At 32.2% G+C, this 66,380-nt stretch overlaps 3 protein-coding genes across 3 annotated transcripts; 2 read left to right on the top strand and 1 right to left on the bottom strand.

Moving 5' to 3' along the window:
• Nucleotides 1-21,216: 21,216 nt before the first annotated feature.
• On the bottom strand, nt 21,217-22,545 carry LOC114420418 (protein MAIN-LIKE 2-like). Its single transcript, XM_028386317.1, has 5 exons — nt 22,396-22,545; nt 22,102-22,221; nt 21,754-22,014; nt 21,562-21,672; nt 21,217-21,462 (listed from the first exon to the last, which is right to left on the bottom strand). The coding sequence occupies exons 1-5, from the start codon at nt 22,543-22,545 to the stop codon at nt 21,217-21,219; spliced, it is 888 nt and encodes a 295-aa protein (XP_028242118.1).
• A 16,899-nt stretch (nt 22,546-39,444) lies between these two features.
• Nucleotides 39,445-45,287, top strand: LOC114420318 (wall-associated receptor kinase-like 15). The gene is made up of 2 exons (XM_028386247.1): nt 39,445-40,512; nt 44,105-45,287. The coding sequence occupies exons 1-2, from the start codon at nt 39,720-39,722 to the stop codon at nt 45,193-45,195; spliced, it is 1,884 nt and encodes a 627-aa protein (XP_028242048.1). The 5' UTR covers nt 39,445-39,719; the 3' UTR covers nt 45,196-45,287.
• A 13,163-nt stretch (nt 45,288-58,450) lies between these two features.
• On the top strand, nt 58,451-62,088 carry LOC114419340 (wall-associated receptor kinase-like 20). The gene is made up of 3 exons (XM_028384995.1): nt 58,451-59,248; nt 60,132-60,203; nt 60,683-62,088. Exons 1-3 carry the CDS (start codon nt 58,462-58,464, stop codon nt 61,744-61,746), a joined length of 1,923 nt encoding a protein of 640 aa, XP_028240796.1. The 5' UTR covers nt 58,451-58,461; the 3' UTR covers nt 61,747-62,088.
• The last annotated feature ends 4,292 nt before the right edge of the window (nt 62,089-66,380 follow it).

The following is a 66,380-nucleotide window of genomic DNA, read 5'->3' on the forward strand; positions in this document are numbered from 1 at the left end:
CTTCCTACACTGTGTAATTAGGCACAAGAAATAATAAGTAGTTGGTAATATTTAAATTTTGTTCATGTTTATTTTTCATTCAGTTTTGTTTCAACATTATATCTATGTTAGGATCGATGTATTTCTAATTATACTAATTCCACATTTTCCTTGTGCTTTGTTATTTTTTTTACTATAGATATCTTCTATAAGAATTAATCTTGTACATTTCAGAATATTTACAGTATGATCGATAGAGTTAACTCTTACAATAGGATTTTTTTCATACATAGAAAACTCAATTCCTAAACTTTAATTAGTTAAGAGAATAAAAAAAATATACCATTTAAATCAACTGTGCGTTGGTTTTGATTTTCACAAAGGGTACGAATTATTTTCTTTTTAATCTTTCCTGTAAATTTATCTCGTCCTTACTAATACAACCGATATAAAAATATATATTTACACAACTTTTGCTAATTAAATTGACGGAAAGAATACAGTAATAGTATTTTTTAAATAGTTAGGATTTGATTGAACTTTTTATTAATAATTAAAGAATTCAATTGAACTTTTAATTATAAATTAAGGGATCAATTGTATGATTAGTTTTATTCCAATAACTTATATGGGTCCTTTTGCTAAAGAGTAATTAGTCCAGTGACCTATGCAATACACATATTTATTTTTATATTTTAAAATTCTAAAATTTTATTTCAATTTATGTTTATTATATATTATTTAAGAGTTATAAAACAAAATTTAGAATAACAATTACAAATAACTAATATTATTTAAGTTTTGAAAAACATCATACTATACCACATTCGATAATAATAATAAAAACTTGATAAAATCAAAATATAACTTAAATAATTAACCTTAAACATTAGCAATATTCAGATAATTTCATGACAAACATACGGGTCCTTTTCTGTAAGAGTAATACTACCGGGTGGCGGAGAATATTTATTCATGTGCAACTTGTGAACTTTTTGAATTAATGCTCTTTTAAATTTTAATGTGCCCAAAGAGTTGATACAAGTCAGCGTCACTTGTTATAAGCTTTCATTATGATAAGTGCCTTTGCATATATTATATCATGTGAAGCTTACCATGTTGGTAAGTATGATCAATAGTCCTTAATCCAGACAAACCGACCTCTTGGTAACGAAAGTAACATATTAGAGTTCAATTATCTGCATCTACACCCACAACTAAATATTTTAATTTCCTTTTCAAATATGAATTAGACCCTTGTTCTTTTATAGCGCTAAGCTAGTTTACTATTGCCACGTAAATATAATGAAGATTCTGCCTGAAAATAGGTGATTTCTTTGTTCCATATTTTATATTGCAAAAACCCGGTAATATATACACAATGCCAAAAAAAAAAAATGTCATACATTTATATTAATGAAGAAGCATTATATACTTGTACAGATCGATTATTATTGTTTGGATAAAGTTTATCGAATAAAAATTAAATTGGTTATATGAGTATTGAGGTCGTATTAATAATGCGATACATTAATTAGATCAGCTATATGATGAATAAGGAAAAATATAATGACAATGGTTTGAAGTAAACCTAGAGAGTCAAATAATTCATTCCATCCATGTGATTACTGTAGGCAAGAATGTATTTAAGAGGGAGTGCATGATGAGAAAAACTTCTTGAAGGTTATGTTACAAAGAGAGTGAACGAGTATATATATATCATTATTGTTGGATATGGTTTGGTCTTGTTGCTTATGCTATCAGTTACATTCTGGGGTCTCTGTTTAAAAGAAGTGGTATGTTCAGGATAGGGGTATACAAAGTAGCTAGTTGGTTGGCATATATAGAAACTTAGCTGGGGAACAGATTTGTTAGTTTTATGGATCTGTTCCATATAGTTTTCTGTTTTTACTGTGTTCCTTCTTTAGCAGAACCTACATTTGTATGTAATTATTTTAGCTCGGGTACCATTTATACCCACAGTAATATATATGTTTCTTTTATACAGATAAAAAAAAAGAATATATTTAAGAGACAGTAATATATATGTTTCTTTTATACAGATAAAAAAAAGAATATATTTAAGAGAAAACAGATTGTGTATTAATAATATAAAATAATATATTATCATTTAATCATAAATCATTATCTATTATAATTAAATTTATTAATTTTTATAATAATTATCTTAAAATCATATAAATAATTATTATTTGTGATTAATCGACAACATAAAATTTTTTACACCATCCATATTTAACCATTAAACTCTACATTTAAATGTTTTATTTGTAACAAGATATGTGTTGGGAGTTGTGAGGATGATTTTAACTAGGTCGTGTGTTACTCAAACTCAAAGCAAACTGTTAAACTAATTAGACTCATCTTTCCCTTGGCAAGATGGAGACGAAAGTATCAAATATATTTTTCCCATAGTTATAATGCCTACCACATTATATTAGAAGAGAAATTTTATAGTACAAAATCAAATGTTAAATATAAATCAAATGGAACAAATTAAGAAATCACCTATTTTATATAATTTATTTTGTACTATAAAACTTTGTTTCTGATCTAATGTAGTAGATATTATAATTATGCGAGAAGGATATTTAATGCTTCCCGTCTTCATCTTCTCAGAGGTGAGATGAGTGTAAAAAATTAATATTTTTATATTAAAAATGTAATCTATCATAAGAGAAACGATATAATTTACATAATAGATATATATTTCATTACATTTAGGTTCATAATCATTTTTGTTCAATTATATATATATATATATATATATATATATATATATATATATATATATATATATATTTCATTACATTTAAAACTTGAGCAAATTATTTAATTAAGTCGGCAATTATTTATTATTATATTCAAATAATTGAATTAAGACGGCTGTTATGATGTGTGTGCGTCAAACAATAACTAATTATTTTTTCTACATTTTAACATAAATAAAGTGAAATTCAATGACCAGATGTGTTCGGGGAGACTAATTAAATATTCTTTGTTTATTACCAATATTATTAATTTATAAATCTTGACCAGCTAGCTATTAAATAGATGAAATCTGCTAAATACTTTTTAATTTTTCTTTTATTTCTTGATACAAGTCTTCTAGTTACAATTATTAAAATGAAGGATTCGGTCATAAGATTCTTTGAATTTACAATTAATTAAACACCACACAAAAATAGTAACTAGAAGGTACTTGAGGGAACAGGTGGTACCAGTGTAAGTTTTGGGTTTTGTAAAAAGTAATAACTAGAGGACATACTTAATTACTTAAGCTAGTTTAGTTCATTTGCAACTAGGCAATTAGTTCATTTGTAATCTTGGTCCGATAGCCTTTGGTGATGGCTATTTTATTGTTGTATTGATAACAAATATTCAAGTGTGTTTAGATTGAGGTTTGCAAGACACTAAACTCTTGTGCGCACATTCTGTAGCTAAAATGGAAAAGAAACTATATTGTTAGATTGAGAAATACACGAAGTATGTTCAATCCAACGTTTTCCCAAATATTTGAAGAAATTTAAATACTGATTAAGTGCATTAAGAAAGTAAAGAATATTCTTTGATTGAACAACTAATTAATAGGACAAATATGTTGATTTAATATTACAGCTTTAAAAAACATATGTTATAATACCCAGAATGATATTTGATTATGTGAGAAAATAAAATACTTATTAAAAAATGAGAATTCATATTTATAAGATAGGTCTAATAGATGACTGAATTTTTTAAATATATTATTTGATGTTTGATTTTCTCATTATGTATATGAAAAAAATATTGAAAAAAAAAACATACTTCGGTGTCCCTACACCTTAAAAATTAATCTCATAACTTTGGATTATCAAAAATATCTTATTTCCAGAAAAAATATATAAAAAAAATGTCTACGCTTAAAAGTTCAGTCAAAATGTTTAAGCCTAAAATAAAGCTTTAACTTTGAATCTAACTTGTATCCTAGAATAAAAATTATACATATTGTTATTTTGAAAGGAAAAAAGACTTATTAATTAATTATAATTTTTAATAATAGTGTAAATGAGTGTACATAAATTAATGTTGAGAGGAACACGATTATTTTTCTCTCATATCCTTTACAAATAATTGAAAATTCGTAAATTAAGCATAAAATGACAAAAACAAATTTCTTAATCATTGAAATTTGGTATACATGTAGTAAAGGGAATAAACAAAAGTGGAGGATATAATGAGAGGAAGAGAAGGGCGACGGGTGGAGGAGGAGGGGAATTCAATCCAAGTGTCAAACAACAAAACTGATGCTTATGTGTAATGTACGGACCAAGACAATGTGATGGAATTTGAAGAAGCTAACAATAACAATAACAAGAGTGGTGCTATTATTAGAGAGAGGTTGTTGTGTGTGTGAAGTGTTGAGTGCAACATAAGGCACAGACCAAAAGAGAGGCACTTGAATGGCCCTCTAACGTCATCACCCTCTCACTACTGTTTCAGTGTTTCTTTCTGAAACTCTGCATTCCTTTTGCTTTATTTATTTGCCTCTTAGTTAGAGGCCCATACGCACTCTATGGAACTCCCACACGCGCCCGGTCCAATGGGCCATGCTATTGCCAAGGCTGATTCTGGACCACACCTTGTCCAATTCCAAAATGATTGGTGTCTGACGACAACTCCAGAAACTTTTGCTGCATTTTAAGAGTGCAACATTCCAGTGAGTGACGTTGCATTATTATTCGACCTACTTAGAAATATATATCTATAATCTATAACAACATATAGAAAAATATTTCCTTTTTTTTTTATCTATTTTTACTTGTTCGATTTTATTCCTGAATTAATCAAGAAATTATTAGTTAATATTCTTTCCTTCCACTGCTCATGTACAATCACCACAACACAACAACCGAATGTGGAAAGTGATACAATATTTGTAATTGTTGACTCCATTATTTGTATTGTTTCATTTGATTTAACATTTTGTTTATTTTTCTTCGCTTCTTCATTTTTTTTCATTCTATTTTTATAACATCTGAAGTCATTCTCACTATTTTTTTTTCAATTCATAAAGGTTTTCATACTGAATTTTGGAATGAATATCCTATGTAAGTATTGTTGTAGTCATGCCAACATTTCCCTAATATTGCTATTCCTTTTCTTCTATAGTTCTATTGCATGTCATCAAGGTGATTAACATTATTAAACTTTATATGAAAAACCCTGAGGTGTGAATAAGGTATTCACATGAAGCTTATAGCTTGACTGTTATATTCTGTGTGTACATGGTATTTAAGTATGAAATTTGCAAACAAAATTTATACTATGACTTTTGTTCTACTGTATTAAATATTGTAGATCCATGTTCATTCTTCTCAATTGAACTAAAGTTTTAGGATTTTTTATCCACTAGTACTGCGATTCACCAAATTAAATATAATCTTTAGATTCACTGTTTATTCACGTTATTAGACTTTCTATATCTTATTGTCCACTAATCTTTTGTTTTGTTTGTATATCAGTTTTTTCAACTCAAAAGCTATCAATCAAGGCAAAAGAAGCTTCTTGGGATTCAAACACCATGAAAACCTACAATTCAATAAATATATGTTTATTCTTCCAAAAGAGCATGAATGTTGAACATTTAGACAGAATAGTATGCACATGAATGTCCTTTCCAAAATTTTATTTTTCTGACTTTCCAGTATAATTAATTTCATTTTTTCTTTTAACTCCTTACTTCTTGGTGATAGATTAATGCAAGAGGAAGCTTGAGACAGAAAGCTTGCTACAATCAGAGAATGTTACTTAGATTTTTATAAGGCTGATCAACCATTATATTTAACAAAAGTATAACATAAATTAAAAGTGGTTTACGTATTTCTATTTTGAAACCATTGCATTTAGCTAACCAAATTCTAAATTGTGATTATATCATTTATAATGCTTGATTCTTTGGGGGGAAAAATATAATGTTTGATTTCAATCTTCATCGCTTGGCACCTTAATAAAATGAATTAAAAGGTTACGAAGTTTAGAACAAAATATTTATTTATTTAACTTTCGTTTTGGAGGTTTCATTTTTTCGTATTGTGTTCATCTCTTTTAATTTATGCTATACTCTTTCTCTATTATGTTATACTCATTTACCTTATATTTAACAAGACAATATAATAACTGCAGAAATCAGATTTCATTTTATGTTATACTTTTTCTATTGTTTTTATAACTTTTATTTTATTAATTTCTCATCATCTGCTTAATTTTATATTTCATTGTTCAATTTATAAGATTGTTATTGCAAATTGCTTGATTGGATAAAGTTTTTTTTCCACCTTTTTTCAAGATCAATCACAGAAACTAGTGTTTAATAATTGTCATTTTCTTAATTTTAAAATTTCAATCTACCTTCCTACTTTCTTCTTGGCTTTTCTGAGTAAACCTCTATTATTTAAAATTTGTCATTTTTCTTTTTTCATTTTAAAATTCTAAACTACCCCCATTATTCTCTTTATTTATTTAAAACATAGAAGAGGTTTTGTTTGGTTTCTTTCTTTCTTTGAATAATGTTGTTTTTCTTCTGATGCGGCCTACCACGTAATGTGAGCTACTATATTTCAAGTATCAACCACTATCACTTTTTTAAGAACACGATATTTAAAAATATTCATTTTTTCTAATTTAAAATTCCAAGTTATCCCACTACTCTCTTCTTGACAAACTATTTTTTTTTTAATTTTAAAATTTGAAACTACCTCTACTCTCTAATTAGCATTTTTAATTAGAGTATATCAAGGTTTCTTTGATCGTTCGGTGTTGTTTTTGAAAAAGTATAACATTTTTCTTAATTTTTTTAGGTGTAGTCATTTATGTCATTGAAATGCACATGTATATTTTGTCTTTGCTGAGATATATGCTTCCTTCCTCAAAAAGGTGTTTGACTGAAATCAGCCACATTGTTGAGTGCAAGAAAAAGGTACAGGTTATGTCACACTGTGTTCTACAACACATCACATAATCAATTAGAGGAGGCAGAACAAAAGGAAAGAATGTATTGTTCAAACTTATTTTATGGTTATAGGAAAAATTTCACTTATTTCCATCCATGAGCTATAACTCCTTCTCATTCAGGTATGTGAGAGAGCACTAGACAAGAAATTTTAATTATCATCAACCTTCTCTAAACAATAGGCAAACCGTTGGAGTTGAACATGCAGTGTCGGACAATGTTGCACATTATTGTAACCTTCTCCCCTTTAATTGGAATACATTATATCTACCTTGCAAAAGTCAGATATTCATTGATAAGGTTATTATTCTTGAGAGTTTACATAAATTTATGAGAGTTTCATAAATTCGACTTATGAAATTAACTTATAAATTCATATATAAATAATAACAAAATATCTATAAATATCATACCAATTAAACATTTCAACAATATAATAAAATAAAATAATAAATCATAAATTTTACAATACTTAAATAACCAAGTCTAATAATGCATTATTGCTAAATAATAACTTAAAGATATTATAATAGTGGTAGATTATTTCCATCTAGGGTTTGATGTTATTAGAAAACAAGGGTTTGATACTATTAAAGGTGATAATTTTTTATTCGGGAACAACACACTAAATAAAAGTATGTTGAACACTAAACAAATATAAAACAACCCCAAAAATAACTTACATTTTTATCTAATTTTTTTAATTTACTAACTCGTTGACTCGGTGGTAAACTCGAGAGTCTATCAAGTTTATTTAAAGTTTATAAAGTCTACCTAGAGTTTACTAAAAAGAGAGTTTATACACGGGTCAACTCACAGAGGATAAATACTCATAAACTCGTAAGAGTTAACAAGTTAACTCAAAAGTTTGATAGTTGTACTCATAGCAACCAAACAAATTAATGATTGGATACTCTGCCATGAAAATATTTTATGTTCATGTTTTAATATACACATCTAACAAATATGTTGGTTAATTTGAAAATTCGAGATGATACTGGATAAATCTAAAGTCGTGTATAACACTTTCAGATTGAATCAAATTTCGGGGTTCAACCAAAATTGTTCAATCGGATAAAATCAGAAGATTATAATTCAAGAGTTTTGTTTTGGTCTTGTATGTTTTGTCACCCGTTATGCTTTCTGAACCAGAATGATTATTTATGATCAAAGAACATGTGGTTTTTGGCGGTTGATGGAAGTTTTTTTCTTTTTAAAAACTGTCGTTGATGGAAGTTTTAGTAACTTCCATGTAACTTCCAACCGTTGATGGAAGTTTTAATAACTTCCATGTAACTTCCAAAATTTGCCTAAATCGAACATCTCGTTATTATATTAAAACAAGCGTGCACTCGTATTTTAACATAATAAAGAGATCAATTACACTAAAATGTCCAACAAACCTCCCTCATTTTAGTGTAATTACCAATCAAATCACCAAAGTCATAACATACAATAAACTACTGCATAGATGAAATATCGTGACGATTGAATTTCATCTTAGCAAATTACACGTTTCAAATATTCGAATATCAGGGTGTCACTAAGGATTGAACCCTTTCTATTCATAATGAATACATGAAGATAATCTGCACAATAGTTTATAACATTACTCTTGCTCGACACTAGTTTACTAGCCTGTGTCCCTATCCTTCATAAGCATATCAAAGCCAAGTCCCAGCTTCTTGAAGCGGCTAAACTTCATGCTTATATAGGTAGTCCTTTTCTTTCTTGCACCTGCAAATGCAATTTTTCAAAAGAACCATTGAGGAGTTATACTTCAACCTCCTTAACTTACAGAACCGAACACATTCCTTTTGGGATACTTTCGATGATGTGTTCCAATCTCTACATGTTAAGCTTTCCACATTGAATTCAACACCTAATGTCATATTAGATGGGAATTGGGTATCTTAACATAAGAGATTTCAGATGGACTTTAATCCTAATCCCACAGCCGACCTTTTCACGAGATCTCTACTTAACCCTTTGGTTAAATGATCGGCCAAATTATGCTGAGTTCTCACAAATTCCACTGATATCACACCATGCATGAATAACTCCCGAACCATGTTGTGTCTAACACCCAAGTGTCTAGACTTCCCATTATACACTTGACTATATGCCTTAGCCAAAGTTCATATGGGGTAACCTTATTCCTTTTGTTAGGAATTCGGTTCAACAAGTAACAGGCTGTCAACATAGTCTCACCCCAAAATCCTTCACTTAAACCCGAATAGGATAACATGGAATTCACCATTTCTTTCAAGGTTCTATTCTTCCTTTCGGTTACACCATTCTGTTGTGGTGTATAGGGAGCTGTAGTTTGATGTATTATTCCAGTAGATTGAAAATAAAACGGATCATAATACTCACCTCCCCTATCCGTACGAAGAGTTTTGATTAGCCTATTTTGATGAAGTTCTACCTCTTTCTTATAAATTTTAAATTTATCAAGAGCTTCATCTTTTGTATTTAATAAATATACATAACAATACCTTGATGCATCATCAATAAAAGTAACAAGATATTTTTTTATGACCTAATGATGGAGTAGCATGCAAATCACTATGAATAAGGTCTAAGACTTTAGTCTCACTTTTAACATCCTTAAAAGGTTTCCTAGTGATCTTGGTCAACATGCAAGTTTTGCATTTTTCAATGTTCATATCAAAAGGAGGAATCATACTTGTTTTTGACATATCTTTTAATCTTTTGTAATGAACATGTCCTAATCTAGCATGCCAAATTTCTGATTTTGTCATATTAGTTATAGAACTACACGAGGTCATACAAACAGATTCATGAACAAAAGGAACATCAATGTTTAATTTAAACATTCCATTACAACGATAACCAAATCCAACAAACGAACCATGTCTTGACAAGATGTACTTGTCACTTTCAAGTACTTGCTTGAAACCACAATTATTTAAAACCATACCAGACAATAAGTTCTTACAAATACCAGGTACAAATAAGACATTATCCAAATACAAACTTTTTCCGGAAGTAAAAACTAAATTCACACAACCTAATCTTAGGATTGGTTCAGTTGCAACATTGCCTATCTTCACTATAGAGCCATCATCGATTGGTCTAAATTCCTTGAACCAACGACGATCTTTGCACACATGGCTTGTTGCTCCCGAATCAAACCACCAAGCAACGTCATCATCCTGCACATAGAATGCATCAGATATTAGTGATACATAATTTGAATTCGTATTCGAATTAAAATTATTCACTACAATCTGACCTTGTTACTTTTCAGGATCATTAGACCCACTTGGACCAGCCTTGTTCTTTCCTTTGAACACCCGGCAATCCCTCTTTAAATGACCAGGTTTCCCACACTTCCAACATGACAATTTTGTCTGTTTGTTTGGACCTTTGTTCTTATTTCCTTGAAATTTTCGTTTGTTACCTTTAGTATTGTAATTTTGCTTAACTGTTCCACTTTCCTCTACCATATTAACGGAAGAGGAACCTGCTACGTTTTTATCATTGACTTTGTCAATTTCCTGAGCCCTCAGCGACTACTCAATCATGAAATGACTACCGAGTTGAACCAGAGTCAACTCTTCCTTCTTATGTTTCAAGGTATGCTTGAAGTCTTTCCAAGAAGAAGGCAGTTTATCAATTATAGATGAAACTACAATGGATTCATCCATTTTCAAATCATGTTGAGTAAACTGACCCAAAATCCGCAGCAGTTCATTATATTGTTCCATAACAGGCCTCGAATCAATCATTTTGTAATTAAAAAAATTACTAACTAAGAATTTGTTACTTGAAGCATCTTCTGCCATATACTTGGATTCAAGAGAGTCTCATAATTCCTTAGCAGACTCAACATTTTGATAAATATCAAAGAGAGAGTCAGACATACCGTTCAGAATGTGTCCACGACAAATGTAATCACCGTTCTCCCATTTTGAACGCTTCCTTGTTTGATCCAGAGTTTCGTCTTCCATAAATATCGGCATCGGTGTACTCAGCACATACACCACCTTCAATGTTGTCAAGAGAAAGTGCATCTTCTTCTGCCATCTTCTGAAATCCTGCCCTTCAAACTTGTCCAACTTCGCAAACTTGCTTGTCATCTTCGAACTATCGTTCGTCATCTCGAAAGATTTGATTCAATCTTTTGTTGGTTAATTTAAAAATTCGAGATGATACTGGATAAATCTGAAGTCGTGTATAACACTTTCAGATTGAATCAAATTTCGGGGTTCAACCAAAATTGTTCAATCGGATAAAATCATAAGATTATAATTCAAGAGTTTTGTTTTGGTCTTGTATGTTTTGTCACCCGTTATGCTTTCTGAACCAGAATGATTATTTATGATCAAAGAACAGGTGGTTTTTGGCGGTTGATGGAAGTTTTTTTCTTTTTAAAAACTGTCGTTGATGGAAGTTTTAGTAACTTCCATGTAACTTCCAACCGTTGATGGAAGTTTTAGTAACTTTCATGTAACTTCCAACCATTGATGGAAGTTTTAATAACTTCCATGTAACTCTCAAAATTTGCCTAAACCGAACATCTCGTTATTATACTAAAACAAGCGTGCACTCTTATTTTAACATAATAAAGAGATCAATTACACTAAAATGTCCAACAAAATATACTCATATACCAAGTGTACGTACAAAATGCAAAACAAAATTTCCAAATACACCTTTACATCCCTTCACCATTGCAACAATCATGATTAATTTCTCATTTATTTATTGATTCTAATATTTTTTTCATGTGAAACCATGCACATATTATTTTGTTATTAGTGTTGTGTTTTCTAAAATTTTCAATCCCGTCAATGGTTGTTTTTTTGCATTCTTTCTTTATGGAATGCTCAATTACCACAACAACCACATCTTGGAAAGGATGGACACAAATAATAAAATAGTTCAACGGAAAATTACCTCAGTTTCACTCCATGCAGAAATTCTAATATGTCCTTCATTTTTTTTTCTTTGAAATTTATGCTAACCAATATGAAATTACAATTAAATTTAATTGCCTCAAAAACCATTGGAAAGGGTGGACAATTCAAATATTTTTTTCTCTTTGTTCGGGTTCTTTTCATCTGTTTAATCATATATTATTTATTCATTTTTAGAACGTAGAAGAGTTTTTTCTTTTCATTTTTCTTCTTCAAAATTTATGCAAACCAATATGAAATTATAAACAATTTAGTTATCTCAACAACCATGTTTTGGAAAGAGTAAACACACATTATAAAAATGGATTCAAATGAAGATTATCAAAGAAAATTGACTAAGTTTTTGCTTTATTTTGATATTTTAATATTTCCTTCATCAATTTTTTTAATAATAAAATTCCAAACCACCCCACTACACACTAACAAATAAAACCACCTCACACTATTCTCTTCTATTTATTTTTTATTAAACCACTATTTAACAAAAACTACCAATTTTTAAAATTTTAAAAGTTCAAACTACCTCACTTTTCTCTTCAGTTTTTAAATTGTGCAATATTTTTAATTTTTAAACTTAACAATTAATTTTTTTAAAAAATAATTATTATGAGATTGATATTTGCTAATTTCTTGACCAGATACAGTAATTTTTTTTTGCCTCTTTAAAGATCAACAACGTAAACTAAAAAAAAAAAAAAACCAACGTAAAATAAAATATTTTTATTGAAAAAATAAAATTTCAAACTACCCCACTATTCTCATTTTAGCTTTTTTTATTTAAATAAATTACTATTTTTTCAAAACTAAACAATTAATTATAAAACAGATTTTTAAAACAACGGTAAGGATCAACAGCGTGAACTAACTATTTTTATTTAGAAACAACAATATCATTTTAAATTTAAGGTTTCAAACTATCCCATTATTTTCTTAGTTTAAAAAAAATCAGTATCACTTAAATATTATCATTTCTTTTTGTTTTTAAAATTGCAAACTATCCCAGGTACAATTTCCTTTAATTTTATTTTTATTTTGAAAAACTTGAAATGTGTTTTTTAAAAGAAATATAAAAATCTTTTTTCAACAATAAAACAAATATAAGACAATATCTATATTTTCTCTTTATGTCCAATTTAACACAGTAGAAATGTAGACACACAAGAGTTATCGTGCCTGTGTTTCCACTAGTATTTGTAAATGTAATTTATGTATTTTCTTTTGTAATTTGGATATATTTCTACTAAAAGCTAATGAGTAATCTCTCCCTCGAGGTATGAGATTTATCTAAGGATTGACTTCTCTCGGCATATGTTTTTCATATCATATGCATCAATCAATGATCAAATATCAGATTATACACTTAAGGGACAAAATAATATACTAATCAACTTGAGTGTAGTAGAAGGATTAATCACTAGTAATGTAGCGAATGAAGGTCTGAATTGTCATTAAAAAAGATATTCACATTTAATACTTAATTGTATTTTAGATAAAATTGTCTTGAAAAGAAGATATATGTGGGAAACTAAGAAAATTATATAGGAAATTAAAATGTATTTTTGGTCTTTAAACTTTTAGGCAAACTAGGTTTTGGTTCTGTATTTTAATATCGATGAATTTTGTTCTTCAAATTTTAAAAATATACAAATTTAGTTTCTCTTTAAATTTGAACTTAACATTTGATGACAATTTTTAGTAGACAAAGTTGGATGAGGAACTAAATTCACATATTTGTAAGAGTTAGAAGACTAAGAGGGTGTTTGGGAAAACTAATCATATGTGTGTTCCTCTAAAACCATATTCTTTAAATAGGTTGTGCAATGAGTGAGTATAAATTTAATTTTGCTTTTAGTTCTTTAAATTTATAACACGTGTAATTGTGGTATCTCATTTTTTTTGATTAAGTTTTAATATTTTTCAAATTAGGTAAAAAATATTTCCCAGCTTTTTTTTCCTACTTAAAACGTTAAAATTATTATTATTATTATTATTATTATTATTATTATTATTATTATTATTATTATTATTATTATTGTTATTGTTATTGTTATTATTATTATCTAATACTTGGTATTTATGATTAAATTAAGATGTGAAATAACTTCAAAAGTTTAGAAATTAAATTTTTTTATTAGAAACTTGATGAATTTTGAAAGATTTTATATTATAAGATGTGAGATTTGGGTTCTAAGAGATTTTTTTTAGATTTTTCTAATTTGGTGAAATTTTATGTTTTAGTTATTTAATTTGAATATAAGATAATTTGTAAATATTTTTAGTAAAATAAGAATTTATGGATTTTAAATAGAAAAAAAATTATTCCGACCAGATTTACTAATTTTAAAATAAAAATGAAGGATTTATTTAATTAAAAAAACATAAAAGACTAAAATTACATACCATCTAATTTGAGGAACAATAAATGTAATTAACCCTCACCTAAGGATTTTTAACCCTCAAACAATTTTCCACTTCTTTGAGTTTTATTTATTTATTTTCTTTGAGTTTTATTGCTTTTAGAGGTAGGAAATGTATTCATTTTGTTTCATGGGAGTAATTCAGATACTCAATTTTTTTCCTAGGCCATTAAGATTATCACTGAAGAAGTCCCTTTTTTTTTCACATATCTTGATATAAGACTAAATTCTATGGAAAAGAATTATAGAACAAGTGCAAAATTGATGATAGGGAAACTGGTTGAAACAATGGGCAATGGGCAATGGGCCTGTGGTTTTTAGGGTGGACTGGGTGAAGGGTGTTATTAGGTGCACCCAACAATATTGTTGGTGCACCCAACACTTTTTTAAAATACCAATTCTGCCCCTTCCTTTTTTTTTCTTTAAATTGGCACCGCTAATGCTTTTTCTTTTGCATTTAAAGCTTTGTATTTTTCATTGCGGTGTGGTTTCTATCGTTGGTGGTGGTTTTTGCAAGTGTTGAGAGAGGTAGCGGTTCCGTGAAGGTGAAACTCTTACCGATGGTGTTTTTATTTCGGCGGAAGTACACATTTTATGGCTTTTCTAGGTAATTGGTATTCTAGTAGATATGTCAAATTCGTAAGTTGTAACATACGGAATTAGCTCATCCGTGTGATTTTTACGGATGAACTTCTTCCGTATTTAGTAATTTACACTTATGGAAGAACTTCTTCTGTAAGCTTTTTTATTTTAATTTTTTTAGATTATTTTTAAATTTGTGAATAATTTATATTTAATAATATTATTAATATGTTATATTTTTTATTATATATTTTTGAAATTGTGGATAAATGCTTTATTAAAAATTATTTATAGTGAATGTAAAAGATTAAATAATTTAGGTATAATAATTGTATTTTGTTGTAGTAGTAAAATGTTAAATTTGTTAGTTATAATTTTATATATTTTAATTGTTAATTAGGGTGCAAAATTTGTATTTATTTGAAGTATTTTTTTGTCAAATTAGATGTTTCGTAAAATTCATTATTATTGTGTTTTTATAGTCCGTATTGTGTAATTTGTTGTAGAAATTAAAAATTAGTTAGGTATTACAAACTAAATATAGTATAAGTCAAAATTGAAATTATTTAGGTCCAAAATTTTTATTTAGTTTAAGTAAATTATTTAGTTATAAATTTTGAATGTAGTTGTATTAGTTGATAATATGTATGTAGTTATTATTTTTTTATGATATTTATTAAATTATGATGTTAAGGGCTAAATAAAAAGTACTACGAGGGGCTGATTTTAATTTTGCTAATATGGTGTGCACTAAAAGATTATGTACACTTTTGTATGATGTATAATTTTTTGATTTGTTGTTAAGGTGGACGAAGATCAATGGATGTATGACAATACAATGTCTAAAGAAGTTGATATAGATTATGAAAATGAACAAGAATGTGGTGTGAATGAAACACATGTTGATTGTTCGGATGCTTTTAATATTTCTCAAGTAATCATGTTCATTAGTTTGAGTCATTTGGTTGAATGTATGTTTTGTATAAAAAATAAATTGTCGGGGTTGCGTTGTAGGTCTTTGGTACCCGAGATGATGTTTTGTAGTGGGCTCGATCAGTTGCCAATGAAAACGGATTTGTTGCAGTCACTGTGAGGTCTGACACACATATTGGTAGTAGAGGAAAAAGTTCATTTGTGTTAATTGGTTGTGAAATGAGCGGTCAGTATAAGTGTAGAAAGAAAGAATTTGTTAGAAGAGACACTAGGAGTAGGAAATGTGGTTGTCCCTTCAAGCTTCATGGGAAACCAGTGATTGGAGGGGAAGGTTGGATGGTGAAGTTGATCTATGGGATTCACAATCATGAATTGGCTAAGTCCTTAGTTGGACATCCATACGCTGGGCGATTGACTATGGAGGAGAAGAATATTATTACTGATATGACAAAGTCAATGGTGAAACCAAGAAACATCCTGCTAACGTTGAAGGAGCACAATGTCAATAGTTGCACCACAATCAAACAAATATACAATGCAAGAAGTGCATATCGTTCTTCCATTAGAGGAAGTAATACTGAAATGCAACATCTAATGAAGCTTCTTGAACGTGATCAATATATTCATTGACATAGATTGAAGGATGAATTTGTGGTACGTGATCTGTTTTGGTGTAACCCAGATGTAGTGAAGTTATGCAATGCATGTCATTTGGTGTTTTTCATAGACAATACCTACAAGACAAACAGGTACAGACTCCTACTACTTGACTTTGTTGGGGTGACACCAACGGGGGTGACACTCTCTGTTGGGTTTGCATATCTGGAGGGTGAACGTGTTAATAATGTTGTATGGGCTTTGGAACGTTTTCAAGGTCTATTTTTAAGACGCAATCGCCTTCCTGTAGTTATTGTCACTGATAGAGACTTATCATTGATGAATGCAGTGAAAACTGTATTCCCCGAGTGTACGAACTTGTTGTGCAGGTTTCACATCGAGAAGAACGTCAAGGCCAAATGCAAATCTTTAATCGGTCAAAAAAAAGCTTGGCAGTATGTCATGGATAACTGGGGTACTCTGGTTGATTGTCCTTCTGAACAGCAGTTCGCTGAGTGTCTTTAGAAGTTTCAAATGGCTTATTCGCCTTGGCCAATGTTCATTGACTATGTTAACGAAACATGGATTATCCCACACAAGGAAAAATTTATTACAGCCTAGACGAATAAGGTCATGCATCTAGGAAACACAACAACAAATAGGTATTAAAATGTTTCATTTTTCTAGTAATGTTTATTAATTCATGGAATTTAATTGTTGTATATGTTTACTGTTTTTTGTGTATTTCAAATGTAGGGTTGAATCTGCTCATTGAGCTTTAAAAAGAGTGTTACATAATAGCCTTTGAGACCTGTGTAGTGTTTGGGATGCCATGAACAACATGATCACGCTGCAGCACGCCGAAATTAAAGCATCCTTTGAAACAAGTACACATGTGGTTGGACATGTATTTAAAAAAACCTTATACAAGAGGATTCTTGGAATGGTTTCAAGGTACGCTTTAAATGAGATTGCTACTGAGTTTGAGCGTGTACATTATGCTGGCAAGAATCCTTCTTCTTGTGGTTGTGTGACGAGAACCACGCACGATCTTCCTTGTGCATGTGAGCTATCTAGGTATGTTGTTGGCAGCATCCCACTCAATGCAATCCATATGTTTTGGAGGAGACTTAGTTTTTCAGACCAAGGGTTATGTGAGGTCGAAGTCAGCATTAAGGAAGAGATGGAGACCATATCTAAAAGATTTGAGGAACTTGATGTTTGTGGTAAAGTTACTCTGAAGAGTAAACTTTGAGAAATTGCATACCCTGATCAAAACTCTATGTGTCCTCTTCTGTCAAAGGTCAACACTAAAGGTGCACCGAAGAAACTGATGAACAAAAATCAAAGATCCACAAAGCGTGATCCGTCTTATTGGGAGTATGTTGATGCCTTTCATTCTGTTCAAAACAACATCACTTTTGTGAAACGTAGTGCATCATCTTCTGACCTTCTGAAGCCAACAAGGATCATCCCGATGTTGGATCAATTTGAGCCATTTATACAAGGTTTCTTTGACAACATTGTGGATGTGAAAGCAGACGGTAACTGTAGATATCGGTCCATTGCCGCTTTATTAGGTATGGGCGAAGATTCTTGGTCATTGGTGCGCAACGAATTCATTAAAGAACTTGGCAAATGGTCGCGTGACTACATCAACCTCTTCGGTGGCACAGAGAGATTTGAAGAATTAAGGTTATCCCTACTTGTTAATGGGTTTTCCAAGGTATGTTGTTTAGGTTTTTTTTTAAGAACAAACTTTAAATAACTTAGATGTGTATGTTTGTTTGATTCAAGTTAGTGTGGACAAGTGAATGAATATAATGGAGATGAGATATGTCATTGCATCAAGGTATAATGTAATCCTTGTATCGTTGTCCCAACAACAAAGCATGATATTTTTTCCTCTTAGAAGTCAACCACCAGCAGATTCTTCTATGCATCGCATGATATGTGTCGGTCACGTGTTTGGAAATCATTTTGTTCAGGTACATTGAAGATAGTTAGTCTAATTTTTAGATTTATGCAATCATTTGTGTTCATTTGAGTTAATAATGTTTGCTCACGTACAACAGATTTGAAAGACCGTTGTCCTTTACCGCCTCTAGCATTGTTGTGGTCTAGAAATTGTCATCCTCAGGAAAAACAGTGACCAACTCCATATATTAGTAGAATGCAGCAGTACAGAAACTTCATGATGTTGAAAAAAGACTATGTCGACCTAAATGAAGACTGAACATGCATCGTGGCTATGGAGTGTGACACTTCTTTATCTAATTTTATTAATTATGTGATATAATTTGTTGTCAAACGTTTATCCTTAATTATTAAGTAATTGTTACATTAAGAAATTTGGTCGTTGGTGCAACTAAAATCAATTACGCATGTATGATACATCGTTGTCATAATTGACAACACATTGTCAAATGCATACGTATTAAAGTTTGAGCGTGACATGACATTGACAACACATTCTGATGCATGATACAGCTTGACACCACATTGGTTTAATTGGAAACACAAACATGAAACATCTGCACGCGTCTCTATTTTTTTTAAAAAAAGTGATGCAATGTTTGTGAAAACCATCTATATATATGAGACACGACAACATGCTAAAAAATCACACATTCTCTCCCAAATTTTACAACAAAGTATGAAATTTTTAGGAGAAACTAGCAGTCAGACGATTGTAAACTCAAGTTTGGGTTTCATTTTTCCAAATAGATCGATTATTCACAACGATAGTGGTGTTTACTTTCAAACTTCCACTCCAGTACCCATTCGAGTACCAAACACTTGTGATTTTGCAACGCTAAAAACCAGAATACACAATACCCTTCAGCTAACCAACAAACAATTTTTGGATGAAATTTACTATCGGCAGCCATTCACAGATACAGGTAACCAAATTTGCATTCAATGTATGCAATTGAAAAATGATGATGATGTCAACACAATGTTAATGAGTAATCATCAATTTTCGTGTGTTGGTCCGATTGAGTTATTATACACCATTGATAGAACACCAGATGAAATATTAAACTTACTTCAAGGCACTATGACCCCTACTCATGATGTGCTTTTATATTATAATGGGAGGTGGAACATGCCACGCCAAAACAACTTTGTAGGTTACGTGTTCATAGGAAAAAATCCAAAAAAAATAGACATTCCTTCGGGATGTACCATCGATGAACTAAAGGATTTGATAAAGCAAGTTGCACCTCAAGGGATTCCCCCTCATGGTATTCATGAATCACAAACGGTAAGGCGATTGTTTTTTTGACAATTAGGTCATTTTGAGTATTCAAACAAAGTTATCAAATTTGAAATTATTGAGCTGAAAACTAACGATGACGTGTTGAAGGTCTTAGTACAGTCTAACTATTGGAAACAATTTGGACCAATAGAAATTTTAGCTGTTTTTACTAAACAGGTAATGGAAATGGAAGACGACGTGCCTATGTTGCGACATGATTGAATGCAAGTTTTATTTCCAAGTTTTTCATGCAAATTTTATTTCTTTCCAACATGTTGAATTTAATGTGATGTTTGAATTCGATAAGTTGTTCACTAGTTTTTCAACTAAGTTGTTCACTATTTGTTCAGTAATTATTTCCACTATTTGGTTTACCCATGATTGAATGCGGATTAGACTGTCTCTTTTAAATATTTACTTAACAAAGTAAATTTCATCTCAAGGATAGTTTAACGACAATTTACCTTGCCTTGTATTACTTAAAGGGTTACTTAAAAGGTAATGACTCATGAGTGCATTAAGCTCGCATATTTCACATGAACTTGCTTTTAAGAAATGTATTTAATATCATGTTAGGTTGCATTTAATAATTTAGTGACCACGAGAAAATGTAACCAAAGAAAAGTAATGATACATATCATGTTAGGTTTACCCATTCGAGGACCATACACTTCTTTTTTATTTATTTTATTTCTATTATATATTTTTTTACGTTATATTTTTTATATTTCTTTTTAAGATAATTTTATCATCATATTATTATTTATTAAAGTTATCAATTCTGGAAGGTGTGTGATATAGAGTGCACAAAAAATAAAATAATGTAACAAATACAAAAGTTGTCAAATACAAGACATAAAAATGATCTATGAATGATTTGTGTGTCGTCTTCGTCATGCCCTAACATACACATTTCCATCTGAGGTGACACCCCTAACGATCCTGAGGCAGTCTTCCATGATCTCATGTAACTCTGTGCCTTCAGTGACCATCCTTAGGTTGAGAACACACTCCAACCTTTCTGCGATCGCTTCACAAGCATCCTATGACATTCATAAAAATACATTTATTACAACATTTAAAATAACTAACATTTTATAAAACATTAAAGCAATTTACCACTTCATGTCTGGGGGGACGAAATGCCTGTGATGGTCGACCTTCTGCTACCACTGGGACCTCCGGAATATCTGGCTCCATGTATACCTCATGCTGTGGAACAGATGGATGTCTGGGCTGATCACCTGCCTGTGTGGGTGTTATGAATGGATGAGATATCAGGAAGAACCACTCCATGTAATCTCCTGAAACCTGCCCAGGCACAAGACAAATCTGACCCGCAACTGCTAGATGGTTCGAGTAGTGCATTCACCCGTCGTCGATATCATCATATGACAATGTGGCACTAATAGGCGGTGGAGGGATGGTCTGAACGTAGCCGAACTGTCGCACCACCCTCTCTGGTCAAAGTGTGACCACAATAGAACCCTATCTAAGCTGACCTTGGAAGCATGAAATGCGGTCAAACGCCCTAACACCTCGGTGGTCACCATAAGGCATCCAACACACGTTAGTGATCATCAAAGCATCTAAACATGTCTGGTACAACAATGATGGTAATCCCTTCATATAAGCCTTTGTAGTAAGCCATCGGCAGGCACGTGGGGACATCTCATCATAGCCATCATCAGTGACGCAGTCATGCACACTGGGAAAGTGCTTATATATCCAACACTACAAACATGAGATGAACATAAAATCAATGTCAAATACACATAAAAAAACATATTTACATCATAATGCAATTTAACATATTACAAACACAAAATTTACCTGTAATAAAGTAAGGTACCCAACAATCTGTCGTGTAGTGCTCTGAGAAGCTTCATTTAACTGGTCATACATATGCACCAGCGTGGCAGCTCCCCAGGCATAGCTCACACTCTAAGCCAAGTCTCGAAAAGTGTCCAAATGCACTACATGAACATGTGTTGCACTCTTGTTAGCAAAAAGAGTGCAACCAACCAAGTGTAGCAAATAAGCACGAGCTGCAACAATCCACTGTCGGGCCTCGCATTTCGTCTGATTGATATCCTGTAGCCATGGCAGGCGTACATATGCCCCATGACACCGTACAGTCTCAGCTCTAGCCTCCTTACCCGAGACCTCAAGCAACTCCACCAACATGATGACCGCCTCGTCCACAAGTAGAGGCTCGAAGCTGTGGAAGGCGCCTGTGATCGGCAGATGGAGGAGTGACACCACATCATCCAGTGTGATGGTCAACTATCATATTGGAAGATGGAAGCTGCTAGTCTCCTTGTGCCACCTCTCGACAAAAGAGAATATAACTCTTGGATCGCCAGTGACTACTGAACACGCGATCAAAGGAGTTAATCCTGTGGCAACGATTAGCCCTTCAATCTCAGGCGCTAGCCTCCCAAATTTCTCAACCTTCCTTCCGTGGGAGACCAACTTCAATTCAAGACGTTCCTGAATTGAAGCACAGATAATTCCAAATAACAATATATGAAAAATTAATTATCACAAACAACTCAACAATAACTAATAATTAACAAATAACTTTACGTAAAAATTATAATACCTCTCCACTCCATATGCTATGTGCAACATGCTCAACAAACGAAGTCAGCATTGATGGGTCACGTGACCACCTGGGAATTCCTCAGCATCATCAGCAGCTGATCCCTTAACACCGTCACCAGTTGAGCCCTCTGCACCAGGTGCAGGTACGTCCGCACTCATCCCAGGAACATCCTTAGTCATCACACTCATCTCAGGAACATCCTCAGTCATCTTAGGAACATCCTCAGCAACAGGGGCAGCTACCCGTTGCCTACGTGCGGATGCGGTAGGCCTACGCTATTGAGGAACATCATCTGCATGATGATCATCCTGTCTACCCAGGGCTCTGCCTATAACCCTACCTAATGCACAACCTAAACCTCTGGTTCTAACCATGATTTGCAAATCATGATGAACATGTGTTTTTTTTGTCAAATTCACTATTCAAATAATTATAAACCTACATAACCCTAAGTCCTCAGCCCTAGATTAAAAACCCTAATCCCATTACCCTAAACATTAACACCTATGCACTACATAAACTAAACCCTAAGCACTATATATTTATAATTTATAAGCCTACCAATAACAAACAAACATATATATTAAACCCTAACATCTAAACTAACCCCTAACCTCAACCCCAATCAATAAACTAACCCTAAGCTCAACCCTAACCACTAAAAAAATCCCTACCAACTAAACTAAACCAGAGCCTCAACCCTAACCAATACATATGTACCATTTCTAAAACTCAATAACATACAACCATATATATATATATATATATATATATTAAAATCTAACATGTAAACTAAACCATAACCTATACCCTAACAAATAAAATACACCCTAACAACTAAAATAACCCCAAAGCTCAACCCTAGGCACTAGAATAAACCCTAACCACTAACCCTATCCATACATATCTACCATTTCTAAAACTCTCAATAACATACCAACATATATATTAAACCCTAACGACTAAGCTAAACCATTAGCTCAACCATAACCACTAAAATAAACCCTCAACCCTAAACCAAACCCCAAGCTCAACCCTAGGCACTAGAATAAACCCTAACCACTAGGCACTAGAATAAACCCTAACCACCAACCCTACCCCTTTACATATTTACCATTTCTAAAACTACCTACCAACAACATACCACAACATATATTAAACCCTAAGCCCCACACCAAATCCTAATGTCACCCCTAAGCCCTAAACTAAACCCTAACAACCAACCCTAACTACATACTCTCATAAATATTAAACCCTAACATCTAAACTAACCCCTACACTCAACCCTAATCCTTAACATAAACACTAACCTCTACCCCGTAAGCCTTACGCCCTAACGACATACAGTCAGTCCTAGGCCCTTAACTAAACCCTAGCCACTAACCCTAATATCTATTTTGATGCAATCATACATATTTTTTTACCCTAGCCACAAAAATGTTACCAAATATATACTATTATACCACCATGCAATCATACATATTTTTTTATTAAAAAAAATTCCTATTTTTAATACAAAACAAACAAATGCAACTAAATTTATAAAAAAAATTAATAAAAAAATTGCAAACCTTCTTACGGAAGAAGTTCTTCCGTATTAACGTTACAACTTCAAAACGTCTTCCGCACTCGAAATTCCTAACCTAAGTTCTCTAAGGTAAATCCTCTACCCTAATGTTACAGGCCATTAACAGAGAGGAAGGTGAAACTAACCTCGACGGCGGAGAAGAAGAAAAAAAAATGCAGCTCCAAATGGCCACAAACGGAGAAGATGAAGACTCGCGGAGGAGAGTGGAGGAAAGAAAAAAGGAAGAAGAAACGCAAAAACGTTAAATGCTGGGTGCGCCCTTTTCTTTTTTAAATTTAATATTCAAGTGAAATGTTGGGTGCACCAGCAATATTGCTGGGTGCACCTAGCAACACCCTTGGGTGAAGAGGAAGAATTGGGTAAGACTATATATGAAGCCTAAATCAATTTGACACATGTATTGCAAGGGGATGCTATTCTTGCCCTCTTTTTGCTCTTTTCACCATTTTACAAAAATGTATCATGTTACCATTTTATCCTCATTTTTAGTTTTTCTCTTCAATACACAACAAAAACCCTTTTTTTATAGTGTATCTTAGAATAATACACAACGAAAACAATTTTTATTGTGAAGAATACACAATGAAAACACATTTTCATATTGATTGAAAACATGTTTCTATTGTGTATTGTTCATAGAAAACATGTTTCCATTGTGTTATGGGACATGTCTTTCATAAACAACAGAAACACATATTCTTTTTGCATTATATATAACAAAAATCTTTTATTTTATCTGTAGTCATTAAAAACAAGTACTAAGGGATTTATAATAACTCATACACCTTAACTAATTGGGCTAGATGTCTTGGTATTAAACATATTTTTGTTGTATATAGAGAATGCACCTCCTAATATGACAAAAATGAGTTTCCATTGTGTATATTATACTACATAAGTATTAACAAATTCAATGTTATTAATTAAATTAAAAAAACTTTCTTAAGAGTCATATATTTAGATGAATGTAGTATGCGTCTCATTGGCTTGATGAAAAATTAAAAATACTATAAAATTGAGAATATAAAAGTATTGAGTTTTAGAAACTTACATGACGATATATTCCTATTGAAAAATCAAGAAAATAAATGACCAAATAAATTAATTAATTGATTTTTTCATAATTATCTAAATTTATTTGAGCTTCTCTACTTTGAGCACTAGGTCATCTAACCCTACTGGGAATGTCCCATGTAGAGTGAGTTGAACTGTCAAACTCAAAATTGTGACCAAGAAAAAATTGGATTGTCAAGTTAGGTTCACTACTACAAAAAGCCTTTTTTAAGACACGCACTTTACGTCGGTTGTATAAGGAACCGCTTTAATAAGTGGTGCGGTGGCATTTTTGAAATTATTGGCTTGCAAATGGCATTTTAGGACGCACATTCTAAGGCGGTTATTGAAAACCGCCTTAGAATGTTATGTTTCTTATAATTTACGCCGGTTTTTAGTAAAAACCCGTCGTAATTTTCAAAATAAAAAAAAAACAAAACCGCAACCTCGTCGTCCTCTGCTACGAACTCCTTTCTTTGTTCTGCTTGTCCTTTCTTTGAACCCTAGCACCGGTTTTTCAAAACCCGTCGCAAGAGAAAAACGCGGTGGTAATTCATTGAACTTGAAAAGAAGATCTGAATCCGAAATCACTTCAGCTCTTCCATCATCCTCCTCTTCTCATTCTCCAAGCCCCTCAGCTTCCTCCCCAAACACTGCAAGAGAGATCTAGAGGCAACAAATCTTCTTGATGGAGCTTTAGAGGTGACAGATCTGTTCATAGATCTCTCTGGTGTTCCTGCTCGTGTTTGTTGCCATAATTGGAACCAGCACGGCCTCGAAGACGACAATCTCGTAGGGCTTTTACCAGAATAGAAGTCTCTGGTGTTTCTGCTCATGTTTGTTGGCATCGTCTGAACGCGCCACCACAAACCGTGCACCGCTCGTCGTGCACTGGTGGCCTCCGCGAGGGGTTGAAGTCTTGAACCCTAAGTAGGGAAAACTATTGATTCTTACAGAGAGTCGTAGATACACCTGCGAAGAAGGTTCTTTTATTTATCACTTTATCTTCCCTCTCTGTGTGTTTTAGATTTTGACGAGGAAACTGATCTGTTTGTTGTTGATTCTTGTAGAGGCGAAGTAAATTTAGGAAGGTCTTGGAAATTCGAGGTACAGAGGCATGGAATTTTGTAAAGTGACTTTTAAAATTTGGAATTCCTAATTTGGCTTTTTTATTTTTGTGATTTAACAAATTCCTTGATATTATCCTTTGTTAATATACTCCAAGTCCAAAGGGCTTTGTTGCAGTTGTAGTTGAAAGTGATGAGTGACAAGCCCAAAGAGGACCAAGAAGTGAATTCAAAACAGGTTTACTTGTGTTTCAATCTATTTGTTTGTGTCTGTCTTCAAATGGATGCCATATTTGCTAATTTTCATGTTGGGATACCTTTGGTAGTTTGGTTTGACAGGATATTCCATTATTTCAGAGCTTCCTAATTTTGTCTGGTGATGGTGTGTTTTTACAAATGCTAAAATTAAGATAGACTCCATGCTATTACTTACTAGTAACTGTTTCCTGGAATTCTATAATTTGTTGTCTCAGACTCTCAGTCATAGCCTCTGCCAGGGAATAAATACCTTGAATTCAAATGTCAAATCAGACACTGCATTCAAAGGCGGTTATTACATAATAACCGTCTTTGAATGTTACATCTGGTCGACATTCAAAGACGGTTATTATGTAATAACCGCCTTTGAATGTTATATCTCCTCGAGATTCAAAGACGGTTATTACATAATAACCGTCTTTGAATATGTAACATTCAAAGGCGGTTATTACATAATAACCGTCTTTGAATCTCGAGGAGATGTAACATTCAAAGGCGGTTGTTACATAATAACCGTCTTTGAATGTCGATCAGATGTAACATTCAAAGGCGGTTATTATGTAATAACCGTCTTTGAATGTCGACCAGACGTAACATTCAAAGACGGTTATTATGTAATAACTGTCTTTGAATGTCGACCAGACGTAACATTCAAAGACGGTTATTATGTAATAACCGTCTTTGAATGTCGACCAGACGTAACATTCAAAGACGGTTATTATGTTATAACTGTCTTTGAATGTTGAACCAGACACTGCATTCAAAGACGGTTATTACATAATAACCGTCTTTGAAAATTTTTCACTTTCAAAGACGGTTATTATAATAACCGTCATAAAAAGCAATTGTGTTTCAACGACGTTATATACAACGACGGTTTACAACCGTCGTTAAAAGCACTTAATAACCGTCGTAAAAAGCCATTTTTCTAGTTGTGGTTAGGTTACAAAAAATGTGACCAATAAAATTTTTTGATCGAGTTGAACCAACTGACTTTTCATGTTTAGATTAAGTTGAACTGAACAATCCATTTTAATATATCTAAGTGAATAAAAATTATATGAAAAATATTTTTCTTCAAAATTCAACCAATTCCTCCTTGAGTTTGAACTTATGCGAGTCACATGAATCATTATAACTTACTTAAATGAGCCAATTAATAATTTTTCCTACCCTAACTTGACTTTAACTTGCAATATACTGGTTGCCATGACTTACTTTGACTAGTCTAACATGCATTATATTTAGGATTAGGATTAATAGCATAAAATTGCTTTATAACATATAAGATAATTAAATAAGAAACTTCTTTTTCAGGAAGAACGTCTTTACCTGATCCTTATATTACTTAAAGACTAATTGATAAACAGTTTATAAATTGTTTTTCTTATATATGATTGGAGAATATTAGCAATCAACGATAAATATATAAAGTAAAAAAAAAATTATGTTTGGCCCGTCTTGCTTGTCAAGCTTTACATAACTGATCTCAACTTCTCAAATAGTATTTAATTGAAGGCAGCCAACTAACAGTCAATGTAAGCAATACAGCTATAAAATTGATTGGGAGTAGACTAATTCTCTGACAAGGATTTTGAGTAATCTGAACAATTATAGATGCTTGTTATATACAATTATGGAGCATTATTTACAGTATTGAATATCAACACTGACTTAAATAAATGGTTGATTGATTGATTCGTTTTGACTTCTCGAATATTATGATTTGTTAATTATTAATTATAATTTTGATTAAAGCATTGTGAGAGAAAGTTTCAACTTAACCATATTAGGATAATTGATGAATCATTCCCAACAAGAGTACATATTATCTGCATTGAAATTTCGAGAATAAAATCAACATCCAATTGCTTGTAGTTGGGAAACTGACTGAAAGGTACATGATATATGTGTAGCACTTGCGAATTGATTCTGTAAAAAATATAACGTACGCAATATATATGATGTTGCCTCCATTTTGTTTTTTTTTTCAGAGACTATTAGGGAAAATTTTTACCGTGTATATTAATTGTATTCAACTCAAACATATGTACCTATTAAAAAAATATGTGATTTAAATAATAAAAAATTATGAATGTTTCTTAGAGTTAAAAATTAATCTTACTCATAAACTGTTATTGATCTAAAAAAAATTTATTCAGAATTTTTTTTTGTTAAATAGATTATTTTTTACATGTGAACATTGAAATTTTACACTATTGGGTCAATGCTATGAGTTGAATTTTGTTGTTTTGCAAGCTGCCTTCAATTTATTTTAAAAAGAAAAAAAATTAAGAAAGAAAACTTACAACACCATGGACTATTGATATCACGTGTTCTCCCATCTTCATACAAATCATCCCACAAAACGTAGCACCTGCAGCCATCGTGAGGAAATATTTTTCTATTAGAAAATGACATGGAGAAGCAAAATGCCATGGTGACAGGGTGTTGATGAATTAATCAGGATTATAAACACATCATATTAAACTCTACGATTTTCCTCATGATGCAAACCATGACTTCATATACGATCGAAACAATGGAGTGGGTATTCTAATATTTTAATGAAGCAATATGTTTATCAAACTTACTAAAAATGTTTTATCCTCGATCATCTGCATTAATGGTGAAAAAACATAATGTTTTTTTTAAGTTAGATTATGAGTTTTCGTTTATAATTAGGGTTGAAAATAAATCAGATAAAATTTTGTAGTCTAATCTAAATCAGACTTAAATCAAGTTAGACCTATTTACTTCCTTAAAAAAATTAGAAAGAAAGAAAAAGAAAAGCTAGACCTATTTACTAGATAAGTTGAGTAATATATTTTTTCCGGTCCCCTTCAAAATCCGCTAATATTTAATTAAAAAGCTTATTAGACTAAGTTTTATAACATAGAGATTGACTTTTTTTTTAAAGGAACATGGTGATTGACTTGATTTCTATTATATAATTATAATATGATTAGATAAAAATGTAATTGCTGTCAAAAAGATCAAAATTCAATAAAAAAACCATTTAATTTAATTAATTGTTTCAATTATCTTGCATCTGATTCAACAGATTTAGGATATTGTAAATACATAAATTAAAATAATTTAGAAAATATGATATAATTTGATTTTTGTAGAAAAAAGAAAAGAAAGATTGCGGTAATATCTGGTACGAAATCATCTGCTTATGATAATACTGGATAAATTATATTGACGTCGCACTTTAACCACGATAGATAAGTGTTACACTAAATTAAAAGCCATAGTTTTTTAATATGAATGAAATTTACTTTTCTTTGTCAATAATTGCTACCATTTGAATCGAAAATTGTATCAATGGATTTATAACATTTACCATGTTCAAACAATTAAGTTACATCCCATGATTATTTTTTACAGTAAAAAAAATTAACTATACTTTTAATTTTCCAAAATAAAAATTAACTATACTTAAATGTTTCAGCGGCTTAATGTTATAATTTTTAATTAGCTAGGTCGATATAATTACTTTTTTATTGAAAGAAAGGTCGATATAACTTCCTCTTCTTCTTTTTTTTCTCAGAACATATATATATATATATATATATATATATAACTTATTCTAAGTTTCAAATGTCTCGATAATTTTATTTGGGCGTTACCGTCTTATGATATTGAGACCGAAACCAAAAACTTACGGCATTGATTTTCATTTTTTGTTGTTGAATACGATACAGAATTTGAAATGCGACTAATTAAATTAAATTGCATCGTGATCAAGACATATGCCTATGCTCAAATGATATTATACAGTCCGTCTTAAGATTATAATGATTAATAATAACGATAAAATATAACTTCTAATTTTTCTTATTTTAAAATAAAAATGTTTTAGGGCTGAGGACTCTGTCTTCCTCAATCAACATTTAAAAGTAGGAATAATATTTTATTAATAAAATATTCATGAACTAATTAACATAATTAAGCGATCTATTTGACTTAACGACGTTTTAATTTCTCTCACAAATATATTGTGTAAATTTTGATAAACACAAAGAATTGTGTTGTGTAATAACAAAATGTCTCTATCATGAACGGAATATTAGAGAAGAGAAGGTAGTATCTAACTAAGAATGTTCATATTTAGACTTTCTCTTTGTTTATTTTTCTTTCTAGATCATTGACTAAATTAAAAATTAAAATTAAACATAAATTAATGATTTCGCTAGAACTTCCTGCCATTTGCGGGCAAATTGGTTTTGAACTTATCTGTAATATAGACTTTTGAGTTCTGACGGTTTATGAAATTAAGACAGTTCTATCGATCGAACAGTCTGTCGCAAAATGATAAGTATAAATCCTAATGTTTAGATACACTAAAAGAAGCTTCTAACTTTTGATCTTGTAAATTGTTACGAATTTTAAAGTATATAAATATTTGCTTTAATCACAATGATATAGCATAAAATATTAGAAATTGAACTCATTGCACCTCAATTGACCCTGTAAACGTGACGTAGGTTTGAGTGGGGGTGATTTTTTCTCAACCACTACCCATCAAATTTAAGCTTACTTCGTTAGACTTGCAACTAAACTGGTGAAAAACTAATTGACAGTTCAATGATTAAAACACGATCGACTAAACTAAAATTACACTAGAATATACAATTAAACATAATTATTTATTTGATATATTTAATTATGTTTATAAGAAAAATAATTCTAAGTGTGGTTCTTAATTGATCACTGGACAATCGTTAATTAAGTATTTCAAGTCTTGTCGTGCTCATGCATTTAAGGTTGATAGACTGTGTGTATAGTTTCTTGTTGAGGGACAACCGCTCATCATCTATAGATCAAACACACCTTGATAATCGGTTTCTGATTATTAAAGAGTGTTAACTCTATAATGACACTCTCATAATCCCATCTCTTTTAAGAGACCGATAAAATTATAAAAAAAAATATCATTATAAAAGAATCATAATAATGAGATTAATAAGCAATAAAGACAAAAGAGAGTAAGTGTTATCAAGGATGGAGTAAAATCTCATCAACAAGACTCACACCCCACTCTAAAGATTGATTATAATTTGATTTCAATTGAATGTTTTTGAGCTAAGTCTCAAAAATCCTAGGTGAAATTAGTTACAAAAACACATAGAATAAATATGTTAAAGGAGTGAATATTACTTATGTTTTACAATGAAATTTCATTTTTTTATATGCAAAATATTAATAATTAATATGTTATGTTAGTGAAAGATTCAAACTCATAATCTCTTTATTACTCCAACCCTTATATTCCTCCCTTCAACTACCGAATGACTCCCATACTTAAAATGAATAAAACATGTGCAAAATTCAATCTACTATAAACATTAAATTGATGTAGTAAGATTAGTCTACTTCAACTCTTCAATCATTAGACTATTATTCTCTTTATATTTCCTTCATTTTGTTTTTTTAGTTTGTCCTGTAGTCTCCATCTCTGCTGTAAGCCTGTAACATCGGATGTCAATGTGTACTTAACTTCATTGTTACCTAAATTATGCTTGATGTATATATGAAGGGTGCACAATGGGTCTTGTCAATCTGGTGGATAGACCTTAATCTTGCGTCCAATAAACTTTGCAGGGAAAAGAAAGGTTTTTGACTAGTCTTGTCACGTGGGACGGGCAAATTGACGCTATAAGATACAGTACAATTGTCAAAGTGAGATTGCTAAACCTATGTGAGTGGACTTTTATTTACATTATAAAGGCCCAAAACCCATAGGAAGTGTCTTATGCATGGCTTCAACTTCAGCCCAAATCAATAATCTATTAGTAATTAATCTCATACTCAAAACATGTAAAATATATACGTCATTATCTTTAAATGTATAAACCTATATTAAATTGAAACAAAAATGTAAAATTCGATTATCACGTGAAAAAATGATTACAAATTTCACTTTCAAGTAGTAAGGATTTTGTTTTCTCTCCCATTTGTTTTTATACTCTAAATTCTAAAGTATACAGATGATTTTAAATAGCTAGGAAAAGAACATCTCTAAATATGGATAGGAAGAAGAAATAAATTAAAAAAAGTGGATTATATCATGGTACAACCAATGAGTTCAATGACATTGGTTAGGTAAGGGCGGCATGCATGTATAGATTCAGATATGTTATGTGTACTCACCTATTAATTCTAATATATCCATTTATTATTTAATTATAACTGATTTCATCTTATTTTTCATGCACCTACATTCTCATTTTGTCACCTACCTAAACATGAGGTGTTTCTATGAAAATATGCCTCTACCAATTTTCATATGCAAAACATGCATGACAATAAATAACTATCTTATGTCCGACTCAAACAACATACACAGGTACAGGTGGCCGCCATTGAACGAACCAATTATTAATTTATTAAGCACCTTACTTTAAAAACAACATCTAAACAAACAAATAGAGTCTGCATATAATATTATTAAAATAGAAGACAAAACCAAAGTATGAAGAAACCAGTGCTCTGTCAATAGTTTCAAGGGAATAAAATAAAATTCAAAACCATCCAACCCCTTGTTCCAAAAGCTCAAACCCATCAAACAAAAAGTTACACAGCAAAACCAGCTAAACAGCAGTAATACAAGAAAAGAAACAAAGTTTTTGCTCAACTTGTGTGCTATGAATGAAGGTGTTGTTGGTTCGCACGTAGCTTTCAAGGTCATACGTGTGAGCTTGCGTTGAAAATTTCCTGGCTTTGCGTGAAGAGCTGGACTCTCATCCAAAACTACTTTCTCAAACGTCATCATTTTCCCTCCAACCCTTTTTTATACCCAAGAAAATTGCTCATTATTCTCCACTCACATTCATTCATTCACTCACCCCAAAACCCAAAAACCTTTCCTTTTACTTTTTCTCAAACTGAAACATAAAAAATGGAGGGTCTTATTCCTTTTGTTTACAAGGCTATCATGCAATCCAAGGGCGACAAAGAGGGTCATCCTATAGGATCATGGCTTTGTGAGTCTCCTTACTCATACATGAGACTTCCTGGTGACTCGGGTAGGTTTCAAATTCAAGCACCAGCTGCTGCTTCACCCTCTTCCACCAACCCTAATTCTTCTTCTGCTACACAAATCATTGTTTCCTCTGGTGTTCAGTCCCCACATCAGTGTTTAACACATCGTCGAATTGCAGCATGAAAATGAACAAGTTTGTGCCTGAAGAAAAAGCCGAAGGTGCTTAATTCAAGAGTTCAAGTTTGTGCTTTCAAGTGTTGGGAATCTTGGTTCTTTGTTTCAACTTAATTTGGAGTTGTAAGCGTGTGGAAAACAACAACCAAAAGGGTCTCATACGCTTATTAGGTAGTGGTGGTATTTCAGTATTTGTAATTACGTTGTAGATATGGGTTTCTCATGCTTAAGAAATTGTTCGTGTTTTATGACCAAAGGGTCACTTGAACTATATGAGTTTTTAGACAAAATAATGAGCAAAATGTAATAGGTTTATTGTTGTAGAATAAAGCAAATAATCAATCTGCAATTGTTCGTTGTTTATTATTTTCTGATTTCGGACTTTAATTCATCTTTTGATATTTTATAGGTGATTGAAGTTTGGTTCTGCGAGAGTTAGGTTATGTTTTTTAGACTTTAGATTTTTTTTTATTAGAAGTTATACAAGAAGAAAATAAAAAGATAAGATAAAATGAGTTGTTTTTTTAATTTATAAACTAAAAAAAACTAAAATTAACTTATACACTTACTTATTATAAAAGTCCACTCATTTAACTTTAGAAAAGTTAAAATATATAAGTTAGTTTTAATTTATAAAAGAAGTTTAATTTATGAGGAAAAAAAATAACCGTCATCTAATTACTATTTATTTTTAAAATAATTATCTTAAATTAAATTAAATAATAATTTATAATTATATGATATCATATGAGTATAAGAACATTAAACTCTTAATTTATACTTTATCTTTTTATATATATTCTCCAATGGAAAAGTTTATCTATAGTCTAAACATACTATTAGAGGTTGTAATCACTAATAAACAAAAAATTCTGATTTTATGTACGTGACCAAATTAAGGAGAAATAGTTACTAGCTAGTTATTGGAAGTATTAAACTATTCTTCGTCTAATCAGTAAAATAATTGTGTGGTTGGTTTCTTTTGAGCCCATTTGGTCAAATCTTCGCCTGATTATCATCCAACAAAATATTAATTAAAAATGTGTTTTAACTAATAACTTCACGTTTTGTCTCGGGGGCGGCTACAGCTATTGGGGAAATGTCATCATCTCATCACCAACTTCGTTTCGACAGCCTAATCCAAAACTCCTAATTTGAAAATTTCACAATTCGTACTTATTTTATCATAATAAACATTATTTTGTTCGTCTTTTTCCCACCCTTAGAATAGAAACCATATCTGTAAAAAAAGAAAAGAAAAGAGAGAGAGAAGAAGAAGAAAGGAAGCATGAGAGGCTGTCCAATTTTAGAGAGCTATACTAATGTATTAACACTAGAAAAAAAAAAAAAAAAACTTTTTCGACGAAATCCAGGAATTCTAACCCAGGGAAAAGCCAGAATCTCTTTCACCTCAAAATGGAACCTCCAGTCTAATCAGAAGCATCACCAAGTGATCCATACTTGGAAATTCATCTTCTGAAGAAACCCACTAAAATTCTTCAATCAATCTACCCCTTCATCTTGAAATATTTACATACATATCATTTTATCTGTTTTGGTTAATTTTACGAACACATTATTTGAGGGGAGAAGAATCAGAAGATCAAAGTATTAGGCCCTTAAGTTTGGGTGCGTGCTCTTGCTACTCGGCCCTGTGGTTGGTGGGTTCTCTCTTTTGATTAGATTTGGGCTTTGGGATAGGCACCTTCTTTAAGCGGGATTTGTTAATACAACCCCAAAATTACTAAGTATACTTCTTTACTTTTTATTTTTTTAAGCAACTTCTTTGCTTTGAAAGAAATTAAAATTGCTAAATAACTTCCTGGATACAACATATGATACTATAAGTTATATTCATTAATTAAGCTTTTTATCCATTTTTTTATGTCCACCACTTTTAAAAGAAATATTATATATTCTCCTGCACAAGCATGTGTACATGTAAAACATTTTTAAAAGAAGGCTTAATTAAGATTTTTATATCTGAAATATAGTCCGTTTTTGGATTATTATTTAACATTTATTTTTTTTCACCCAAATACCTGAAAAAATTTTGCATTTCATTTTACTACCCGTTGTTAGTCCACATTCATTAAGTGATGACATGACAGACGGAATCTCATGTCATCATGCCAAGTCACTAAACACATAGGTACATGTGTCCACATCATTAATTTTGGTGTGATTATGATTCAGTGTGGCAAGGACTACACTTCCAAGATGAGGTTCGTCGACATTTTCAAATGTTAGTCATTCGCCGCCTTTGGACTCAGTTGCGATGAGGTCGAGTCTTGGCTTCCTCCGATGAGTATTCCAGAGTCAGGGCGGTGGTTCAATGACCTTGTCAGACTGAGATCTAACCTTGCCGATACCGACGGAGAGGGAGAAAGGTTGAATCAACCGAATGGGATGATTTCCCATGAGAGTGAATCAGAGAAAGAGGATAAGTTAGTTACCGGTGGATGTGCGGTGGATTTGGTGTTGGAGGAAGAGGAGAAGGTAGTCCTAGTTTGTCTAGTGTGCCAAGATTTCAACGTTGTGATGGATGAGGCGGTCGAAATCGAAGGTGCTGAAGAGACGCTCCATCTCAGAGATTTTCGAGATGAAAGAGGATGTTGAAGAGGAGAAGTCGTCGCCGGAGATCGAGATGGTGTTGAAACGTTTGCCATTTGACACTAGCGAGGTTTCAATTAAGGTCACGAAGTTTCAGAGCAACTCGAGGCCTTAAGATCCAATGGAATTTCCTTCGATTCGGTGAAATCCTTTGGTATTTATATTAACTTGTTCATTCGTCTTCTGACAGATATGTTATTTCTTCTACAAAAACATCACATTTGGCTTTACTCTATTCTTATATGAGATGTATGCATCATTCTCTGGGCAACCTGCATACAATGACTAGTTTTTGTCACCCTATAATGTCTTCTTTTCGTCACTTCCCATGATTGCTCTCGGTTAAATATGTTGGAGGAAACTCGAATTCCTCGAATGAGGAGAAGGAATCCATTGGCGATGAAGAAGAATGAGTTCTGGCTGGAACAAAAATTAATGACGTGGATGTCTATGCCTACGTGTTAGTGACTAGGCATGATGATGTGACATTTCGTTTGTCATGTTATCACTTAATAGATGTGGACTAACGGCGTGTAGTAAAATGAAATGCAAATTTTTTTAGATATCTGGGTGGAAAAAAATGAATGTTAGATAATAATCTAGAAAGAAACTATATTCTAGGTATGAAAAACTTAATTAAACATTAAAAAAATAATGATAAACCTATACTTTCTAATTTTAAATACTTTATCAATACTTCTTATTTTTGTTTATTTTTCTTTCTCACCAGATTATAAATTCTATTATACCTATTTTTTTTTTCTTTTTTATCTTCTCTCTGACTGGAGGTTGGATAACATTGTAAGTGATCATCAAACATTTTCCTTTTTAAAATCAAAATCTCACCATAGAATTGATTCCTGTGCAAGAATTGTGTAGATCCTATGGAAGCTTGGAGAACTATAAATTTAATGCATAGAAAAGAGTTCAAAAGTCAATGTCACTATGATAGGTATAAAAAAATCAAATATATCATGTTATTTTTTAAAATTGGTTACATTATTAAAAATATATTTTTCCTATTAAATAATTTTTTATATTTGTTTTACTCTGGTTGAAAAAGGAATTAAACAATAAATCAATTTAAAGAAAAAAAATCTTCAAAAATGAAATAAAACTCCTTTTTCAATCAATGTAAAATAATACAAAAATAATATGAAGAAATTAATTGAAAAATAACTTCTTTTTTTCCTTTTCTTGTGTAATTTAACATTATATGTCTTTTCCTAACAGGTACAAGAAACTATAAACGTAAGTTATGTGAAAGAAACATTTTCATATAATCATTACGGATTTGAATCCTCTCATGTGAAATTCTTGCCATGTGAAATCTTTAATTAAAATAACATAAAAAATAATAAAAAAAGACATCAGGTTTGGATGAAGGAGATTTACACATAAAAGGATTCAAAACAACAATGTGACATGAGAGGATTCATTTCCAAAAATTAATCAATAATTTGAATTTTTAAAATATTTTTGTCAGAAAGATTCGATTCTCTTTTTCAATGCGTTAAATTAGGCAAAAATAAAACTTTAATTACTACTTTTATTTGTTATTTCTATTTTGTATTACTTTACCCTTCATTTCTTATTTTAATTTCAATTTCTTCCTCTAACTTTATATTTTTTTTATAAACAATTAGATTTGATGCACTCAATTAGAGAGATTCCCACAAATTTAACTAAATAATATTTATATATTATCAAATGACATAATTCTGCTCCATCGAATTTCTTAACAAGTACTGTATATTGCCGACTGCAATATAAAAATCATAGGAGCCTCGAGAAAAGTAAAGTGATTTTCAAAATCTCGAGTTGACTGTTAGTAGATTATTGAAAAATAATTTTTTTAATAGATTTTGAATAGACTTTATAAATTTTAAATAAACTTGATAGATTCTTGAGTTTATTATTGAGTCAATAAGTTAAAAAAATTAAATCAAAATATAAGTCATTTTAGATTATTTTTTGTCTATTTAGTATTCAGTATACTTTCATTTAGTGTTATTCTCAAATACAAAAATTTTCATCTTTAATAATATCAAACTCTTGTTCTATGATAACATCAAATTCTTAATGAGAATGATTTATCACTACTATAATATCTATAAATTATTATTTAATAATGATGCATTACTAGACTTGATTATTTAAGTATAATGAAATTTATGATTTATTATTTTATTTTATTATATTTTTAAATTGTTTAATTAGTATATTATTTATAAATATTTTATTATTTTTTTATATAAAATGGACTATTATGAATATATAAGTTGAGTTCACTAGTAGTCGAATTTATAAAATTCTGATAACTTTATTTTAGGTACGAGGTTAAGCAAGTGGACGCTAGCAACCTCTGTTTTCCGCCGAGGCGCCAACCATATCTAGATTCTAGGATCATTTTCATTTCTTCCATAAAGTAAACTTCACAATCGATGACATACCCACCAAACAATAAAATCACAGCATTTTTCATTTTATGAACCATTACAAGTTAAAAACTAATCATACTAATCTACATTTATTCTTCCACACCATCCAATAGATCTTCCATGAGGATATTTGAGTAGTTCATTCTTCCACCCATAGATTATTTGGTTAGAAAGAAAATGAAAGGAAAAAAAAAATCTTTTCTTTTCTCTTATTTAAATTACATAGAAAGAGAAACAAGTATATAAATAACAAAATATCTCTGTTCAAAATTAGATCGATGGAACATATGAGAGATTCATTTGGATGCTTTCCTTCTTTTGTACGTTACCCGCTTCTAAATGACACAAGCAATGACAACTACCACGTGTTTCTTTCTCTAATTAATGTTTTTTTTTTCTTCTTCCAGTTTTTAACAACAAACATTTTTCGTTAAATTATGTTTAGCCGAGATTTTTTATAGCTTAACAATTACTTTAAACTTAATTAAACACAAATTTTTTTTAAAAATAAAATAAAATTTGGCTTACAAAAAAAAAGAAATTATTTATCTTAAAATCTTTTTTAAAAGTCAAATTTTATTTCTTTGCCCACATCTATTAGTTCACTATGATAGAGTAAGAGATTAAGGTATTCAATTTATTTTTAAAAGCTATTTCATTTTTTAAATTTACCTTTTTCCTTTTGTTATAAAAAATAATTAAAATTTTTAAATTTTAAAAATTTTTATTCTTCAAGAAGAATTAATTAAAACTAAAAAACATTACGCCAAAGAGAACCTTGTCATTTATATATTATCATATGTCATATTTCTGCTCCATTCATGTATATAATAATATACATCATCATAGGGTTTCAAAAGTTGCCAAGTGCAACAAAACCATTGGAGCCAGGAGAAAAGCAAACAATAATTTCAAGTACGAGGTTAAGCAAGTGGACGCTAGCTAGCAACCTCGATCTCTTTTTTCCCCAACCATGCGCATTTGCCTATGCCAGATTCTAGGATTGATTTTCATTTCTACCATAAAGTAAACTACACAACCAATGACCGTGGCCCCCTAATAAAATCACAACATATATATGCATTTTCCACTTCATGAACCATTAATTACAAGTTAAAGTGTTAAACACTAACAAGTACAACACAAACCTAGCCACAATATTCATTCCTCCACGTACCATCGAACATTAATTTCTTTCATGAGGATCTTAAATCTCTCTCTTTTGGTCCTCACATTTACCATTTCCCTATCTTCCTTCTCATTTGTCAATGCTTTCAAACGTTGTCCAAATTGTGGCCAAACTAGAGTGCCATACCCATTGAGCACTGCCCCAAACTGTGGTGACCCATCCTACAAGATTCGTTGCACTGGAGGAACACTCTTCTTCGACTCCATCAATGGTTTCTCTTATGCGATCACCGCCATCAACCCCACTACGCAGCGTTTCATTCTCCACCCATCAGGTTTCTTAAACAACACGTGCATGTCCACCGATTTCCCAAACGAAGGGATTTGGCTCGACACCAACTCCCCCTTCAACATTACCTCCAGCAACACGGTGGTCCTCTTAAACTGCTCCAACAACGTCTTTACCACACCGCGGAACTGCTCGTTATCGAGCATTTGCCACAAGTATGTGAAAGAAAATGATGTGGCAGCAAAAATATGCGGGGCACGGAGTCATACCCCGCAGACATGCTGCCACATCAAAACTGGTGGGTCTGTCACTGCTTATAGGATAAGGGTGAGGAAGGAACGGTGTTCCGCGTATTTTAGCTTTCCCAATTTGGATCCTTCTTTGCCGGTGAGTATGTGGCGGCCAGGGGTGGAACTAGAGTGGGAGTTGCCGGAGGAGCCGTCGTGCAGAGTTAATGAAGATTGCTTGGATTTGGAAAACTCCGTTTGTTCGCCGAATCCGATGATCGGTGGATCGAGGAAGTGCATGTGCAAGCGTGGCTATGAATGGGATTCTGTAAACGGAATATGTCAAAGTAAGTAAAACAATACTGTTCATACAACATGAAATTTAGATCCAACTCACTAAATGTTTTCACGTCATTTTTTTTAATTAAAATTAGAGTTGTATTTCTGTGTTCTATTTTTTTTTTTTTTACATATTTTAGATATTCTATGTTCATTCTTAATATAAACCTTTATTATGCAAATATGGTGGTAAAACTTTAATTCTTATAACACCAAACTACATGTAAGTTTTATTCTTCCGTGAGTTTATTAAATATTTTCTTAAACCTAAGAATTATATGTTTGTGTGTGTGTTTTTATATGATAATATCCTTTTTAAGAAATATTCTTTTTTTTCTTCAATTAATGTTCTTAATTAAATTACATAAAATTTGTCATACGTGAAATATTATAGTTCTTTTTGTTTTCTTTAAGTTAAGGGTAAAGCATTAAGTGTTTTTAGAATAAGCATGAAAAATATTAGATGCTAGGATAATTTTTATTGCTAGTGTCTTTACATAGTACAAATAATACATGTTATTATACATGTACATGAAATAATTTTATCCCTTCATACTTTTTTTTTTTTCATTTCAAATTCAGACGTGTGTATGTGGATGAGTTTATCTCAGTTTTTTTTTTTTTTAATAATACGACATAGTTGTCTCTCTTATTTTATTAACAATTTAACCCTACAATTCGTTATGCGTAAGATTTGGATATTTTAAGCAACTCTCACTAATATATGACACATCGATAGCGTATTTTTTTTTATTGATTGAACTGTCTATAATGCCTCGTATGCTTAGTATAGATCCACAATATTATATTATTAATTTAATATTAATTTTAGTGAATAACGATTATCTTATAATAGTCTGTAAAGACTGTAGTGTCTTTTACATATGATGAATTAGTTAGTGTTAAAGTAGTTTCTGCTTAGTATGTATTTAAGGGACAAGAATCAAAATCTGACAAATTAATTCAGCATTGCTGACTGATTTGTGTTGGCTGTCTTCAGTACGTAGTTTTGCTAATTAAATTATAAATTACTTTGAAAAAAACATCACTTAATTTGTTTATTTTTATTCTTTTGGTGTTGTTAACTGAAGTAAGATTATAAGAAAAATGAATATGATTTTTAAAATTTAAATAGTAACTATATCTTAAAAATTAGGTCATGATATTCTCACTATTCTCACTACCATTACTAGTTAATATTTATCTCCTACAATAATAATAATAATAATAATAAAAGTAAAAGAAACAATAAAAGTATATTGCTTAAATCATATAACTCTTATAACCCATATACGTGTCGATTACTTATTGTCAATAAAGTTTCTTCTACTTATTAAGAAAAAGGTAAAATTACAATTTTGATCACTCTAATTATTTTTAATTTTAATTTTAGTTTCTATTTAAATTTATTTACAAATTTAATCCCTTAATTATGTTAAATCTTGTAAATATGATTCTCAAGTTCAAATTTAAACATTGATGGTCACAAAAAAAATATTGATGATCAATAAAAAAATGTTGGAACTAACTCTTTGGACGCACCTTTTTATTATGACACGTGACGATCAATGTTTATTTGTGATGGTCAACATTTAAATGTGGGTTTGAGAATCATATTACATCATTTGATATAATTGAGAGACTAAATTCGTAAATATATTTTAAAAAAGACTAAAATCAAAATTGAAAACAACTAGAAAATGTAATTTTACCTATGAAAAAAAACCCTTTATATGTAGGTGCACCATTCGTCTTGAGTAGTGTTTTACGGTACATTTTCTAACACGCGCAAGTATACTTAATTTGTCCTTTTCTAATCGATAAGCACTAGAACATTAATTGCTGCTTTGAGTAGTAGTTTATAAAAAGATATTATCAAACATGGCCATGTGGATTTTGAAGTCAAAGGCTAGCTTAATTGATTAGTTTTCTTCATAATGCTCACGCATGATTAAGAACTTTTCATATATACCTAGACTGTCTTTTCCATGATTTATGCCCTTAAATCTGACAATTTTGAATATTTTCAACAATAAACAAGTATGCATTTACATTAAACAGATTGCACACAGTCAGTATTATATATGAAAATATAAGCTCTGGTCTTCGATTAACTAAAATTAATTAATCATGCTCGTATTAATTATGGCCATAACTCACAAGTTTAAACTCATTTAAGTAACGTGGCCTATGTGCGTACGTATGTATAATTGCAGCAGAAAGAATGGTAGTAAATTAATCATTTGAGCGAATTGCACTAGCCTCTGTGAGAGAAAGTACTTTAACTTAGTACAATGACCTATAAATGATTTTCTTTATAAGTTGTTCCATAATTTTTTTGAAGAATAGATATTAATTGACCAAAAAGTACGTACTTTCCTTCTTATTATATAGATCCTACAGAGTTTTGATTCAAAACTAAAGCCCCAGAATTTTTCATTTCCCTTTTCTATTCAGACAGCAAGTGTGAACATGGAAGAGGATGCAAGCGTTGTAACAAGAAAACTTCGCTTATCGGAGGTAACTTCATCGGATCCAGACACCAATTATAAATATTATCATATTTTTGTAAAACTTCCTTTTAGGACTTTTGACCTTTTGCACTAGGTGTCTCAACATAGACAGTGAAATCTATCGAATTTTGAGCATGCATGTGCCGGAATCCATCGCAATAATCTGAACATATACTATAACTAGTCGATCTCAAATTTTAGGTATAATTAATTTATACAATAATCTGACTTCTGAGTAGTATATAATTTCTCATCTAGAAGTTTTGAATCAAATACAAGTCGGACCCACCTTTAAAATTTAAACCAGAATAGTATATTTTTCTTGTTAGTTATTATCATATCATCTCTTAAATAACTATAATTTTTTTTTATTTCTTTCTCTCTCACATGATATATAGTAAATACGATTTTGGGTGTGTTCAAATATATTTATCTTATTTTTTATTCCTTATCTCATATTTAAGTCCACAAAAATTGCATTAAAAATAGGTTTCACTCAGATACATCCATTTATCAAGATATAATATCTAATACAAATTCTATAGACACAATACTAAACGTACGGTAGTCACAAAAACAGTATGGGGAAAGTAAACGTGGGCAGTAGTCACGGAAGGTTTTTGCCCTATTTTTTTTTATATTTGAGAATATATTTTTAATTTTTATAATATATTCTTTATTATTAATTAAAATTTATTAAAAAATATAAATAATGTGCTTCTCACATTACATTTTATGAGTTCTATTCATAATTTTCTAATTTTAAAATAATACTAAAGAGTTAATTATTAAAAAAATATGATAGGACGATAAATTATTAACCATTTATTTATGTAAAAGAAAATTGTGACAAAGAACAGAACGTGTTAAGTGTTACTAACGTTTCTATGTGATAAAAAGAATAATTATATTTGGACTTTCACTATTTTGGAAAACCCATTAATATTTTTCATTTTTTTCATCTATCTTTTTTATCGTATCATGAATATATATTTTTTGTCTTTTTTCTTGTCAACTAGCATTTGTTTTCCATATATATTGTTCCAATAATAAACCAAAAGAAAATCTCGCTATTGTGAAATTTCAGGCACAACATTGTTAGCAATCGCCACGCTAACAACGGCCATGATCACAACATTGGTGTTATACCTTCGTAGGCAAAGGATCAAAGGAGAAACCGAACAAAGCCTAAGCAGGGCACGCGACATATTAAACGCAAACAATAGTGGCGGCAGATCCGCAAAGATCTTCACCATGAAAGAGCTCACAAAGGCAACAAGCAACTTCTCCAAAGCCAACCTCCTAGGTTTCGGCGGCTTCGGCGAGGTCTTCAAAGGAACCCTAGACGACGGAACCATCACAGCCATCAAGAGAGCCAAACCCGGCAACATAAGAGGCATAGACCAAATCCTAAACGAGGTCAAAATCCTCTGCCAAGTCAACCACAGAAGCCTCGTGAGACTGTTAGGGTGTTGTGTTGAACTTCCCGAGCCCCTTCTTGTGTACGAATACGTCCCCAATGGAACCCTTTTCGAGCACCTTCACCACCACCACCACAACAACAACTCTAGTAAAGGGATTCGACTCGGGTGGCATTCGAGATTGCGAATCGCGCACCAAACCGCTGAAGGAATTGCATATCTTCACAATGCAGCTGTGCCAAGAATTTACCATAGAGATATAAAATCTAGTAACATTCTTTTGGATGATAACCTTGATGCCAAGGTTTCTGACTTTGGTCTTTCTAGGTTGGTTGTGAGTGATGCAACACACATAACCACGTGTGCTAAGGGGACATTAGGGTATCTTGACCCGGAATACTATGTGAACTTTCAGCTCACGGATAAGAGTGATGTGTATAGCTTTGGCGTGGTTTTGTTGGAGCTTTTGACTTCGAAGAAGGCGATTGATTTCAATAGGGAAGAGGAGGATGTGAACTTGGTGGTTTTGATTAAGAGGGCTTTGAGGGAAGGGAGGTTGATGGATAATGTTGATCCTATGCTGAAGAGTGGTGATAGTAGGTTGGAGTTGGAAAGTATGAAGGCGTTTGGGGCTCTTGCTATTGCGTGCTTGGATGATCGAAGGAAGAATAGACCTACGATGAAAGATATTGCTGATGAGATTGAGTGCATTATTGGCATTCTTGTTGGTGCTAAGGTTGATGGTTTGGAGGTTTAGGATTGGGAACTCATTGGTCATTACTCTATCTATATATTATTTTTTTGTCATAATGTTTTTGGTGTCAAGTATTACCGATTTTAGTTGTCACTAATCTTGCCAAGAAACATGCCACCTTTAGCTCAATCTTTCACTTTGAGTTCCATTAATTAATGTTTAACCAAACTCAAACAAGTAAAGTTAGCAAAAGTAAGGAAATTTAAATTTGAACTTCTGCGCAAAAACTAAGAAGGCACGAACTCAACACCGTCTCTTAATTAGTAGCCTTGAACACCTAATCTCTTCCACTAGAGCTTAAAAGTTAATTTCTGTTGGAAGTGCTCTCCTACTGCTCTTTGTGCAAATTGTTGAATTCTATTTTTCTATTAGTTTTCTGTTATTTGTTAAGTTTCTGTTGTTTGTTAGTTTTCTGTTTTTTTTTTTCTGTTAAGACAACTAGCTTTATATAGCTTGTTCCTCTGTATTTTCAGAATGATTTTGAATAATGAGAATTCATGAGCACAACGCTCTTTCTCTTCCAAATCTATCATTTTCACATGGTATTAGTTGAAACTTTCCCTTCCGCTGTGATCTTTGATCATCCTTGCAACCATTGTTGCTGTTGCAATTTCTTCACCTTGCATCGAAATTCTTCAAGCTTCCTCCTCGATTAATCATGGCTGACAATGTTGTTTTTAATAATGAAGCTTTTGCAAAATTGTTGAATCCCTATTATACTCATCCCAATGAAAATCCTGCAGGTGTTGCCATTGTTGCTTAAGTTCTCAATGGTGGAAATTACCACTCGGGGTCGCGTGCTATGCTCCTTGCCTTGAAGACCAAGAAAAAGGTCCAGTTTGTGGATGGTTCTTTGCCTCGTCCTGCTCTTAATGATCTTAATTTCACTATATGGGATCATTGTAATACCTTGATGATTTCATGGCTTCATCATTTTCTTGATCTAGAAATCTTGCAAACCATTATGTGGATGGAGACTGCATCAGATATCTGGAATACTCTTAAGAAACGCTATTATCAAGGAGATGTATTTCATATTAGTGACTTACAAGAAGAAATTTATCTGCTTAAATAAGGTGATGCTACTATCACTACTTACTTTACAAAATTAATAGGTTTAATCCAAGAATTAGACAACTCTCGCCCTATTCCTTCATGCACATGTGTTGTTGTTTGTGCTTGTGATCTCATTCCTGTTATTAAGAGGTGCAGAGAAGGTGATTATGTGATTTGATTCTTAAGGGGCCTCAATGAACAATATTCTATAGTTAGATAAAATATAATGATGATCGACCCCCTCTCTGATTTAGATAAAGTTTTTTCTATCCTCATTCAACAAGAGAGGAAACTGGTTGTTTAGTTTGATGATTCTAGAGTTTTTGCTCAAGTGGATACCAGCCATGGTACTTATGGCAGAGGCAGAGGTCATGGAGGCCATACATCAGGTGGAACAGGTAGAGGTAGAAGCTCAAAGATATGCACTTATTGTAACAAAACAAGTCATATGGTAGACACTTGTTACAAAAAACATGGTTACCCTCCTCACTTGCATAGAGGAGGTGTTATCAATCAGTACTCTATGGATGATCAAGAAATTGAAGATGATCTACAATCTCTCGGACAGAAAGAGGTGTCTGTAGATGCTTCATCTATAGCTTTCACACCAGAGCAACATCAGACACTTCTTTCCTTGTTGCAGCAAACTTCTCAAGCCTCTCCCTCTCACACCACTAATCAGTTGGTTAGCTCTCATAAGAATGGAAATTCGGGTATATTCTGTGCTACTAATCATGTGTGTTTTTCCCAAAACTATTGGGTTCTTGATAGTGGAGCTACTGATCATGAGTGTTTTTCCCAAACTCACTTTCAATGCCTCAAACAAATCAGACTTATACTTGTTAAACTACCTGATGGATCTCAAATTCAAACCAACTTGACAGGCACTATACATTTTAGTGATCAATTTTACCTTACTGATGTTTTGTATATTCCTTCTTTCACATTTAATTTGATTTCAGTTTCAAGACTCATTGCTAATCTACATTGTTGTCTGAAATTTTACCCTACTGGTTGTTCCATACAAGACAACTCCTCCTTGAGGATGATTGGAGTAGCTAAATTGAGTGTTGGCTTATACATCCTATCTTCACCACCAACTCAGTTATCCTATACTTGTAAAATCAATACCATTCCTTCCAATAAATGCGATGTTTGGCATAATAGATTAGGACATCTATCTCATGATAAGCTTGTCAAAATGACTAAATTGTATTCTTCCATTGATTGTACAAAGTCTTGTAACCCTTGTGACACTTGTCATTTTGCAAAACAAAAGAGGCTGCCTTTCCCTAACAACATTATTGTTTCCTCCCAATATTTTGATTTGTTGCACATGGATATATGGGGTCCTTATGTTCATCCTTCATTACTTGATCATAAATATTTTCTTACCATTGTTGATGACAAAAGCAGATATACATGGATTATTTTTCTATAATTAAAACCAGAAGTTTCAAATCATATTAAACACTTTATATCTATGGTTGAAACTCAATTTTCTGTCAAAGTTAAAAGCATTAGATCAGACAATGGCCCTGAATTTTCCCTGAAAAATTTCTATGGTTCCCAAGGTATTTTCCATCAAACTTCTTGTGTGGAGACACCCCAACAAAATGGGGTTGTAGAGAGAAAACACCAGCACCTTCTTGCTATGGCTAGAGCTTTACTTTTTCATGTCAATTTGTCTTTTTTTTTTTTGGACACAAGCTATCTCATAGGTTGTTCATATAATAAACAAATTGCCAACTAAATTTCTGAATTAGAAAAATCCACATGAGGTTATGTTCAATTGCATCCCATCCATCACTACTTTAAGAGTTTTTGGATGTTTATGTTATGCCTCAACACTCAAGGCTAACAGAAAGAAGTTTGATGCCAGAGCAAGAAAATGTGTTTATTTAGGTGTTAGATCAGGTGTCAAAGGCCATTTAATTTTTTTTTATCTAAAACAAGAGAACTTCTTGTCTCTGGGGATGCTATTTTTTTATGAAAATATCTTTCCTTACTTGAATAATCATTCACCAACTTCTGTTGACTCCACACAGCTTGTTAAGCCTATTTCTCCATCATCTTCATATGACTTTCTGTTTGATATGCCTCATCCCCCACACCCTTCCCCACCTGAGATATCAAGCTCTCCAATTGATTCACACCATCAATCAGCCTTACCTCAACCCTCTCCTCGCAAATCACAAAGACAGAAACAACCTCCTTCATACCTTAACGATTACCACTGCTCTCTTCTTTCTGCCACAACTCACAATTCAGTTTCTCCAATCTCCTCTAACATAAGGTATCCTATTTCCAACTACATTTCTTACCACAGACTTTCACACCATCATAAACACTTTACACTTAATGTATCTTCACAATCTGAACCTACTAGTTTTGAGGAAGTTATATGTCATGAACGTTGGAAACATGTTATCCAATCTGAATTATCCTCTCTTATTAAGACTAACACCTGGTAGCTTACTCCTTTACCTCCTAATGAAAAGCCAATTGGTTGCAAGTGGGTTTTCAAAATCAAGTTCAAAGCTGATGGACCCATTGACAAGCACAAGGCTAGATTAGTAACCAAGGAATTTACACAAACTTCCGGTTTGGACTACACTGAAACCTTCAGTCCTGTTGTAAAAATGACTACAGTAAGACTTGTGTTATCACTAGCTACTTCTCAGGGTTGGCATCTCCATCAACTTGATGTTAACATTGCTTTTTTTGCATGGTGATTTGAATGAGGAGGTATATATGAAGGTTCCACCAGGTTTGACAGTTGACAATCCAGCTCTAGTTTGCAAGTTGTAAAGATCTTTGTATGGCTTAAAACAAGCCAGCAGGCAATAGAATGCCAAGCTTACTTCTACCTTGCTTGATTTAGGATTCCAACAATCCAAGGCAGATTATTCTCTTTTCACTAAAAGGTCTCCCGCTGGCCTTACCATTGTCCTTGTTTATGTTGATGATTTGGTGCTTACTGGCACTGATCTTTCTGAAATCCAGCAATTGAAGCACTCCCTGGATGCAAAATTCAGCATTAAAGATCTTGGAATGCTCAAGTACTTGCTTGGTTTTGAAGTAGCCCGATCCAACTCAGGTATTGCCTTGCATCAAAGAAAATATTGCCTTGATCTCCTTCAAGACACCGGTCTACTTGCTGCAAAACCCTGTTCCCTACCTATGGATCCTACGCTGAAACTTCACAAATCTTCTGGTGTTCCTCTTTCTGATCCTATTGTTTACAGAAGACTTGTGGGGCGATTATTGTATCTTACTCACACAAGGCCTGATATTTGCTATGTTGTTGGCAAATTGAGCCAATATTTACAATCTCCAACAGACATTCACATGCAGGCTGCACAACATACTCTCAAATATCTCAAAAGAAATGCTGGAAGAGGCTTGTTTTTCTCCTCTTCATCTTCCACTTCTTTAACTGGATTCAGTGACTCAGATTGGGGAGCTTGTCTTGACACTCGAAGATCCATCACAGGTTTATGCTTCTTCTTAGGCACCTCCCTAATTTCTTGGAAGAGTAAGAAACAATCCATTATGTCCAGATCATCCTCGGAAGCTGAATATCGGGCTCTAGCTCAAGCATCTTATGAAGCACAATGGTTACTGTTCTTACTAAAGGATCTTCATATTGAGCATCCTAAACCAGTTGTTCTCTATTGTGATAATCAAGCTGCCCTGCACATAGAAGCAAATCTTGTTTTCCATGAATGCACCAAACATATAGAAATAGATTGTCATGTGATAAGATATAAGGTTCAAGCTGGTTTGATTCACTTTCTTCCCATCTCAACTCATGAACAATTGGCAAGACATTCTCACCAAGCCTTTACATGTTGGTCCCTTCAATCATATTCATTCCAAGCTAGGAATGCTTGACATTCACGTTCCAGCTTGAAGGGGGGGGGGGGGGGTGTTGAATTCTGTTTTTCTGTTATTTGTTAAGTTTATGTTATTTGTTAGTTTTTTTTTTTTCTGTTAAGACAGCTAGCTTTATATAGCTTGTTCCTCTGTACTTTCAGAATGATTTTGAATAATGAGAATTCATGAGCACAATGATCTTTCTCTTCCAAATCTATCCTTTTCACACAAATCAACAATGAACAACTTCTTAATCCACAAGGCTTGATTAACGGTTGCACTTGTAGCAATAATGAATTATGCTTCTCTCTGTAGTAGGTTGGACTACAATTTCTTTGTAATCTAAAAAAACATATGTATCTTTTCAAACAATAGCCTTTGCCTTTAGGTTATTTTCAAGTCATCAATTTCCAGCCAGGTCAATGTAAGTATTTATAATTTAAATTTTTTATTCAAACAGTACCTAATTATTTTAAATACATCGAGCTTCCAATTAAATTGATGCAAATATATTCCTCATCAAGTTGCTTAGCTTTGTCTTCCTATAGTTATACATCCAATACATAGACGTGTTCGAATACTTCATAGGATATACTCCTCCAACCTAAACTTCTTTCGGATCTCCTTATAATTATACTTTCTTTGATAGAAAAAAGTCCCCTATTCAAGATGTTTGATTTTTTTTCCTAACAAGTATGATGCCCAAGATTAGTAATCTCAAAATGCCCCATCATCTGTGCTTTGATGAATTGATCAATTAATAAGCTCAATATGATTAATATTCCTTATAGATTGTTTACAGTTTACACAAAAATTAAAGATGCAATTAGCATGTCAGCTAGCTTTCTAACACTAAAATAAAAATTAGAAAAAAAACCGGGGTTGAATTATATATAGTTTTGTAAACACTAGCAATTTGAAAAAGTTTCTCTTATAAGAAAGCAACTTCCATAACCCGTCCGTTGTTAAACAAAAAACAAAGATATGTATAAGTGATTCACCCTTAAACCATGTGGCTTATGACCTGTCCGCAGTTAATTAATCACTGATATTTTCGCAGTCTCTTAATGCTTATTTTTTTGAACCAAACTAACCAAGGGCCCTGGCACAAATATGCACCCTACCGGGCTACACTTGTAATCCAAACGCATGAAAGGGACTCTTGATCCAAGATCCTTCCTCATTTTCTTCTGTGATTCTCAAGTTTAAACAAAACTATTATTGTGTTCCATGGAATTTGGGATATGGAGAACCGTGATATATCACTTTAGTAACGACAAATTCATGTTTTCGAAATCATTTTGCTTTTAAATTTGATTGAATACTTGTTCGTGCAGCCACCGGAGCAATCATCCATTAGCATAATAACAAGTGTTGAGGTGACAATAAATAATATGGAATGATTTGGGTTATGTGAAAAACGCACGTAGAAGTTTGTAATGAGGAGACAAAAGGCTCATGATAAATCATTAAAGAATGTTGTGTGTTGGATCTTGTTAATTCTAAAATTTCATAGATATGTTACATAATGTGTTAAGTTAGATATCCCGGGATCTACTTTCGATTTTGAACGATGAAATTAGACGAAATTCCCGTATTTTGGATGACAATTTGGTATGTGAATCCATTGATGTTTTTAAGAAAACACTCTTCATTGCTTATTTTATAGCTTTGAAAAATTAAATGTGGTTAAATTTTATAAAAGAATAATGATCTAATTTAAATATTTTTTATTTTATTATTTAATTAATTTAACTTTAAATTCAAAATTAGATTCAATTTAATTTAATTTAAAATGATCAAATTTTGATTAGTTTTAAATTTCTCTCTCTAAAAATAATAAATACATAAATAATAAAATATACAATATATATAGAAAATGCGCATTTTAGGATGGTTGATAACCGCATCGATTAATAAACCTCATAGTATCTATAACGACGGTTAATAATCCATGTCATGCTAATCAAAATGTCATGTTTTTAGGATGGCTGATATGTTTTTCTTTCTTTAATTTTGTAACACCATGAGAAGCAAAGAGTTTAGAGGTTAAAAATAGATAAAATAGTACTTATGAACGAAAAATTACTTCAGATTTTGTGTTAAAAAAAGTTGTAATAAAACATTTGTTGGCATTCAACATGTATAACATTTTTTATTTGACCATATTATTCTACAACAACAAAAATCTCTTGACTTTGATCTGGCTCAACCATTCTGACCCTTCTGGGTAGTCCTTCCTCTGCCTTCAGTATTTAATGTTGAATTGGAAAAATGATTAGAAGATTCTCCTAAATCTCTCTTGCGAACATCTTCGCTTAAGATCAAGTCACGGATGTCACTAAACTTTAATGTGTTCTCCCTTGTAGAACTACTAACTGCGGTAATAGTTGCAGCCCAACTATCCGATAGTGATGATAATAGAATCAATACCTTCACCTCATCCTCAAATTTAATTTACACTGACTCCAACTGGGCAAGAATAATATTAAATTCATTAATATGATCATTTATAGAGATACCTTCTCCCATCTTGAGGTTGAACAACCGATGCATCAAGTATACTTTGTTGGCTGCCACTGTAACGACCCGTCTCGTTGCCACGACCCGACCCGTCTCCCATCTTGTGTGTGTGTGTGTGTGTGTGCCACTGTAACGACCCGTCTCCCATCTTTTGTGTGTGTGTGTGTGTGTGTGTGTGTGTGTGTGTGTAGTACACATCATACACATAATGAAGATTAAACCAATTTCTAGATATAATTAAATTTGTGATTTACATCCTTAATCCAACAAAAGAAATCATGAACCACTATGGAGGAGTTGATTAACAAAACACAACTCTCTCCCCAAAATAATCCCAATGTCATCACGTTGAATTGGCAGCTCCTCCACAGAATCTCACCCCTACACCCTATTGCTGTCATTTTGCTCTCACGAACAAGGTTCGCGATCATCACAGGTATCAACCACACGATACAAAATTGCAAGGGTGAGTCCTTTATAAAAAGAACCAATGTTAAATCCAAATAATCACAATTAGCAAGAAAACATAAGCAAACATCATGAACTTACGCAACATTCATTATCCAACACTCACATCCAACAATTGTTCATTGTCCACATTCAACAATTACTCATCATCCATATTCAACAATTACTCATCATCCATCCATGGATCCAATCAAGACTGCACATAATGATACATGCACCTGACTCAACCCTCAGATGTAATGTGGTACGCACCAACAACCAAATCCTAGGAAATAGCCTAAGCATGTCCACACGACACTCTCACTTAGGAAACCATACAGAGTTCGTCGAGACCACCCGGTTGTGCACGTAACTGCCCCCCCATAGGTGATCAGTTTGGGGCTAAAATGAGTTCCCTACCAGGTGACAAGCCCCCTCAGTATAAAGTACACTTTGCCACAGTTATTCTATTTCATGTGTCGTATGAGCTATAAACTTGGCCAAAAGCAGTGCCAAAGACCATGGACCAATTAAAGTGCCTAACCATCCCCTCAGAAATACTTAGATTCTTTAGCCACGCTTGTCACCAACGTTTGGGCCATCCGACAAGGTCAGTGCACTTACCCCCCATGAGCATACACTACATACAACGTATGAACGTGGCCCAAAGCAAGTGTCAAAGACCATGGAAGATCAGTGCACTTCGCCCCCCCCCCCCCACAAGCATACACAACATCCAACGTATGAACGTGGCCCAAAGCAAGTGCCAAAGACCCTGGAAAGTTAGTGCACTTCGCCCCTCACAAACATACACAACATGCACATGCCAAAGCATTTCCAACATCAATCAACATTCCATTTTCACATCATTCTTAACATAGACATCACCTCGTCTTAATGACGTTATCAACACAACAACAACCTCATTTCATATTCATATAATCATCAACAATACCATTAATTCATGTTGACATGGTCTTTATTAACAACGTCATCTCAAATCAATATCATCATAAATATCATCATCACCACATATCAATTAAAGTCACCAATAGCAACATCAACAATGAGTCGCATTCCGCATGTAAATATATTTTCCATGCCTAAGGTTCGCACTCCCCAGGTCTTCAAACAACACAAGTTTAATAAACAATAATGTTATTCATCCACAATAGATATATCACATCCCATTCATTAAAAACATAGTTTTTCTTAAAAGAAAATCAGCATGCAAAAGGGACAGGCAAATATTCTCATAGCTAGGTTCCCTTACCCTAACTATGGTGTCAAAACGGTAAATTTTATAATAACTCCCCTCACCTATCGTGAGCTCTCTGTCAGTTCCTCTTTGTGTCACTTAGAGGTCTATCTCTCGTTCGCGCTTGTCGGTCCAACACAACTCTTTATTACGCCAAAACAAAAGGAATTTAGTATGGATTTCAAAAACAAGGTCAAAGGCAACATTTGGGGTCAAATACCACTGTCAAAACATAAAGGGCTGAGGGGTATTTCAGGTTCTACAGAAAAGAAACATCTTTTTGAAATTTTGATCATTCCAATGTGACCGGGGTTTAGTGAATGCCACGAAAACAACCTCAAGGTTATAAAAAGATAGCTTTCACAATGTCTCATTCTCTAGGGTTTTTCAAAGGAAGTGTAAAAACACCCTATTACAGTACCCAACACATAAGAGACACTAAGAGGAACTAAAACTAGTTAGGAGAAGGCTTAGAAGTTAAGATTACCTTAGAGAAACTATGAAATGAAGGATTGAAGGATTTTCTGCATCGAATCTTCGAGGCAGATTTTGAGGATTTCGCTCCGATTAAAGTGTTCCTCTTGGTGTGGGGGTCCAACGGCGGCCACCGGTGGTCTTGGGTGGCGGAAAATAAGATTTTAGGGTTTGGGAGATGTTTTTGGGGGAAGAGGAGAGTGAAAATCGTGTTTTTCACGCTAAGGACATATTTATAACCTGCAACTTTCGCTTAGCGGGCCTGTCCCGCTAAGCCGAAGTCCACTTCTTGCGCTTAACGCAGCCCCCTCTGCACTAGGGCCCGCTTAGCGCACACTTTGGGCGCTCAGTGCACTTCCTCTTGGTTGAAAATGGGCTTAGCGCAACTTTGGGCCGCTCAACTCAATTCCCCTCAGTTGGAATTGCGCTTAGTGCGTCATTCTCGCTTAGCGGGAAACCAAAAGTTAGATCCCAAAGGTCAGACTGTAGAAACATATCTTAGGGATATCCAGATAAAATTTGAAGACGATCCAACGGTTAACGAATCCGGTATCGCGATTTCAATGAACTAGGTTTTGGTAAAATCTAAAATCTCATACTTTCAACTTAGCTCAACAAAACTCCACATAATTCAACATCCATATCAAGAAATTCACACATGACTAGTTCAAGGCATACTTCAACTCATTCAAGTCTATCATATAGTCAAACAACACAATAAATATAATTAAACATCGATTTATAACTTATAATATCTTAGGGTGTTACAGCCACGACTTCTCGTATATATCTTATAACGCCTTCATTAAGCCTGCAGTAGTCTTCTCGTTTACGATGTTGAATGTGACGTTCTTGGCTAATGTCAATCTGATGACGCCAAGAGCTTGTCAATCTAGTAAGTTCCATTCTTCTTGCTTCATGTCATCTGGCTTAACCCCTGATAAGGGTTGATACAATTTCTTCTGATACAGATAATCATCTATCTGTATCTTCCAAAAGCTGAGATCTCTGCCATCGAACTTCTCAATCTTCACCTTCCTTCTTCTAATGCCATTGCTCCCACTGTCTCCTTTAAACTAAAAAGGCTCCCACTAATTCCTCTAAACTAAGGAAAGCCCGTGAAGTAACCAAAAGCTCTTGATACCAGTTGTTAATATAGAACAATAAGAAAAAGAGAAAGGAATAAGGAGAAAAGAGAGAAGACACAAAGTTTTAACATGGTTCAACACACAATGTATGTATCTACGTCTACGGTTACACTAAGAGAACTTTTTATTACGTGCACATTTTAAAATTTACAAGATGTCTCTATATATAACACTAATGAGACATGAATTTTTACAAACCAAACGATGTGGGACAAAGGAATTAAGACTACAAAACTCTAACATAATAAACTTATAGAACTTTATGCAAATTACCCAAACCTTCACCACTAAATTGATTCTAATGGGTTATTGATAACTAATCACTTCCTAAATTTAATTGAATCTTAAAGAAAATACAATTTAATTAAACACAATCACTAGTGGTGTCTAAATGAGTATCAAAATGATGGAATCAGTAGTGCTATTTGGTCGCTAATTTCACTGCTACACTTTTTTCTGTTTAAAAATAATGGTAGTGCTCAGCAGATTTGTATTTTTTTATATTATTTAGATGTTAACTACCATTATGTAAAGATCACTTCTGTCTTTTCTAATATTATAAGGAATTTGAGTATAATAAGCACTAACGGATTGACTCAATTGAAAATCCAACATTATCGTCAATTCCTCTTCTTTTTTTTTTTTTTTTTAATACAGTGTAGCAATAAGATATATATATATATATTTTTACAAACTACTTAAATTCTCCGCTACTAGAACTCCAACTGGCTTGGATACATAAAGGGCTTTTTTTAGCGAATGGGGGCAATTTTTTTATTTTTTATTTTTATATTTGGGGTGGATTTTAAATTATTATAAAAAAGGGAATAAATCGTAATAATGTTACACGTTTGAGTTAGAAATTATACATTGTTATAATTTATTATTAATTTTTTATATTTTTGTAACTGAAATCATAAAAAAATTTATAATTTTAGTTAATTTTTTTATTTACGAATATATGTTTTTCTTTTTTTGATGTTATAAGTTTTTGAAGTTGAAAGTTTTTTTTTTAATATTTTATGACTTTGAAGTCGTATTTTATTTTGTTTTTACATTTAAAGTTTTTTTGGATTTTTTATAATGTTCTATTTTCTTTGCTTTCAATTTTTTTAAAAAAATTGTAAATAATTCTATTTATTTTATTAGTAAATAAATAGAATTATTTAATATCTTGTATATATTTTTTGAATGTTGTTTTATTTTAAATACTTAAATGTTAAAAAATTAAAATTTTAAAACAAATATTATTAAAAAACTAAAATTTTATTTACAAAACAAATCAAATCAAATTTAATAACATTATTAAAAGATTATCTAAATTTTAAATATACAAAATATATTAAATAAAAATATTAAAAATTTATATAAAATATTTAAAATAATATATATATATATATATATATATATATATATATATATATATATAACATATTAAATAAAACCATATAAAAAATATATACAAGATATTAAATAAAACTAATATCAAGTAAAATTATAAATATTTATTTAATAATGAAATAAATAAAATTATTTATAATTTTTTTTAAAAATGAAAGCAAAGAAAATACAACATTATAAAAAAATCCTAAAAAAAAATTTAAACGTAAAAAAAATAAAAAATAAAATAAAATACCATTTCAAAGTCATAAAATATAAAAAAAATTACGACTTGAAAGTTTTGAAATGAAAAAAATATATATATAACTTTAAAGTCATAATTAAATAATTAAGTTCGCCAATTTTTTATTTTTTTTACTTTACTTAGAAGAAGTAAAAAAAAATTAATGTCATGACACAAATTATGAATTATAACTCAAATTGTAATACACTTACTTCATTTTCGATAATAATTTAAAATTAACCTCAAAATAAAAAAAAAGTAAAAAAAAATTCCCCCATTTGATAAAAAAAAAAAGCTACATAAAGTAATAAACTAAAACTTAGCTATCTCATTTTCTGTCGTTTCCAAGTCTTTCATCGTTAAAATTTTCCTCAAACATTGAACCCCAGAACAAAATCACGTCTGATGATATGAATCTACTGAAAACAATATCGAACCATATTCATGCATGGTGAAAGAGAAACATGCATATCTTCGTTAGAAAAGAGAGATACTAGTATACTTTAATTTTTAGAAAACCAAAATCTGCTACATGCAATGTTTCCAAGATGGTACACTAATACGTTCAAAGTCAATTAATCTCGTCCTTTTTAAACATGTTCAACTCCTCTGCATCAGTGGAATTACCATATCTGTACGTTTACATAAAATTGCACAATTTTTTTTGAAGAGCGTAGCAAATTTCACATTCTCCTACACACACATATGCTACTGTGTGACACCCATTAGCTTATAATTTTCTCTTTATTAATCATTTCCCGCTCTAATTTCAACTGGAATTAAAATATCTAACAAGTAACAACAGTGCATATATAGCAGCAATTGTTTCTTTTTTACCATATGGTTCCATTAAGCACTTCATGGACCAACTTAACATTGCAATGCTAATATTCACAACTATAGCATTGTTTCTATCACGTGCCGAGGCCATGCGTAAGTGCGGGAATTGCGGTTTGAACCCGGTTCCGTATCCGTTAAGCACTGGACCCGATTGTGGTGACCCGTGGTACAAGATTCGGTGCACCGCGGGTACACTGTGGTTGGATGCACTCGCCGGGTCAGCCTACATGATCAGCTCCATTGACCCGTTAACCCGTAGTATCATAACCCGACCCGCTTCAATTACACCAAAGACATGCGTGTCCACGGACTTCCACAGCGAAGGCATGCACCTGAACGAAACCCTTCCTTTCAGTGTGGCTTCAGGAAACACCGTTTTTCTCTTCAACTGCACCACCCACGCGCCTTCGATGAACTGCGCCGCAAGCGGCACGTGCCACAGGTATGTTAAGGAGCACGCGGATTTCGGCGCGTGCGGGCGCGTGGGAGTGTGCTGCGAGTACAAGAGTGCTGGATCCCTCAAAGAATATGTGGTTCGGGTACACGGCGGAGGATGCGCGGCGTATCAGAGTTTTGTGGATTTTAACGGCACGGCGGCGGGAAAGCGGTGGCCGGAGCCTGGGGTAGGGATCAAGTGGGTGGCACCACAGGAACCGGTTTGTAAGGCGCCAATAGATTGCAAGGAATTGTTGAACTCGAAATGTGGAGTGGGCCCCGCTGGTGGTGTTGTGCAAAGGTGCTTGTGCAATGTTGGGTTTAAGTGGGACCCGATCAATGGTTCGTGTCAACCTCAAGCCCAGACACAGAGTATGGCCCAAAGCTAATCTCTATTTTTTTTTTTATTTATTTATTTACAAAGCTATACTTTAGAATTTGATATTACTTACATAAAATCAATAAGTAGTCACATACTGTATTTTATTTAAAAACTAAAAATATGTTTATTTAATTTGAAATACATGGTTAACTTGTAACATGTATGGGCTTGAGACCACTAAGAATTAACCCATTTACATGTGGATTATATGGGTTGGACAATTTAGTGCATGTATGGTTTAGTTAAACGTTTGCACCTCCCAAAATTAGTTTGCGAGTGGATTCAAAGATTATCTTTTGCATTCGTCCAATAGATGTTTGTAGGAATGTGTGGCATCACCACTTCAATTGGAACTCAAAACATGGTTTTAGTTTTCAGATTGAACCGAGTTTGATGTGTGGGTTTGCTATTTTTAACTCATATACATGTATATATTTTTTTTTTTTAAAAAAATAAACACTTTATGTTATTAAAAGTATAATTCAGGTTAGTTGAGACCTTTAGTTTGTAACCATTTAGTGTTGGGACTATTTGATGATTAATTTTTATTAAAAATTTGATTAGATATATTTAGTGAGTTCTTCTTTCTCAAATTTTAATCATATTTTTTTTTTCATTCATAAAATTCAAACTTGAGATCTTATTTATGATATTTGAGTGGGTTCTAGTCAAGTACATGCTGGTATATTTGATATTTGTTGGTTGTTATTATTATTTTTTGTATAATTTTTTAGTTGTTTTAGATTTTATTTAAGATTTATATTTTGGCTGTCAACTAATGTGAGGCTAACGTGACCGATTATTATACATGCTTGTTTATTCTGGATCCTTTGTTGTTGTTTTAGTTTTAGCTTTTATTTTTTTAACCTGCAGATACAAAGGGCAAAGGACATGGAAAAGATAGCAACGGCAAAGTTCGGAAGAAAAAGAAAATGCTTCTGGCTGGTATGTGTGTATCATGTAGTAACTCTGTTAATAGGTTTCTTCTGCTATATGCCAACAATTAACAGTTCGGATCACTGGCGCTATAAGTGTGCAATATTTGGTGTTACAATAAATCTTAATTATTGTATGAAAAGGGGATGTTAAGTGAGAGAACTTCTACTATGAGTGAACCGTAAGGTAATTAAATTTTCTATGGATCATGCAAGCATTAAAATCCTAACCATCGTGTATAGTAGTATGTTACAGATTTATTTGTTATCTTCTAGTGGAAACACTCCTCTTATCACTTGATACATTCGTTGTATCAAATACTGCACATTTTACAATAAGGGATCCAAACTCTACAAATAATTGAGCACTCCAATGTTTCACTTTTTTCTCTCATACAAGATTTCTCTCTGTCAAAGGCAATTTTCTTGTAAGTTGTAACTAACCACTGTGTTTGTGCTTTCCTCCCTAAACTCTTCTGTTATCAACAGTGGTTGCTTCCTTAGGAGGAATATTCTCTATTGTAACAGTTATAGGAGTCATTTTCTACAAGAAGCATAATCAAGCAAAGCAGGCCAAAATCAAAAAGAGGAAAGAAATCTCAAGTGCCAAAGCCAATGCTTTATCATCAAGAATCTTCACTGGTAGAGAGATAAGAAAAGCAACCAACAATTTCTCCCAAGAAAACCTCGTTGGCACTGGTGGCTTTGGTGAAGTCTTCAAGGGAACATTTGACGATGGAACCGTCTTTGCCATCAAACGTGCCAAGCTTGGATGCACCAAAGGCATTGATCAAATGCAAAACGAGGTCCGAATTCTCTGCCAAGTAAACCACAGAAGCCTAGTTAGACTCCTTGGTTGTTGCTTGGAACTTGAAAACCCTTTGCTAATATACGAGTACGTCTCAAATGGGACCCTTTTCGACTACCTTCATCGCTACTCTTCTGGCTCTAGGGAACCCCTCAAATGGCATCAAAGACTCAAAATTGCACACCAAACAGCTGAAGGGCTTTGCTATCTGCATTCAGCAGCCGTGCCACCAATTTACCACCGCGACGTGAAATCAAGCAACATACTTCTTGATGACAAGCTTGATGCAAAAGTTTCTGATTTTGGGCTATCTAGGCTTGTTGAATTGGCTGAAGAGAACAAGAGCCATATTTTCACTAGTGCTCAAGGGACACTGGGGTATCTAGACCCCGAGTATTATCGTAACTTTCAGTTGACGGATAAGAGCGATGTTTATAGCTTTGGAGTGGTGTTGATGGAGTTGCTCACTGCTCAGAAGGCTATTGATTTCAATAGGGAAGAAGAGAGTGTGAACTTGGCCATGTATGGGAAGAGGAAAATGGTTGAGGACAAGTTGATGGATGTGGTTGATCCTCTGCTTAAAGAGGGAGCTAGTGCGTTGGAATTGGAAACTATGAAGTCATTGGGGTATCTTGCAACTGCATGCGTGGATGACCAGAGGCAAAAACGGCCTTCAATGAAAGAAGTAGCTGATGATATTGAATATATGATTAAAATTGTTAAGGGTCAGGTTTCCAAATCATGAATGTGTCTATTTGGGAAGCGAAACACTCGATCTCTATCCATCTCTTTTTAATAGATTCTCTTCTAATAGTTGAAATTCGCGCAGTCTTGTTAATTTGGAAATAAGATCCATCAGTTGAGGAATGAGACTACATGAATTTCACCAACAAGAGAGTTTATTAGAAAGAATAGAAAAAGTGTTAAAAAGTATGATGTCAGTTAGCACTTAGCTATGCCACCAAAGAATTACTGGGCAAAAATGTACCCTGATGAAAAAAGAAAAACATTTTGGTTTAAAATTTGCCAAATTCTCCTGGTGATAGTTGCAGGGTTCAAATACATATGTATGAGTAATAGAAAGATTTGGGGTGGGGTATCCAAGTAGATTTTTCCATAAAAATGTTAGAATTAAATAACTAAGCAAAATGGCCAATGGACATCCATATGTTATTTAACATTTAGAAAGATAAAGAGAGTGAAGAAAAAGAAGCTTAGGTATGATATGTATTTATGATGTGATAGGATTAGATGGATATAGAAAAAAAAAGTTGTTGATGGAGTGTTTATAACCCAAAGGTATTCGTATATCACTACTCAATAATTAATTTGGCATTTTGAGAGGAAACAAAAGGGAAAAAGTTATATGCACACTCCTATAACGCATTCAATGTTTAGAAAGAGAAAAAAATATAAATATAATAAGATTTATGATATAATAAAATTGAGAAATAAAAAAATGTTTCCTGACTCACCATAATGCAATTGCAACCATAATTTAAAACTAAGGGTTGAGAGTTGGGAGTCATTTATAGTAGAAACTTAATTAGCAAGACTTATGCTTGTCACATTATATGGATGGTATAAAATATTTTGGAACTTTCGTAAAGTTTTCTGACACTGTATTAGTTGTTGTTGCAGGAAAGATTACTCGAGGCTAGCTTCTTTCATGAACCAAATGGGGGTTACTTACCGGAGGATGAATTGTGGGATGGTGATATATGAAAAGTTTGAATGATACGATAAGAGTTAAAAATAAGTCGATGGAATAACAGAAACGCATCTTCTGTTTGCAGTGTTAGTTATATGAAATTACTCTTTTCTCTTTATAGCTAGCTAGGTGCATCCTCTGTCACTATTAGCCTTTTAGGTTGCAACTTGCAACCCTCAAACTGAAAAATTCTAATTAAAACATATATTAAAAAAAATACATTGTTAGTATTTCTCAGAATTATTATTACGTTGTATAATTTTTCTTCCATCTCATTTTTTAATCTAATTAACTTCTCTCTCTCTATATATATATTTATTTTTTTATATATTTTTTTCCAATCCATATACCCTATATTTTGATTTTTTTTTTCGACACTAGGTTTAAATACTCTTTTTTTCTTATAAGATTCAATTATCTAATTCATTAAGATTAAGAAAAATAATTAATTTAATTTATTATAATAAATTTATCTTAAATTTATGATTCTCTAAAATTATCCTTATTATTAATATTCTTTTTCTCTCTTCCACTTATTTATTACTATATATTTTTCTTATTTTAATTAGATATATATTAATCTAAAAATAATTAGTAGAACGAACATGATGGAGTCTTAAAAATATTATTTTAAATTTAAATCTTATAAATAAATATAAAAATACTATATTATCTTGAACCTAGTGATCAATAATAATGGTACTGGAATGATCAAACATTAGATCAAAACTCTACATGGTACATACAGAAACATTCCTCCAAAATATGAACATCACATCAAGCTGCTAGAAATTCAACAAGAGTCCAAAGAGCACGTGGCATCGTAGTGGACCGACTAGGTCTGTTAATTTGCCACACATGTTGCACTTGCATATCCTAAATCCTTGTGTTTATTTATTTATTCATCTTCAATTAATATTCGTCCGCACACAGCAATTGCATTGACAAGGGTTAATTGTGTTGTGGTGCAAAAAAAATGAGCAACGAAATCCGGATCTTCGAGCTCAACACTGGAGTTAAAATCCCTTCACTTGGCTTGGGAACATGGCAGGCTTACCCTGGTGTCGTTGGTGATGCTATAACTCACGCCACATCAAGGTTTTCATCTTATTATTATGTGATTCGTACTTATATACTTTTGTGATTTTCCTTCTTTTCTTTTCTAGTTTCTACTTATGGATTGAGTAATGATTTATCCACTTATGAGATTTATCCACTGTTCACTTAACACTGGCAGTTAATTATATATGTATATCTAAATAATTTTGTTTTATAGGTGATTAAGAGTAAATGAAAGTGATTATATATACTTATCAATTTGTATTTGAATTGTGTTGTTAATGTTGAAATTTTCTATTTCAAGAGTTAATATTATAAGACAATTATATTAGCTATTTATTATTATTGGGTTTTATTTATTTGATCAAATTAAGTGAGTCCGTTAGACAATTAAATAAGATGATATGGACTTAAATGAGCTTACGTTAGTATTGGCCCATTAGGGATAATGGAAACTCTATTAGGTTAATACGCTATAAGAAGGCTATGGTCTCCAATATATCTGACCGGTTATGGTCCCCAATATACCTTACCGTCACACATAGTTTCCTACCCACTTGAATACGAGTCTTGTTAAGGAATAAAGAGGTTCTGGTTGAGGAAAAACCATGAAGTCATCAGTTACCTACGAATTCAGATTTTCACTGCGTTTGTTCGATCAATCATTATGGATCCATGTCTTCCTAAAACTCTTCCTGATAATCTAACATACCGTGTTCTTGGTATTTTACAAGGATCTCCTAAAATTTCAACAAGTGGTATAAGAGTTTCCATTATTGTTAGATTATTGGGATTTAAAGTTATTTTATTCCAATTATACTTGGATTGCTTTGGTTATATGAACCTAATTTTTTTGGAACAACACATATTAATTGTTGCTAAATTGGATATTTGATTTAAATTCGGGTGTATTTTGTTTTTTTGGGATCTTTATTTGGATTTGTGAATGACTTCCCTTCATGACTATTGTTCATTGTTTGTTTACAATGTACGTGAGTTATATAAGGGAGTAGATAATGAAAATGTCTAACTTGTCATCAAAACTGAAAGCACTTAAACTAAAAGTTTGGTGAAGACATGCTCGTGCATTTAGTTGTGATCTCACTTCTTGCACACTTTAGGCAATTCAAAGTGAGCTATAACATTCAGGAGAACAAATGATCCATTAATGAGCTTACATTTCATTGTGCGCAAGAGAAAGACATATCTAAAAGTGTTCATTTAAGCTTGACCTCTAAGAATAATAAAAAAAATGAAGAATTTACTTGCCACTTCTATAAAAAGTCTGGACACATAAAGAAAGAAAGAAAAGAGTGTCCAAGGTACACTGCATGGCATATAAAGAAAGGTAAATCTCTTGCGTGGTGTTACAAAATTAGTACCTTAATTAAGGTATTTTCATGTGAATAATAATCAATCCAAAGAAAGATAATTATTTGACAAAATTTATTGTCAATATTTGATCATTACATTGAGAGTACCAATTACAACTTAGTTTCTCTAGGAAATAATGTTGTGCTAAGTATCTTGTGATGAGTTTGTTATGTAAAATATTTGCATGTTTTGCTATATATATTTTTATATAACTAAATTATATGTGAAAGTTGTATAATTTTAAGACATCTCATTTATTATATTAAATTGTCTTGTATTTTTTAATTAAATTGATTGAAACATGTTTCCAAAATAACCTTTGTTGCGTAAGTTGATTTCATTGAATTTACATGAATGTTGCATAAAATTATTTATGCGAATTGTGTTCGGTCCAAAGGAAGACACAACTTGATAGAATAATTACCTGTCTGCGGTAAACATGTGGTGATTATAATTTTTCATGTGAATAATGAAATGCTCAAACACAATCATTATTTGACCGGAGTAATCATCATATAAGTCAAGTTTTCGTGTGAACAATGGAGTGTCTGAAGACAACCTTTGTTTGACAGGATTTATCACCAATGTTTGGTCAATGTGTTGAGAGTATCACTTGCAGTTAGTCTCTTTCAATCCAAAGATTGAAGATTAATGATATGTTAGGTATCTTGTTTGGGTCTTAAAATTTACCATAAAGATTATTTTTGTATTGTATGTTTATTTTCTCTTTTTTAATTTTTGTTGTTGGTACTACTATGATTTAAATTACTCATATTATTTAAATTTCAAATATGCATGTATAAAATAATTTTTTCTGGGAGTCCTAAGGTGATATATGAGTAATCTTGGTATGCAACACTAGAAAGTAGTAAAATGCATTATGCGTTAATTGAAGAGAACAAAAAACTACATATTTTCATATTGAAATTCTGGAAGTTTAGAGATTGGGTATTCTGACTTCGATTTTTTCAGAATGTCTTAATAACAATCACTCCACATTTAACCATGTTGGTGAAGTTAATATTTTTCTATGAGACATCATACTAGAATTTATGATTGTTAAATTATTGCAACCGGCTTGTCTGTTGTCGCCAACATTAAGTAGCCATTGGGTGTTTATTGGAACAATATCTTAGTCATTGAGTGTACTAATGTGGTGGTCCCGTCTAGTTACATTTGTTGTAGTGATGAAAATCGTAATGATTCCATTATTGATACATGAGATGAACTAGGTT

Source organism: Glycine soja, chromosome 7 (genome assembly GCF_004193775.1).
Source record: "Glycine soja cultivar W05 chromosome 7, ASM419377v2, whole genome shotgun sequence".
NCBI lineage: Eukaryota > Viridiplantae > Streptophyta > Magnoliopsida > Fabales > Fabaceae > Glycine > Glycine soja.

What these genes read in the sequence shown, in the direction of transcription:
- LOC114419340 (XM_028384995.1), top strand. Translation starts at nt 58,462, where the DNA reads ATGGACCAACTTAACATTGCAATGCTAATATTCACAACTATAGCATTG. An exon ending in ACCTCAAGCCCAGACACAGA is followed by an intron (nt 59,249 to 60,131) that starts GTATGGCCCAAA and finishes TTTAACCTGCAG; the next exon opens with ATACAAAGGGCAAAGGACAT. An exon ending in AAAGAAAATGCTTCTGGCTG is followed by an intron (nt 60,204 to 60,682) that starts GTATGTGTGTAT and finishes TGTTATCAACAG; the next exon opens with TGGTTGCTTCCTTAGGAGGA.
- LOC114420318 (XM_028386247.1), top strand. Translation starts at nt 39,720, where the DNA reads ATGAGGATCTTAAATCTCTCTCTTTTGGTCCTCACATTTACCATTTCC. An exon ending in TGTAAACGGAATATGTCAAA is followed by an intron (nt 40,513 to 44,104) that starts GTAAGTAAAACA and finishes GTGAAATTTCAG; the next exon opens with GCACAACATTGTTAGCAATC.
- LOC114420418 (XM_028386317.1), bottom strand. Translation starts at nt 22,545, where the DNA reads ATGACTGAGGATGTTCCTGAGATGAGTGTGATGACTAAGGATGTTCCT. An exon ending in AGGAATTCCCAGGTGGTCAC is followed by an intron (nt 22,222 to 22,395) that starts GTGACCCATCAA and finishes GCTTCAATTCAG; the next exon opens with GAACGTCTTGAATTGAAGTT. An exon ending in GGTACCTTACTTTATTACAG is followed by an intron (nt 21,463 to 21,561) that starts GTAAATTTTGTG and finishes TCATGTTTGTAG; the next exon opens with TGTTGGATATATAAGCACTT.